We start from the raw sequence: 72089 nt of genomic DNA on the forward strand, positions 1-72089 counted from the left end.
ATGATCCTCGTCAAGTCCTTACTTATAGTTTTCGACACCAGTGTATCCAAACTCAGCATTCTTACATATTAAGGTCAGGTGTTCAGTCTCGGGTCATGCATACACTCCTAGGAGCATTCTCAACTCTTAAGGTGCTCAACCTTTCTTTAAAATGCACTATCTGGTACATTGCCAATAAAATTTGGAATCTGTGCAGTAGTGGATTTGAGTGATAACAAGTTATCTGGGGATTTGTCTATGATGCGGACATGGGGAAATTATATGGAAGTGCTTGATCTGAGCCAGAATTCATTTACAGGGTCCCTGCCAAATGATACTTCTCAGTTTTTAAGATTGACCTATCTAAATTTTTCCCACAATAACTTAGTGGGATCTCTCCCAACTGTATTGGGAATGTATCCCAAGATTAATGTTATTGACCTTAGCTTCAACAAGCTAAACAGGGCTCTTTTAACCAGCCTTTTTACATTGTCTACCTTGGAACATTTACACTTATCTAGCAATAATTTCACTGGGGGTATCCCCCTGCCGGACATTCTACCAGTAAACCCTGCTTCATCAGTAATCCCCATTCAAGCGACAAAATATTATTTCCTGGAATCATTGGACCTTTCAAACAACCATTTGAGTGGTACTATTCCTCCACAAGTTGGTGCAATTGACAGGCTCAAGACATTGAATCTTGGTGGAAATCAATTGTCAGGAAACATACCAAATGAAATCAATAAGCTTTTTGTCTTGGTCAACCTTGATCTTTCTCACAACCAATTATCTGGGAAAATACCCGGCAACCTTCCTGCCAGCTTAAAGGCATTTAAAGTATCTTACAACGACTTGTCAGGTTATGTCCCACAAAATTTGCGAAATTTCCCTCACTCTTCATTCTATCCAGGAAACTCTGGTTTGATTTTTCCTCGTGTTCAAATATCATCTAACAATGGGCCTGGCACCAGTGAGAGACATGGCAGGGGCCTTGCTAAAGCAGTTATAATTGGGATCTGCACTGCTGCAGCTGCTCTATTTGTTAGCCTTGCTCTGTTCTTATACTACCGAAGAATTTCAAACTTTGATGACAAAATTGTTTCAAGAGATATAGATAGGGGAAAAACTTCAAGTGCTGGTTACTTTGGATTTGGTAAAGATGTGGAACCTTCACGTCCCATGAGAGTTTCTGCAGAACATTTGCTAGTTTCTGGATGTTGGTTCTATGTTGATGTTATGCATGCGTCAAATAAATTTTACAAATAGAGCTAGAGTCTCCCTTTGAATAATAATAATAATAATAATAATAGGTCATGGCCAAGCCAGACACGAAATTGGTTTATGAGACCCCTTGTTTATGGGACAAGCGATCCACCTCCTTGCAGTGATTTGACCACTAAAATCTGTGGAGGTTTACCTTTTCTACTTCCCGCTAGATTTGAATCTATGACCTCTTACAAGGAAATACATGTTCTTAACCATTAAAGCCCACCAAGGCCATTATAAGCTTTATCTTTGTACAAATTTTAAACATTGCATGCTCTCTATAGATGAATGATTATAGAAATAAGCAGATGAGGTTGTTAAGCTTCTTGGAACCTATAAGTAGATGAGGTTGTTAAGCTTCTTGGAACCTATAAATGGAGACACCAGATCTGCAATATAGTGACGATGTCACAACGAAGACCTAATTATAGAAATTTAGTTTATGGTTGTAATGCTCATGACTTCTGTTGACTAGCATGTGTCATTTAAATACCCTCTACTTTAAACATGGGGATATAGTATAGAGTGGTTTGAGTTACTACGAAGCCCAAAACATGCCAAGAGTTTTCCCTAAGTGATCCAGTACTATCCTTACCATTTGATAGTTCTTTTAAGGCATGGTTAATTGGTTAAAGTGTTCTTAATTGAATTGAACTTCTCCAAAAAAAAAAAAAACGATTTTCACTAGGATGCATCAATCTAGCATGGTGAGATTCAATGTAATGGTTGCTTCTAATCCATACATATTAAGCATAGTCTTGTAACTAAGTATGCTTTGTCATGTTGTTTGTTTACTAAGACGAAGAAATCTAGAAAGTAATCAAGAAATTAGTTAATAATGAATAGGTACAGGTAACAGAGAAAAACAATAAAACCAGCAAGCAAACAATCCAAAGAAAAATGGCTGACATGATGTAACCTAAGGTTGAGGAAAAGAGGATGCCAACAATTATTGCATGGTGCATAACCGATGGAGGCCTGACAAAGATGGTCTAGTGGGGTAGAATTTTCTAGTGAAAATATAGATTGAATACCATGGGCTTGTGTAAGGCTTACTTTGACAGTTGTTTTTAATGATCTTAAATTAAATGAGAAGATCAATTCGTAGAGAATTTGGGATTTTAGAATGGAAGCTTATTTAGTCAATAAAAGACTAGTGAAAATATTAGGATACACTTTTACCCTTATTCTAACGTTGAATAAAAATGTCGTGAAAAATAATGTGTCTCTAGTTTTGGATAAAAGGACCCTCAACTTTCTTTGCAACTTTTGTGGTCACTGGCCACTTATGAAAGGAGTAGGCATCTTTAGAAATGCGATGCCATTTAGAGGGGAAATACTAATAGCAACAGGGCAAAGGCAATTATTCCGTTCATTTAATTATTTCTCATTTGTCTGATCCTATTGTGAGCTGCAATGAATATCATGAGATTGTTTTAGTACTAGTAAACAATGATTAAGTATATAATAAATATAAACCTTTTGACATTTAGAGGACATTCCTCTCAATTTACAAAAAGATAAAGTATGAAAATCATGTTGGGAACAGTTTCTGAAGTTTGGAATCTTTTATTTTTCAAGATTAACTAAATGGGTTGGAAGATGAAAAAAAAAAAAAAACCCATCAAATTGGAAGAGCAGGACTTTTATATTCACTAAGGTTTTAAAGGAATTATATGCATAAAACTTATACTAGCACCTCCTAGTGGAATTGATAGTGCACTAATCTGTTGCTTGCTATTATTTTGGTTTTGGTACCACCTTATAGCATATACGGGTCCAAATGCTATTTTCCATGATGGATAGTTGAATCTGTTCCAACTCTAATTGTTATTGAGGGGTTCCACAAGGATGTCACATGAGCGTTTATGATGCCCATTTTAACATAGATAGCCACCTATGTTAAGGTTCTCTTTTGCAGTTCCATGTTGTTATTTATGAACATTATATACATCTGGTTGGACACATGAAAATCAAGTGATGGATTTGGTATTGATGATGGAAATGTTGGATGTATGACCAAATGTATGACTTACTTGGTTACAATTTATTTAGTGCATGACTTGTCAGAGTTATTATTGCATCATATAGGCTTATATATATTTGATTTATCTAATCAATGACTTAGTGAAATTATGATTTATCTGATGTAAGATTTAATTCCAGTATGAACAACAAAAATTGACACGTGGACACTGGGTTTGATAAACATGGTGTTTAAGATCATGTATCTATATCTATTTTGTGGTTATATATATGCATGGATGAGAACTAAACTACAGATTGGAAAGAACCGTATGATAACCAAGATCTAACATTCCATTGGGGGAGGTCGAGATGACCAATGAGGAAAGGTACGATGTACATTGTTCTATTACATTTGGTATCTACTTGATATGCACTCTTATGACATGAGTAAAATGCAAATGACAGGTGGCAAGTTGACCTGACTGGATTATTCGATGACAAGTCCAACCAGCTCTGTAGTGTGGTCCGTGCTCTGAAGGAGGGGTGGAGGTGTTTCCCACCGTGTATCCTCCGAAACCTAGAATCGTGGGGAGGACAGCTGAACGCTCCCCCTAGACGTGTGATGATGATTGCCAGATGCCTGCTGGGGAAAGTTCGGTCGAGGTATTCGACGCTTCCACCATGTCGGTTTTATCAGTGGTTAGTATGGCCGTTGCCACTGATAGAGCAGCAGAGGATGGATAGGGTGGGAATGAAAGTAGGTCAAGATGGATAGGAGGAAATAGAACAGTTGGAGACTCTTGATGGGAAGTAATGTCATTGTCTGAATTATCAAATTTTAATGCTATAACTCTCTCTGGTTTGCTATGCTTTCAAACTCCTTGTATCTTTTCATTCTAACTTCGGGACGAAGTTTTTTGAAGGAGGGGTGTATGTAATGCCCCACTTAAATCTTATCCTACAAATTGTGTTAATATTTACATTATCTGAAAATATTGAGAAATATTGGACATAAAATAAATTTATGATTTCCATTATTCAAATTCCCCACTTACCTTCTCAATTTGAATATTATGTAGGATATGGTCTCCTTCCATTAATTCAAAATATATTTATTCATTTCACATACCCCAATGTACCCTCACATTTACTTGGGAGAAGACATAGTCCTCTCCATCTTATCATCAATATATATTTATTCATTTCACATTCCCCAATGTACCCTCACATTTACTAAGGAGAAGACATAGTCCTCTCCATCTTATCAACAATATATATTTATTCATTTCACATTCCCCAATGTACCCTCACATTTACTAAGGAGAAGACATGGTCCTCTCCATGTAATTACACTTCTCATTCCCAAATGTACTTTTCAGATTTACTTGGGAGAAGACATGATCCTTTCCCATTAAATTCTCAATTTTATATTCATGTCACAATTCCAAATGTACTCCTAGCTTAAAAGAGAAGTCAACCAAGGATGGGTGAGAGTTAATGACATTAATGAGAGGTGGTTGAAGAAAGAGGATATAAAAAGGGAAGGGGGAAGGAAGAAAGGGGGGGAGTTTTGCTTAGGATTGTGGGGGTTGGTTGTGATTGTTTGGCCTTGTTATGATTTTTGGGAGACCTTGGAAACCTGTGGAGGTTTCTTGGGTTTGAGAGGAGGAAAGTATCATTATCTAGTTTTGCACATTCTTCTTGAGGACACACTATATCTGGTTGGACTTGGGCACGGAGGGCTAGGGAACCTGTGGAGGTTTCCTGGGCTAGGAATTTATTTCCTAGTTGGCTGGGAGGTAAATCCGGTTGGGTCGGCCAGAAGGAGCGTTCAGCTGGAGCTATCAGACAAAGGTATCGTCATCAACCGCCGGAACAGGTATTTTTCCATGGACTACTCTTGTTAAGTTGATATCAATGGAATGCTCACCTTAATTTATGTTGCTTATGATAAAATGATTAGATGTTAAATGTTTAAAGCTATGTGAAAAGGTCAGCAAGCTCCTTTTATTATTTATAAATTAACAGGAAAATAGATATGTTAGTGTATAACGAAATAAAGGCTCTAATAATAGGATTCAGGTTCTTACATCATCAGCCCTAGCTGAGCATGCAGAGAAAACAAAACACCATGTATGCATTGAAGAATCCAAAGTCATTGCCAGGGTTGATCACTTCCACCATAGGAAGCTAAGGGAAGCAATTGAGATTGAAAGGCATGCCAAAAATCTTAATAGGGATGATGGTTGGAAATTAAGTAAGCGCTGGATTTCGGCTCTCACTTCTTGATTCTACCTCCCTTTCTTCTCCCTAGTTATTTCTAGCTTATTTTTAGGTTTTTATTTTATTTGTACTATTGTTTTCTTCGTTCGAATTCTTATGAATCACTTTTCTTGTTTCCTCCTTTATATTATACATTTTATTTGACCCTCTAGATATTAGTTACTATCTTGTTTCCCCTCTTGACCTTCATTTTTTTTAAATTTATAAATTCTCTAATTTTTATTTTTTGCAATATCATTACTAGGTCAGTTAACATATCTAATATATGTATATAACTTTTTATATTTAATAATAATAAGTAACCTCTTTTTCATTTTTATATTTTAATTTGTAGAACCATTTCTTAAACTATAACTTGAGTTCTATACCTTGATCTTAAGTATATTTTATTTATTTGAATTAAATTAGCCTCAAATAATATTTTATAAATTAATAATATTTAATCAATTATTAAAACATTAAAATAAAATATTTACTCCCAAACAAATCTAAAAATTTAAATATAACATTTCACTTACCTTATTTATTAATTATTAAAATCCTTTCGAGAACGTCCATTTTGAGTTGAAATATGGTGGAAACGATGGATTCGATATAACGTTCTATGGCCATCTATGCATGCAATCCACATGGAATGATTTACTGCATTGGAAGATATCAAAGAAGGAGATCATGTTTCTTTGGTAGATTCCAACACCGCAAAGTTATGATTGTACAACGTTTCGCACCTTACACACTTGGCGGTCAAATCTTCAAAATGGCACTCTCAAACTTCCACGTTGGTCAACGATTTTTACCGTAAAAGCCACATGGCCAAACAATCTGTCTTCCTAGACCTTGAGCGAAACCTTGGCCAAAATGGAATGAAATGACACATTAACCCAACTTCCAAAATCTCAAAGTGGAATTTTTACATATTGAGTGAAGATGAAAAGGAAGAAAATCACAAACATCTTCGCCACGATCCCGCCATGAAAAGTTATTGTCAGATCTTTCCAGCAAGGTTTCTTCATGAGATCGCTAAGAATCTTATGTGTACCATTATAATCGGGCTAGAACTCTACAAAGCATTTCAAACCAAAATGCACATCGAAAATTTTGATTACATGATTTATTTTGATGAATTGAATAGTAAAAGGTCAAGTTAATATGTGGGTAGTTTTGAAAATGCATGTAGGCCATGATGGCTATTAATAATTATTCAATGGTTATTACGGTGATAGGTGTCCCTCTTATTGGAGTTGGGCACTTTAATCATTTTCTTAATTAATCTTTTTGATCGAATGGCTTAAATTGAAAGATGCCAGTATATTCTAGTGGTTGCCACTATATCAATGGATAGAATTCACACCACTAACTTACTTGCATGTCTAAATCACATGTTTAAAGCATACTTAAATTAATTTTTTACAAAGAATGATTAAAAATTTACTGTACCTCTTGTTGATAACCATGTATGTTCATTAGCGAGAAATGTATTTAAAAAAATTATAAAAGATATATTCAAACCAGTGATGATTCTAAAATGTATGTCGGTTTACATTCTTAAACTTATGCCTCTTCAACCATTTGCCAAGTGTTTTTTCAGCACCGAGAAATATATTTAAAACATATATTCAAACCCGATTCTGAAACGTATGTCTATTCACATTCTTAAACTTATGCCTCTTCAACCATTTGCCAAGTGTTTTTTTCCAAAGAACAGGGGTCCATCAATTCCACCATTCCACCCATCGTTCCATTAATCTGCAATGGAAATAACTCTCCCACTCCATGCCCAATAGAATAACACCGCCACTCCATCTTGAGCGTTTCAAATTGTCATTAAATATTTATTGTGCTTATTATTCATTACCATCTCATATATTATAATCAAACGCTTCGTGGATGCATGCATTTCTTTGTTAGCACTTAGGGTTGTTGGAATTGTTGAAGGATTACTGGAATGTTGGAAGGATTACTTTAAATATTTGAAGGGCTTCTCTCGGCTTTTGTCTGCTAAAAAAGGTGACAAATCTTTCATAGCCTTCCTTTTCTCTACCTACTATTTTTTCACGTTTCAGCATTGGAAAAACTCTTTCTTAGTGATTGCATTTTTAATTGTTTCCATCCTCTCCCGGTTGTCTCTGATAATTTGGTGTAGTTAGTTTCTGATTGAATTATTTCCTAAATTCTAATGTTAAATTTCATTACATGAAAGAAAGAAGGAATGTAAGAGTTTGGGAAATGAAGTGGTTGTGGAGAAGGTGTAGAGAATCAAGTATGATCAAAGGATTCATAATGGATAGACAATATGAGCCACCATCTCATCTTACAGGTGTCTACACATTTTCCTTCCACGATATTTTTCCACTTTGATTCAAATGAAATGACTAGCCCATAGAAAAAAAGAAGGGAATCGATTGTGTATAAATTCTCCATGATATGACTAGCTCGTAGAAAAAAGAAGGTTCTGGTCTTTTTTTTAAATGCTCTCCCAAAAATTTTTATGGTTTAATAATTTTGTATTTAATTTTCATGGGTGTAGTTTATGCACGACAGATCTTAAAAGACACTATTTAGCTTGTGGTTTTTTTTAAACGCTATGGTCTAATAATTTTATATATACTCTGCCCTACGCCGCATTTACACTCTCAAAGTCTCAAAGTTTCTGTTGATGGCGGATGAAGAATCACTGCAAGAAGCCGGTGTTATTGAGACTCTAGCCAACCGTCAATTATTATAAGACTTTAATTACCCAGTTCCACAAGGCGCATATTTTAGGTTTAGGTTAAAGTAATAAAGGAACATTATAATAGAACTTGTGATTATACTATCAAACCACTTTCTGCATTTTGCATTTGGTTTCACTCATATGAAAGCATTGTCTTCTTTTTAACCCACGAAAATTTGGAATTTTCACGATGGAAAACTACACATTGGTTATTTGATATAGGGTTTACCATCAAACTTTCATGGTCTTTTGGTCTTTCATTGTTATTAAAATCCCTAAAGCTGCAAGCGTTTAAGTTTTGCTTAGTGGACCATAAGTCTAGCTGTAGTGTATCTCGACATTTATTTACGAGGTAGTTGTTGATCCATTCACTCTGTCATTAATGTCATTAATTGGGCAAATATGTTTCACGGATTATGAATCATATTTTGATATATGGTTTATCATCAAACTTTCACGGTATTTTCATCTTTTATTGTTATTAAAATCCCTAAAGTTACAAGCGTTTAAGTTTTGCTTAGTGGACCATAAGTCTAGTTGTAGTGTATCTCGGCATTTATTTACGAGGCATCTACTAATCCATTCACTCTGTCATTAATGTCATTAACGCAGGCCAAAACAGTGGCTTAAGAAATCTCAACAATCACCCTATTGTTCACCCTTTTTACACAATTCTGCCTTTTGCTTTTAGAACCGGAATGCCTTTGGAACAAGGCAAAAACAATGCATTTGTGCTTTATAAACAGAAATGTCCGCGATTCATCGGAGATCACGATCTAACTGAACCGATGGTCCATATTAAATCGCATCATCGCAAGTCGCAAGTCGCAAGTCACAAGGGTCTTGATCCGGAGCTTCCCTTTGTTAAAGTCCCGATGTGATTTATCGCATCGATCGCTTATCAGAAATCGCTGCTTCCCCTGGCTTAAGGCCTTATTCCCCCACTCAAATGTTCTGATGCGATATGTCGGCAGTCTCTTGATTTACTTTTAATATAATAATCATTTTCATATATTTATTAGATTAATAAATTCATTATATTCATAGTAATATTTGAGAAAGTTGTTTACATCATTTTTCATGTTGTTCATTTTACTTATTTATATCTTTAAGTGCCTATTGCTCTTTTCTTTACAATAGACCATTCAAACATAAACAATGAACCAATCATTCCAAATCATTTCTATAACTGGTTCGTATTGATATTAATATTCTGGATTCGTATTACATCATGAAATGAAAAAATGGAGGTTTTGAATATTGTCCATCACCATGGCCAATATTCATTTTTTGAATATTGGCCACGGTTTTATTCTATTTCTATAGTTTTTTCTATTGCATTTTGAAATGAGGCTTATATTTGTAGAAATTTTTATATCGTTTGGTTCATGTAACACTAGATTGTTTTTTTTCATGTAACACTATAACATTAATTTTTTTAACATAAATAAAAATGGGGTGTTAAGTTTTATGTATATATATATATATATATATATATATATATATATATATATATATATATATATATATATATATATATATATATATATATATATATATATGTCTATGCTTATTTATTTGTGCATGTCTTTATTGATTTTGCTTTTGTTTTTGTGTCTTTCAAATGCAGATATGGACAATAACGATGTCATATATTATTCCAAAACAATACGGGATATTGCTGGAGCTATAAGCTTTCTTTCCTATCTTCGTAACAAGTTTGATAGAAAACATGGGTTCCACCCTGCATTTCTTGATGATCATATTTGTGAGCTAGATCAAACAAAAACACACATAAAATACTTGAAACATGTGCACCAGAGGGAGTTTGGGAGGAGAACAAGAAGGAATTGGTTGGAAAGTGTTAAGTATCGTGATCATTATCCTGTTGATTTGAATTGGTGTTGCTTTTGTCATCGGTCTAGTTGTGTTTTGGAAGAGGCCGCTCCATAGATGACTTTTGAAACATTGTTTGAACTTCAATTTTGTAATGGAATTATTTGATGTAAAAAAAACAAAAAATATATGTTAAGACTCAATGTTCTTTCTGTGGTTGCAATGTTGGTTAAATTGATTATTTTAAACACTAATGTTGTTTTTATGTACAAAATTGTATATCTCTGGTCTTAAAACGTCCTATTATGCTGTTCTTCTTTAAATCCATTGTGTGCAATTTAGATGTGTTTTTTCATTTATGTTGGTTTGCTCCAATGGGAGTGTTACTATTTTATATCTTTCTCTTGCATTTTTGATTGTTGTGGCCTTTTGTGTAGATCCCTTCACTTTGTTCACGTCTTTCATAAATGAAAATATTGTTTACATTTATAATATTTTTGTTGAGATTTCATGTTCTAGGTGTTTATATCAATATTCTTGAGATTTATACTATTAATACATTCATGTATTGATATCAATGTATTTATGGCTTAAATTCTATTTATTTTTTATAATGTAGTGATATAAATGTGTTATTATTAATGTAATGATGATTTATCATGTTTTAGTGCTTTATGGTTTGCAATGTGGTTCTTATATTGGTTTTGGTTTATGTTTTTTATTATTTTTTTGTGTTATAGCATTATTTATGTTTATATATTGATGCCATGGATTTAGGGCTTAGGTTCGGTTTACTATTTCCTTGGGTTTATAATATTAAATGATTAGGTTTATTTGTTCTTTAAGTTTGTAATATTAATAATTCCTTCGGTTTATCATTTATTCCCTTTGTTTTATTAATCCCCAATATTAAGGTTTAAATAATAGTCCTAAGGTTTAATATTAATCCCTTACATTTACAATGTTTATTCCTTCAATTTATTGATGTGCTACTTTCATAATATTAACAATCCCTAGGGTTTATTGATCCATTAGGTTTATAATATTCATAGTCACGTGGGTTGATCAATCCGTTGGGTTTAAAAAATTAATTCCTATTAATCCCTTGCCATTTCTTATCCCTTTGGTTTCTAATATTTTTATGTTGGGTTTATTAATTCCCAATGGTTTATAATATCAAATATTGGTTTTCTTCGTTCTTCAACTTTTTAATATTAATAATTCCTTGGGTTCATAATCCCTTGAGGTTTTAGTGTTAATCCCTTGGGTTTATTATTCCTTTAGGTTTATTATATCAATCCCTTGGGTTCATTATTCCTTTGGGTTTATATTATTAGTCCCTTTTGTTTAATAATATTGCCTTAGGTTCATAATCCCTTGGGGTTTTAGTATTAATCCCTTGGGTTTATAATGTCAATCGCTTGGGTTTATTATTCCCGAGTCAAACATGGTTTATGATAATATCGACCATAGCCCAACATGGAACTGTGATAGGAATTGTCTCAATATGTAAATCAATGATGGTCAATCATGTTTATTTTAATGTTTATAATATTAGTCCCTTGGATTTAATATTATTCCCTTGGGTTCATAATCCCTTGGGGTCTTAGTATTAATCCCTTCGTTTTATTATTCCTTTGGGTTTCTCATATTAATCCCTTGGGTTTATTATTCCCTTAGGTTTATAATATCAATCATGGCAAACCATTGTCAATCATAGCCAACCATGCTTGAATGTCACATTGTGACAAGGATTGTCTCACCATGAAAATAAATAATAATCCCTTGGGTTTATTATTCCTTTGGGTTTATTATATCAATCCATTGGGTTTATTATTCCCTTGGGTTTATATTATTAGTCCCTTTTTTTTAATAGTATTCCCTTTGGTTCATAATCCCTTGGGGTTTTAGTATTAATCCCTTGGGTTTATAATATCAATCGCTTGGGTTTATTATTCATAAGTCAAACATGGTTTATTATGATGTCGACGATTGTACCTTAAGAAACCAATTTCCTGGCTGTAGAGAAATTGTGCTTAAGACATTAATAAATATTATTTATTGTCACTTATTTGTCACTTAGATATATGTTGTGTTCTCGAATGAAGGACTTGGAGACTTGGTTTTTAACCCTTAATACATGTATGACCAGAACATCTCAGAATGCCATTTGTTGCTAGATACAAATGATGAATGAAGAAAGCTTGAAGAGGAAGTTAAAGATAATATGTTGGTCTTTCACAGAAACTACTATCTGTAACTTAGAAGAATTATGAAAATGAGAACTGAATCATAGACAATATGCTGCTTAACACAGAAACTACTATCTGTGACTCTTGGAGAAGTTAAAGATAATATGTTGGTCTTTCACAGAAACTATTATCTATAACTTAGAAAGGAAGGTGAAAACTTCAAGTATAGGAGCGCTCTTTTAAGGAATTTTAACTTTATCTACATAAGGAAATAAAAACCCGCGACTTCATTACTATACTTGAAAGAAGAAAACATAAAATGACACATAATAGAGAAGGTTATAAAATTATACCCAACAATTCATGGAAACTCTTGATTCTTTCATTAATCAACAATTATACCAGGAATACGGTGGCCTAGTCTCTGGGTCCTCCAAGGTTCGAACCCCTTCTTTGTAAATATTCTTCCTTTTAAACTTTTGTGAAACAGTTACTGATCTCTGAAACTACTAAACTATTTCCCTAACTATCTGAATTAAAAACTATTACAAGATTTTACAGAGGGTAAAAGACACCTCAAAGAACATGAAATAACAGAAACATAACTGAATTTAGAAGAGGATGATAACTGCTGGCTTGCTCTGTTAATCCACTGTCGAGTTCCTCTGTATATGCCCTAATGATGTTTAATTCGCTTTAGCTATAATGAAATGTGTTGACTTGTGTAATCCTGGCTTACATATGTATCGGGCGTTTTGATTGGCCAAAATACAAAGAAAACATACCTAATCGCCTTCCTCTTCAGATTCGGCTCTAACCCTGATTTCCCTCTTTACACAGCGAAATTAACGCGAACCTTTGATTAATACAAAACTCAAAAGAGTTAATCTTGCTTTATAAATCTAAATCCGCCTGTTCAGCGCTCCGTTGACTTCCACCGCAAATCACAATCAGCCCTTTCAAATGATATATCACCACAAAACTTAACTTTACACACCCTTAAGCCTCATATGCATAAACCCTTCATATTTGCGCTTTTTCTATTATATACCTTTTAAAATAGAAATATGCCATAAAACATGTTTTTTCCGCTTTTAACACGGGCTCTACACAACTATCGAGGCATACATTTTCTGCCAATATAGAACTTGCCCGATAGATCCCCATCGTAGATCTGCGCTTAGTGGATCAGACGGTCTACAAAGATTTCAGGTGGGACATAAGCCTGGAGAATACCCGCCCGAAATGGGCAGTTTTCTCTCTCCACCCAGCTGCTACATGTCGAATGATAAGTGGGATCGGGTGAGCTCCACTAAAAACCACTTACCATTTTTGCTCCACTCGAAATCCCACTTGTAACTTTAAATCCGCCTTTTTGTACGCCTTGCAGACCCGCCGGAATTATAAAACACAATATATAGTTTTCGGGTCTGGATCGTCGTTGCAAATCGCAATCGACATACCATATACATATATATAAAGCGTTATGCGATGATCGTGGACCCGCTAGGACTTTACAACAACATATATATATATATTTCGGGTCCACCATCACAAGTCGCAATCGACAGAATCCAACATCCATAGCTCCGCGGTACATCAGACCCGACAAGACTTTAAACCATGATGTATATACCTTTCAGGTCTGGCCCTTTAACACTTTAACACTTGTTTCTTTTGCAATTCCGCTATGAAATAAATAAATACTTCATGTCTTTTAGACTTTGCGAGAGGTAAAGAATATAAAGAAGTTTCATTGAGGTGAACCCCCGATAGTGATATATCTAATAAATAAAGCTAAAAACACAACATAAGCTACAACATCGACCATGGTCCAACATGAAATTGTCATAAGGATTGTCTCAATATGAAAATCAATGATGGTCCATCATGTTTATTTCAATGTTTATAATATTTGTCTTAGGGTTTATAATATTAGTCCCTTGGGTTTAGTATTATTCCCTTCGGTTCATAACCCCTTGGGGTTTTAGTACTAATCCCTTGGTTTTATTATTCCTTTCAGTTTCTCATATTAATCCCTTGGGTTTATTATTCATTTGGGTTTATAATATCAATCCCTTAGGTTTATTATTACCTCATGTTTATAATATCAATCATGGTCAACCATGGTTGAATGTCACATTGTCACAAGGATTGTCTCACCATGAATAAATTATGTTTATTTTAGTCTTTGTAATATTTATATTTGGGTTTACAAGTGTTGGGTTTATAATATTAGTCCCTTGGGCTTAATATTATTCCTTGGGTTCATAATCCCTTGGGGTTTTAGTATTAATCCCTTGGGCTTAATATTATTCCCTTGGGTTCATAATCCCTTGGGGTTTTAGTATTAATCCCTTGGGTTTATTATTCTCTTGGGTTTATAATGTAAATAAGGGTTTGCTATTCCCTTAGGTTTATAATATCAATTATGGTCAATCATAGCCAACCATGGTCAACCATGTTTGAATGTTGCATTGTGACAAGGATTGTCTCACCATCAAAATAAACCATGTTTATTTTAGTGTTCGTAGTATTTATATTTAGTTTTATCAATATTGGGTTTATAATATTAGTCCCATGGGTTTAATATTATTCCCTTCGGTTCATAATCCCTTGGGGTTTTAGTATTAATCCCTTAGTTTTATTATTCCTTTGGGTTTATAATATCAATCCCTTGGGTTTATTATCTCCTTAAGTTTATAATATCAATCATGGTCAACCATGGTTGATTCTCGCATTGTGACAAGGTGTAGAAAATTTTGAATAATTTAACACATATTCAATGGAGATTATCCTGATCATGTACTAATGCGGAAAACATACACAATACATAAGCTCCTCTACGTTGATCAAGAATATAGCAGCATCAATAACAATAAAACATCAAGAGCATTCACACATTAACACAGTATGTATCACGGGGAAAGCATCTCGCTAAAAACCCCACACTATCTGTATATTAATGATTGAGTCATGTAACATTACACAGCATAATACTTCTCACAAGTATCTCCACCTCTGTTACACACAATACAGCTCAGATCTGATCTCCAAATCTCTTCCACTGCTTGCCTGCCTCCACTGCTCAATACCGGATCAAGAACTGATGAGAATTGCTTCCCAAACTCGATTTTCACCTGCAAAATAGTCACTCACTCTTTGTGGACGTGAGCAAAGGCTAAAATGCGGGCCAAATACGTGAGCAAACTCATTGGCATACTCAATCCTTTGATTGTGCAAGATCTGGTGCACAACTATAGTCACAACTGATAGCAATCTGATTCTCTACAACCTGTCCCTGTTGAACTGAACATGCACTGACATGCAACTGAGTTAACTGATGTATTCTTTAGTTGTATTATGAGTTAATAATTAGTTTAACAACTCATCATTAGTCTATCTGCAGTTAGACTAACTACAACCAGTTTAACTAAGTTAAACTGAACACAACTCCATCAACTGTACCTCCAGTCCACTAAACTCAACTCACTTGAGTTCTAACTGAAGTCATGCATGCAACAACTCAACTGACTCATAAGAAAAACGAATTTCCTTCTGACAGCTGCATGTGCCACTTCCGTAGCTCAAACTGAAGTGCTCCAAGAGAATAAGATTAAGTTTATAGTCCAAATATTATTGTGAGATAATAATATTTGACTTTTCTATTTTTGACAGCCAGTCTAAAAATAGACTTGATCACTCACACTGTGATCACTCACACTTTCATCAAAAATAGAAGTCCATCTATTTTCCCAACTTGATCAATCATCCATAAACATAGACATGATCCATATGTCTAAAAATAGACATAGTCTAAAAATAGACTTGCGCCAAAAATAGCCTGCGGGCCCACTTAGTGAAGGCGACTCTTTTCACTAAGCTCCATCATCTTGTTGCAATATCAACACTCCCTCTCGACAAGATATGGATTATCAGCAACCCCTATCCTGCCTCGGTGGTATTCGAATTTGCTCCTGGTGAGAGCCTTCGTCAGAATATCAGCATCCTGATCCTCCGTTGGAATGTACGAAAGTAACATGATCCTCCGCTGCACACAATCTCTGATATGATGGTACCTGATGTGCTTGGACCTGAAAAACCCGACCAAGATCATCCTCATCCACACAGATCTCTGCTTCCTGCTGTACCAAGAAACTACTGTCGATCTGATACTGAAGACCCCTCCTGATGTGCTCTTTCTATCCGTTGGGCTCCCTGCCCAATCTGCATCCGTGAAGCCACATAGCTTCACCTCATCCTCCTGTCTGTACCAAGATCCATATCCCGATGTGCCTCTCAAGTGGCTCAATACATGCTTGCCCGCCTTCCAGAAGAGCTTGGTAGGCTTAACCATAGCTTGTGAAAGCTGGTTAACTGCATAACATATATCAGGTCGTGTATTGACCAAATACATCAGCGACCCCACCAACTGTCGATAAACAGTGGCATCCATTTCTTCTCCCGAAGTGGCATCCTCCTTCCTCCAACCTCCAGGAAGAGGAGTATCAACAGGCTTGCAGCCATGCATGTTGAACTTCTCCAGTATCTCCCGAGCATACTTGCCCTGAGAAACAAACAGTCCACCACTGCGCTGCCATATTTCCAATCCTAGGAAATAGTGAAGGAGGCCCAAGTCCTTCATCTCAAACTCTGTAGCAAGATCCTTCTTGCATGACAGTATCAACAGCTCATCACCCGTTAGAATCAAATCATCAACATACAGTACAATGATAAGCAACTTACCCTCCACCACAATCTGGTATAGGTTCGGATCCGCCTCGCTCTTGGAGAATCCAAGTCCTGTGAAATAGCTGTCTATCCGTGTGTACCAAGCACGTGGTGCTTGCTTCAACCCATACAACGCTCTCTTGAGCCTGCACACATGCGACTCGCTGCTGAAGACTTCAAAGCCTTCGGGTTGCTCAATGTACACCTCCTCCTCAATGACTCCGTTGAGGAACGCAGTCTTCACATCCATCTGATGAATGTGCCATCCCATCTGCGCTGAGAGAGCAAGAATCGTCCGTATGGAAGAATACCTTGCGACAGGTGCAAAGGTCTCCTCATAATCGATCCCCTCAATCTGTGAAAAGCCTCGGGCAACAAATCTTGCCTTGTACTTCTCCACACTCCCGTCAGCTGCCTGCTTAACTTTGTAGATCCATCTCGAACCTACCACTGATTTCCCTTCCGGTCTAGGAACAATCTCCCATGCACTGTTTCTGACAATAGAATCATACTCTTCCACCATGGCGTCTACCCATGCGGGATCCTCCACAGCTTCCTCGAAAGAGGATGGCTCAGTCACAACACACTTGCTCATAAGAGCCATGTATCCAGTGTACCGATCAGGTGACTGTCTCTGCCTGCGTTGGGCTGTAGGTGGTCCTACAACTTTCTCTGCATCTTGAGCCAGTCGCTCAGCTTCTGTCAAGCGCTTTCGCCCTCTGATGGTTGGCGCTGCATGAGTGGTCTCTTCCACTCCATGAACCTCGTCCTGTGGCTGATCCACGTCCTGAAGCTCATCCTTAGGAACTAATAGCTCCTCATCTGCATGCAAGTGTATCTCCCTCTCAAGCGAACACTTCATGGCTTTCTCCTCCTGAAATTTTATATCCCGTCGCACAACAGTTTTACCACTATCTGGCAAATACACACGATAGTTGTGGGGCGTATCAGTGTACCCCACAAATATCCCAACCTCTGCAGTCGGTTCCAACTTCTTTCTGGCATCCTTCGTCACATGCATGTAAACGTTAGCACCAAAAATCCTCAAATGAGAAAGATCAGGCTTCTTACCAGAATAAGCCTCCTCGGGTGTACTCATGCCAAGTATCCTATGAGGACAACGGTTCTGCACATAAACTGCTGTATTGCATGCTTCCGCCCACAAGTGAAGGGGTAGGCCCTGATCATGCAACATTGCTCGTGCAGCACCCACAATCCTTCTGTTCTTCCGCTCAGCTACCCCGTTCTGCTGTGGGTTATGGGGAGCTATGAGCTCTCTATGAATCCCTTCTGCCTTGCAGAAATCCTTGAACTCGTCCGAGATGTATTCACCACCATTATCGCTCCTAAGAGCCTTCACCTTCTTCCCCGACTCCTTCTCGACCAGTGCTTTGAATTCACAGAACTTTGAATATGTCTCGCTCTTCTTCTGCATGAAGAAGATCCAGCACTTACGAGAGAAATCATCAACAAAAATCACATAATACCTGTGTTTTGCTGTCGAAACAACTGAGAAAGGTCCACACACGTCTGTGTGAATTCTCTCAAGGATCGTCGTGGCGCGACTATCCTTCTTGTGAAAGGTGGCTTTCACAAACTTCCCCAAAGTACACCCCTTGCATTGATCTGACTGCGCAAGTGTGCCTTTAGGAAGCCCTGTAGTGATCTGCTGCAGTATCTTCAAGGCTCCATGGTGAAGGTGACCCAATCTCCTGTGCCACAACTCGCCATCATCCCAGCTCACCAATCCTTCTGCCTTGCCTGCCATTGCTGCGCATCCATCTACATGCAACTGATAAAGGTTCCTCACTCGAACCCCTATCTTCCGGGTCTCACCAGTTGTCTTGCTGCGCAGGAAGGCCTTTCCCTCGCTGAAAACAACATCATACCCCTTGTCTTCTAACATCGCCACTGAGATGAGATTCTTCTTCAATCCTGGAACATGCATGACTTCCTTCAATACAAAGGGTCTACCAGACTCCCTCTCAAAGGAAATGGTACCGATACCGGTCGCACTGTATCTACCATCATCGCCCATCTCGATGTGCACTCCAAGATCTTTGTCCTCCAGATCAGAGAACAAATCTCTATCTCCCGTCATGTGAAAAGACGCACCACTGTCCAGAAACCACACTGATCCCATCACACTTGAAACCAAGCATGCGATCAATGAAAAATCAAGCTCAAACTGAGAAGCTAAAGCCTCTCCCCCTGCAGATCCAGCAGCTTGCTTGTTCTTCTTCTTCTGCGGACAATTTGTGGCATAGTGTCCATGCTGGTGACAGTGAAAACACTTCACTTTGGACATATCTTGCTTCTTGCCTTTCGCACCAGACTGAGAAGCTTTCTTGCTCTTCCCTTTCTTTGCTTTGGCAGCCAAAGCACAATTCTCTTCATCAGATACCTTTGATGAAGATCCATTCTCACCTTTATTGTTTCTGAGTTTATATTTGAGCGCCAGGTCGCTCTTGCTTTGGAATAACATTCGCAATCCGTTGAAAGACATTTCAACAACACTGTTGCAAAATTCGAATTCCACCAGCACCAACTCAACTGCTTCCGATCAACCCTCGCTTGATATCCTGTAAAAATCTCTTCTACAAATCAAGCTGCTCTGATACCATGTAGAAAATTTTGAATAATTTAACACATATTCAATGGAGATTATCCTGATCATGTACTAATGCGGAAAACATACACAATACATAAGCTCCTCTACGTTGATCAAGAATATAGCAGCATCAATAACAATAAAACATCAAGAGCATTCACACATTAACACAGTATGTATCACGGGGAAAGCATCTCGCTAAAAACCCCACACTATCTGTATATTAATGATTGAGTCATGTAACATTACACAGCATAATACTTCTCACAAGTATCTCCACCTCTGTTACACACAATACAGCTCAGATCTGATCTCCAAATCTCTTCCACTGCTTGCCTGCCTCCACTGCTCAATACCTGCTCAAGAACTAATGAGAATTGCTTCCCAAACTCGATTTTCACCTGCAAAATAGTCACTCACTCTTTGTGGACGTGAGCAAAGGCTAAAATGCGGGCCAAATACGTGAGCAAACTCATTGGCATACTCAATCCTTTGATTGTGCAAGATCTGGTGCACAACTATAGTCACAACTGATAGCAATCTGATTCTCTACCACCTGTCCCTGTTGAACTGAACATGCACTGACATGCAACTGAGTTAACTGATGTATTCTTTAGTTGTATTATGAGTTAATAATTAGTTTAACAACTCATCATTAGTCTATCTGCAGTTAGACTAACTACAACCAGTTTAACTAAGTTAAACTGAACACAACTCCATCAACTGTACCTCCAGTCCACTAAACTCAACTCACTTGAGTTCTAACTGAAGTCATGCATGCAACAACTCAACTGACTCATAAGAAAAACGAATTTCCTTCTGACAGCTGCATGTGCCACTTCCGTAGCTCAAACTGAAGTGCTCCAAGAGAATAAGATTAAGTTTATAGTCCAAATATTATTGTGAGATAATAATATTTGACTTTTCTATTTTTGACAGCCAGTCTAAAAATAGACTTGATCACTCACACTGTGATCACTCACACTTTCATCAAAAATAGAAGTCCATCTATTTTCCCAACTTGATCAATCATCCATAAACATAGACATGATCCATATGTCTAAAAATAGACATAGTCTAAAAATAGACTTGCGCCAAAAATAGCCTGCGGGCCCACTTAGTGAAGGCGACTCTTTTCACTAAGCTCCATCATCTTGTTGCAATATCAACACTCCCTCTCGACAAGATATGGATTATCAGCAACCCCTATCCTGCCTCGGTGGTACTCGAATTTGCTCCTGGTGAGAGCCTTCGTCAGAATATCAGCATCCTGATCCTCCGTTGGAATGTACGAAAGTAACATGATCCTCCGCTGCACACAATCTCTGATATGATGGTACCTGATGTGCTTGGACCTGAAAAACCCGACCAAGATCATCCTCATCCACACAGATCTCTGCTTCCTGCTGTACCAAGAAACTACTGTCGATCTGATACTGAAGACCCCTCCTGATGTGCTCTTTCTATCCGTTGGGCTCCCTCCCCAATCTGCATCCGTGAAGCCACATAGCTTCACCTCATCCTCCTGTCTGTACCAAGATCCATATCCCGATGTGCCTCTCAAGTGGCTCAATACATGCTTGCCCGCCTTCCAGAAGAGCTTGGTAGGCTTAACCATAGCTTGTGAAAGCTGGTTAACTGCATAGCATATATCAGGTCGTGTATTGACCAAATACATCAGCGACCCCACCAACTGTCGATAAACAGTGGCATCCATTTCTTCTCCCGAAGTGGCATCCTCCTTCCTCCAACCTCCAGGAAGAGGAGTATCAACAGGCTTGCAGCCATGCATGTTGAACTTCTCCAGTATCTCCCGAGCATACTTGCCCTGAGAAACAAACAGTCCACCACTGCGCTGCCATATTTCCAATCCTAGGAAATAGTGAAGGAGGCCCAAGTCCTTCATCTCAAACTCTGTAGCAAGATCCTTCTTGCATGACAGTATCAACAGCTCATCACCCGTTAGAATCAAATCATCAACATACAGTACAATGATAAGCAACTTACCCTCCACCACAATCTGGTATAGGTTCGGATCCGCCTCGCTCTTGGAGAATCCAAGTCCTGTGAAATAGTTGTCTATCCGTGTGTACCAAGCACGTGGTGCTTGCTTCAACCCATACAGCGCTCTCTTGAGCCTGCACACATGCGACTCGCTGCTGAAGACTTCAAAGCCTTCGGGTTGCTCAATGTACACCTCCTCCTCAATGACTCCGTTGAGGAACGCAGTCTTCACATCCATCTGATGAATGTGCCATCCCATCTGCGCTGAGAGAGCAAGAATCGTCCGTATGGAAGAATACCTTGCGACAGGTGCAAAGGTCTCCTCATAATCGATCCCCTCAATCTGTGAAAAGCCTCGGGCAACAAATCTTGCCTTGTACTTCTCCACACTCCCGTCAGCTGCCTGCTTAACTTTGTAGATCCATCTCGAACCTACCACTGATTTCCCTTCCGGTCTAGGAACAATCTCCCATGCACTGTTTCTGACAATAGAATCATACTCTTCCACCATGGCGTCTACCCATGCGGGATCCTCCACAGCTTCCTCGAAAGAGGATGGCTCAGTCACAACACACTTGCTCATAAGAGCCATGTATCCAGTGTACCGATCAGGTGACTGTCTCTGCCTGCGTTGGGCTGTAGGTGGTCCTACAACTTTCTCTGCATCTTGAGCCAGTCGCTCAGCTTCTGTCAAGCGCTTTCGCCCTCTGATGGTTGGCGCTGCATGAGTGGTCTCTTCCACTCCATGAACCTCGTCCTGTGGCTGATCCACGTCCTGAAGCTCATCCTTAGGAACTAATAGCTCCTCATCTGCATGCAAGTGTATCTCCCTCTCAAGCGAACACTTCATGGCTTTCTCCTCCTGAAATTTTATATCCCGTCGCACAACAGTTTTACCACTATCTGGCAAATACACACGATAGTTGTGGGGCGTATCAGTGTACCCCACAAATATCCCAACCTCTGCAGTCGGTTCCAACTTCTTTCTGGCATCCTTCGTCACATGCATGTAAACGTTAGCACCAAAAATCCTCAAATGAGAAAGATCAGGCTTCTTACCAGAATAAGCCTCCTCGGGTGTACTCATGCCAAGTATCCTATGAGGACAACGGTTCTGCACATAAACTGCTGTATTGCATGCTTCCGCCCACAAGTGAAGGGGTAGGCCCTGATCATGCAACATTGCCCGTGCAGCACCCACAATCCTTCTGTTCTTCCGCTCAGCTACCCGTTCTGCTGTGGGTTATGGGGAGCTATGAGCTCTCTACGAATCCCTTCTGCCTTGCAGAAATCCTTGAACTCGTCCGAGATGTATTCACCACCATTATCGCTCCTAAGAGCCTTCACCTTCTTCCCCGACTCCTTCTCGACCAGTGCTTTGAATTCACAGAACTTTGAATATGTCTCGCTCTTCTTCTGCATGAAGAAGATCCAGCACTTACGAGAGAAATCATCAACAAAAATCACATAATACCTGTGTTTTGCTGTCGAAGCAACTGAGAAAGGTCCACACATGTCTGTGTGAATTCTCTCAAGGATCGTCGTGGCGCGACTATCCTTCTCGTGAAAGGTGGCTTTCACAAACTTCCCCAAAGTACACCCCTTGCATTGATCTGACTGCGCAAGTGTGACTTTAGGAAGCCCTGTAGTGATCTGCTGCAGTATCTTCAAGGCTCCATGGTGAAGGTGACCCAATCTCCTGTGCCACAACTCGCCATCATCCCAGCTCACCAATCCTTCTGCCTTGCCTGCCATTGCTGCGCATCCATCTACATGCAACTGATAAAGGTTCCTCACTCGAACCCCTATCTTCCGGGTCTCACCAGTTGTCTTGCTGCGCAGGAAGGCCTTTCCCTCGCTGAAAACAACATCATACCCCTTGTCTTCTAACATCGCCACTGAGATGAGATTCTTCTTCAATCCTGGAACATGCATGACTTCCTTCAATACAAAGGGTCTACCAGACTCCCTCTCAAAGGAAATGTTACCGATACCGGTCGCACTGTATCTACCATCATCGCCCATCTCGATGTGCACTCCAAGATCTTTGTCCTCCAGATCAGAGAACAAATCTCTATCTCCCGTCATGTGAAAAGACGCACCACTGTCCAGAAACCACACTGATCCCATCACACTTGAAACCAAGCATGCGATCAATGAAAAATCAAGCTCAAACTGAGAAGCTAAAGCCTCTCCCCCTGCAGATCCAGCAGCTTGCTTGTTCTTCTTCTTCTGCGGACAATTTGTGGCATAGTGTCCATGCTGGTGACAGTGAAAACACTTCACTTTGGACATATCTTGCTTCTTGCCTTTCGCACCAGACTGAGAAGCTTTCTTGCTCTTCCCTTTCTTTGCTTTGGCAGCCAAAGCACAATTCTCTTCATCAGATACCTTTGATGAAGATCCATTCTCACCTTTATTGTTTCTGAGTTTATATTTGAGCGCCAGGTCGCTCTTGCTTTGGAATAACATTCGCAATCCGTTGAAAGACATTTCAACAACACTGTTGCAAAATTCGAATTCCACCAGCACCAACTCAACTGCTTCCGATCAACCCTCGCTTGATATCCTGTAAAAATCTCTTCTACAAATCAAGCTGCTCTGATACCATGTAGAAAATTTTGAATAATTTAACACATATTCAATGGAGATTATCCTGATCATGTACTAATGCGGAAAACATACACAATACATAAGCTCCTCTACGTTGATCAAGAATATAGCAGCATCAATAACAATAAAACATCAAGAGCATTCACACATTAACACAGTATGTATCACGGGGAAAGCATCTCGCTAAAAACCCCACACTATCTGTATATTAATGATTGAGTCATGTAACATTACACAGCATAATACTTCTCACAAGTATCTCCACCTCTGTTACACACAATACAGCTCAGATCTGATCTCCAAATCTCTTCCACTGCTTGCCTGCCTCCACTGCTCAATACCTGCTCAAGAACTGATGAGAATTGCTTCCCAAACTCGATTTTCACCTGCAAAATAGTCACTCACTCTTTGTGGACGTGAGCAAAGGCTAAAATGCGGGCCAAATACGTGAGCAAACTCATTGGCATACTCAATCCTTTGATTGTGCAAGATCTGGTGCACAACTATAGTCACAACTGATAGCAATCTGATTCTCTACCACCTGTCCCTGTTGAACTGAACATGCACTGACATGCAACTGAGTTAACTGATGTATTCTTTAGTTGTATTATGAGTTAATAATTAGTTTAACAACTCATCATTAGTCTATCTGCAGTTAGACTAACTACAACCAGTTTAACTAAGTTAAACTGAACACAACTCCATCAACTGTACCTCCAGTCCACTAAACTCAACTCACTTGAGTTCTAACTGAAGTCATGCATGCAACAACTCAACTGACTCATAAGAAAAACGAATTTCCTTCTGACAGCTACATGTGCCACTTCCGTAGCTCAAACTGAAGTGCTCCAAGAGAATAAGATTAAGTTTATAGTCCAAATATTATTGTGAGATAATAATATTTGACTTTTCTATTTTTGACAGCCAGTCTAAAAATAGACTTGATCACTCACACTGTGATCACTCACACTTTCATCAAAAATAGAAGTCCATCTATTTTCCCAACTTGATCAATCATCCATAAACATAGACATGATCCATATGTCTAAAAATAGACATAGTCTAAAAATAGACTTGCGCCAAAAATAGCCTGCGGGCCCACTTAGTGAAGGCGACTCTTTTCACTAAGCTCCATCATCTTGTTGCAATATCAACACAAGGATTGTCTCATCGTCAAAATAAATCATGTTAATTTTAGTGTTTGTAGTATTTATATTTGGGTTTACCAAATTTGGGTTTATAATATTAGTCCCACGGTTGAATGTCACATTTTGACAAAGATTGTCTGACCATGAAAATAAACCATGTTTATTTTAGTGTTTGTAATATTTATATTTGGGTTTACCGTATTAGTCTCGTGGTTGAATGTCCCATTTTGACAAATATTCTCTCACCATGAAAATAAATCATGTTTATTTTGGTCTTTGTAATATTTACGTTTGGGTTTAAGATTGTTGGTTCTATACTATTAGGCCCTTGGGTTTAATATTATTCCATTGGGTTCATAATCCCTTGGGTTTATTGTTCATTTGGGTTTATAATATCAATCCCTTGGGTTTATTATTCCCTTTGGTTTATAATATCAATCATTATAAACTATTGTCAATCATAGCTAGACATGGTCAATCATGGTTGAATGTCGCATTGTGACAAGAATTGTCTCACCATCAAAATAAACCATGTTTATTTTAGTTTTTGTAGTATTTATATTTGGGTTTACCAGTGTGGGGTTTATAATATTAGTCCCATGCTTGAATGTCGCATTTTGACAAAGATTGTCTCACCATGAAAATAAAACATGTTTGTTTTGGTGTTTGTAATATTTATATTTGGGTTTACGAATATTGGGTTTATAATATTAGTCCCTTGGGCTTAATATTGTTCCCTTGGGTTTTAGTATTACTCCTTTCGGTTTATTATTCATTTGGGTTTATAATATCAAAATTTGGGTTTTTTTATTCCCTTAGGTTTATAATATAAATCGTAGCCAAACATGGTGAACCATGTTTGAATGTCGCATTGTGACAAGGATTGTCTCACCATCAAAATAAACTATGTTTATTTTAGTGTTTGTAGTATTGATATTTGCCTTTACTCGATGTGAAGTTTATAATATTAGTCCCATGGTTTAATATTATTCCCTTGGCTTCATAATCCCTTGGGTTTTAATATTTATCCCTTGGGTTTATTATTCATTTGGGTTTATAATATCAATCCCTTGGGTTTATTATTCCCTTTGGTTGATAATATAAATCATGGTAAACCATTGTCAATCATAGCCAAACATTGTCAACCATGGTTGAATGTCGCATTGTGACAAGAACTGTCTCACCATCAAAATAAACCATGTTTATTTTAGTATTTGTAGTATTTATATTCGGGTTTACCAATGTTGGTTTTATAATATTAGTCCCTTGGTTGAATGTCGCATTTTGACAAATATTGACTCACCATGAAAATAAACCATGTTTATTTTAGTGTTTATATTTGGGTTTAACAATGTTGGGTTTATAATATTAGTCCCATGGGTTTAATATTATTCCCTTGGGTTCATAATCCCTTGGGGTTTTCATATTAATACCTTAGTTTTATTATTCCTTGGGGTTTATAATATCAATGCCTTGGGTTTATTATTCCCTTAGGTTTATAATATCGATCATGGTCAACCATTGTCAATCATAGGCAACCATGGCTAACCATGGTTGAATGTCACATTGTGACAAGGATTCTCTCATCGTGAAAATAAACTATGTTTATTTTTGTCTTTCTAATATTTATATTAGGGTTTACCAATGTTGGGTTTATAATATTAGTCCCTTGGTTTTAACATTATTTTCTGTAGTTCATAATCCCTTGGGGTTTTAGTATTAATCCATAGGGTTTATTATTAACTTGGGTTTATAATATCAATCATGGTCATATTTATGTTTCTCTTGTGTATTCTTATTATATTAATTATATATATATTATATATTATATATATATATATATATATATGATAGTGTGATTCACGAACACCCTGGTCAATGAGTAGTCGCTACGTCCACGGAAAAATCTAGGCTAATCGCCCCTCAGCCTACTGGCAAGACCTAACCCCAAGGGCTTCGAGCAGAATCGACCCTGTGACCTCCCGATGGCAAGGCACGGTTTTTGACCAATTGAGCTAACCCTTGGGGCTTTAGGATTTTATATTATTAATATAATATTTATGTAATAATATATATAAATAATCTGGTTGTTAATATTTACATAGTTATTAATAATCCTATATAATTATTAATAATCTTAAATGTGTTTGATAATATTTATATAGTTATTTGACGTAGGAAATGGGCGAATACACACAGTGTACATAGATCGTGCACAAATTCTACTATCCCCAGGAATTTTTTAACTCTCTAAGGAGTTAAATCTTCAATACTTAATGGTTTAAGGCCCATTTCATAAATCCCTATGTGGAATGATTTATTAAGCCCCAATTATAATCTAACCCTTCATTCCCTTTATATCGGGACTTATAACTCAACATAACCTTCTTTAACTTTGATATCGGGACTCATTCACCCTTATAAACCTTTGTTAATCCTTATGCCACACATATAACCAATTCCCACACTATAGCTTTGATTATCCTGGACTTAACCACAAAAGCCTCTATCGCGCTTTAATCCATTTATAAAAGAATACACATAAACATATGTGAACTCACCTTTTCCACCTTTTCCAAAGCCTTTGCACAGTTTCTGAGGCTTAGCTTTATTGCTAATCGCAATCGCTCCTTCACGGTCATACTACTAATGAACCCTTCCACTTCCGATTTGCGATAACTTCGGGTTTGTAAACTCAAATATTATAAACCCACATCTATAACTTTGTCAGGTCCGCTCCCTGAAGCCTTTCCGCGCACTACTCCTTTACATCCAGATCTTCGATCGCTCCGATCTCTGATCTATCGCTTAATCGGCCCATCACAACTTCGCATGTCGACATTCCATTACCGTTGTCACTTAACTTACTTGATGTGCGATCGGCGATTAGATCTCCATCGTTGATCAACTATGTCATTCAACGGTCCATGCTTCATCGCATTATCACAATCGCTCAGGCTGGTTCTTTATTCCCACTGCTTTCCTCCGATGCTATATTAAACTCCGCTCCGCTATTGCGATCTCATCCTGACCATTGATCGTAAAGATCCAGCGTTGTTGAGCATTAGCACTTCACTTCTCTTCACTTAGTTTTTACACCACTCTTCAACGATTTCTCTGTGGTTTGGTTTATTTTGGGTTTCCTCGTCCTTTTGCCATTATGCAATGCGACTCCCTCCTGAGCTTAACTCTGCAGGTTCTTTAATTAATGTCCCTCCAAAACATTACTTGGTTCTTCAAATGGATTCAATGATCCATCTAATTCCTCTCTATTCTTCTCCTCTATAAGTCAACATAACCTTCTTTAACTTTGATATCGAGACTCATTCACCCTTATAAACCTTTGTTAATCCTTATGTCACACATATAACCAATTCCCACACTATAGCTTTTATTATCCTGGACTTAACCACAAAACCCTCTATTGCGCTTTAATCCATTTATAAAAGAACACACATAAACATATGTGAACTCACCTTTTTCGCCTTTTCCAAAGCCTTTGCACAGTTTCTGAGGCTTAGCTTTATCGCTCCTTCTCGATCATACTACTCATGAACCCTTCCACTTCCGATTTGCGATAATGTCAGGTTTGTAAACTCAAATATTACAAACCCGCATCTATAACTTTGTCGGGTCCGCTCCCTGAAGCCTTTCCGCACGCTGCTCCTTTACATCCCGATCTCCGATCTATCGTTATCGACTATCGCTTAATCGGCCCATCGCAACTTCGCATGTCGGCATTCCATTACCGGTGTCACTTAACTTACCCAATATGCGATCGGCGATTATATCTTCATCATTGATCAACTATGTGATCCAACGGTCCACGCTTCATCGCATTATTGCAATCGCTCAGGCTTGGGGCCGGGGTTCTTTGTTCCCACTACTTTCCTCCGATGCGATATTAAACTCCGCTCCGCTCTTGCGATCTCATCCTGACTGTTCATTGTAAAGATCCAACGGTTGATGAGCATTAGCGCTTCACTTCTCTTCGCTTGGTTTTTTCACTGTGGTTTGGTTTATTTTGGGTTTCCTCGTCCTTCCGCCATTATGTGTTGCGACTCCCTCCTGAGCTTAACTTTGCAGGTTCTTTAACTAATGTCCCTCCAAAACATTACTTGGTTCTTCAAATAGATTCAATGATCCATCTCATTCCTCTCTATTCTTCTATTCCTCTCTAATATTATTATAAGCTGTTCTTATTATTAATTAATATATATTAGGAGTTTATATAATTATTATAATATTAATATAATATTTATGTAATAATATATATAAATAATTTGGTTGTTAATGTTTATATAGTTATTAATAATCCTAAATACTCATTATAATTAACCCTATGTATTCAAACCCTAAGATAAATATTAAATATACTAAAGCCTAATAATAATAATAATAATAATTGTTGTTTATATTATTATAATAATATTAATATTATAATCATAAATATATAATTATATAAGAATATAGTTGCTATTATTTGTATAGTTATTAATTATCATAAATAATAAATAATTGGTCTTTATTGTTCTTATTATAATAATATTGATTATATTATTATTATAATAATAATTATATTTGTATATTATTATAATAATATAATATTATTCAAAGAAAAAATGTGGTGTGAGAAAGATTTAGCGGCTAAAAGAAAATTAAGTTATTATAAGAAGGTCATCAACCCCACCTTAGAAGATCAAAAGTATCTCTCTGTTTTAGCTAGCTCAAAGAAGAAAATTAATATAGCGAAGATTAGAACGAACTCTCATGAGCTCCATAGTGAAACAGGTCATTGGGCAGTTCCTAAAACACCATGGATGGAAAGAATCTGTCATCTCTGTGATAATAGGAACATTGAAGATGAAAACCACTTCCTCTTAGAGTGCCACGAGTACAACCACATTAGATCTCAGTTCCATAATCTTTGTCGCCCTAGCCTTTTATGATGTCAAAATTATAGTAATCTTGCGAGGCTTCTCTCCAAGCTTTTTGAGCATAGAAATAAAATCTTAAATCAAACTAAATAATTTGTTTCTTTAGGTCCGATAGACCAAAGTTTGGTCTCAGTGGACGTTAACCACCACCATCATCATCATCATTATAATATTATAATCAATTATTATTATTATTATTATTATTATTGTTATTGTTATTATTTTTTTATAATTTTATATTATTATATTATTTAAATAATATAATGATAATCTAATATTATTATGAGCTATTCTTATTATTAATTAATATATATTAGGATTTTATATTATTATTATAATATTTATATAATAATATATAGAAATAATCTAGTTGCTAACATTTATATAGTTATTAATAATCCTAAATACCCATAATAATTATTAATGTGGTTGATATAAGTCTATCGGCGTATATCAACCACATTGGAAAATGTGGTTGTATATATGTATTATATAGGCCTATCGTGTTTATCAATCACATTGGTAAATATGGTTGTGCTAGTTAATAATTAGTTGATGTTGGTTTTGCAGAAACTTTTGGCATTACATGAGATTGACAGATTACTTCATAGCGAATAGAATGAAGCTCACCTTCAAAGCATTATCCCAACTTGGCCCATCGAATAAAGAAAAAATATGATTCTATTTTTAAAGATTAACCTATTGTGCAGGTGGAATGAAGCCACATTCCTAGGTTGGAGAACTCTGATTTATCTGACAGAAATATTTGAAACTATGGCTATGAAAATTCAATCTTTACCAATATATTTGCAAACTATGGCTATGAGAATTCAATTTCTACCAATATATTTGCTTTTGAGTAATATTGTAGTCACTCTTTTATATGAGTAATCTTATTTATTTTGCAAATATGATTGTTTAGGTTTTGTGATAAATTTTGGATTGTTTTCTTGACAGGGTTAGAGTCCGCTTTTAAAGATCGTAAGCCTATTGGATTAGATCGATCCAAATATTTGGAGCACTGTTTTGATCTCCAGAAATTGGAAAGGGATCAATCTGGGTTTAAAGGGAGGACGAAACAAGGCTCAATGCAGGATTATAATAGAAAATTTGTTGAAGGGATCCCCATAGGTCAAACTTATTGGCGCAACAACGAGATATTTATTAAACATAATTCATTTGTGGAGGCTCAAAATAGTTCAACGAATAATAAATAAAAAGAGAAAATTAAAATGCTATGTTAATATGAGGATTGTTCATAGAGCATAAGACACATGGTAACTCCAGTTAAAAGAGAAGCAAGGAGAAGCCTATTAGAAAGAAATAACAACACCAAAAACTGCTGCATACCTCTAGCATCCATTTCAGATTCTTATAATAACCAGGATCAATAGCCTCAATGTCATGATATGTAACTTTCACACCAAGTATGTGCTTGTAAAATGATCGGGTAAAATAGACATCTAGGAGTTGGCCATCTAATAATGCTTTTGCAACCTGTAAAGAACATAATCAACAAAAGATCAGAGAGCAACATATGCATGTTCCCTCTGCACCACTATGTATTTTTGTTCGTCGAGCTTATTTGCTGGAAGATTCATATAATCAATTACGGATGCGTTCAAATCAAGATCTTAATGGGCACCTATCAGTGCATTTTCAAGGAGAAGAGGGCATTGATGCTGGTGGGTTAACAAGAGAATGGTACCAATTACTCTCTAGGGTGATTTTTGACAAAGGTGCTCTATTGTTCACCATTGTTGGGAATGAATCTACATTTCAGCCCAATCCAAATTCGGTTATTCAAACAGAACATCTATCCTACTTCAAATTTGTAGGATGTGTGGTAATGCTTCTCTTAATCCAAATTCGGTTATTCAAACATAACATCTATGCTACTTCAAATTTGTAGGACGTGTGGTAATGCTTCTCTTAAACTTTAGTGCATCATTAATCTTAAAGGGGAGGGGTTTTTAAGTTTCATCTTTCCCTTAAAATATGCAAATATATGTTATCCTCGTTGAATTTTGCAAACGCTGCATTCGGGCGAGTCGGCGCCTGAAAGTTTGACTGGGCCTACCAATTGAAATATCAAGAAGCCTCACGATCTAGACGATTAGAAGTACCATAAACGAGATATCATTTCAACAATATTATCATTTTATATTATTTAATGTGAAAGATATAAATTATAACGAAATATGAAGAGGATTTGTCCGACTAGATTGTTAGATTTAAACTAACAATCCAAATGAATTAAAAGGTAAACTTTTGTTTTGTTAATAGCTATTAAATTCTTAACTGCTGCCATAAGAGTTCAATGCTTTGAGTAATTTTATTGCATCCATTAGCCTATGTATCAACCAAAATTTTGTTTCCAAAAAAATTATCACTTTCATGCATCATCTTCTATTTCGCATCAATTTGTTTCCAAACAAATTATCACTTTCATGCATCATCTTCTATTTCGCATCAATTTGTGATAATAAATGAACACTGCCATCCTTGATACATTCTATACTTTTAGTATTTGAAATGATGACACTTGTTGTTGAAGAAGGTAACGATTTGGATGATGTGTTCAAGGAATTAGCAATAATAGCAACACCAGCGGTTGAGGAATCACAACCTACATATTCAAAAGATGGATAGGTATTTCTAGACCTTAATTGTCTCTGAGGCACATTCAAGTTCACTTGCCTTTAACATTTCTCTAGTCTTGGAAAATGGTGTTGTACATGTAAAACCAGACATAGATAGCATACTATGACTGGAATAGTCTTCCTCTAAACTTGTTTATGCTTCGGAAGCATATGTGCCATTACCATTATGTGTTTGAACATTTATTTTCTGCTTAAAGGCATCCTCATTTTCACCCAGTTTAACTAACTCTTTGCATTGCACTGAAAAAGATGACTTTTCCAATTCTTCTTGTAAAGATCTGTTATGTTCACTAGTCACAATTACACCTTCATGAGAAACATCCTTGGATAATGTAACAATGTTGTGATTCAGTGATCATGTCTCTAGAGTCTAAAGAGGTTGTCAATTCCCCAGTTCCAAAGAATAATTTCTTACCAGATGATTGAATAACAAAGACTTCAGAATCATTAGAATTATCTCTACTAACTTCACTAGCAGACTTGTAAGAAACCATGGATCGCTCTTCAGAATTCTTAGGTGCGTATTCTCTACTTCTCCACATTAATATATGATCTTTATCAAACGAAAACAACACACAAGGAACCAGTTCCTTAAGTTTGGCACTTATCCTTTTGTGATCGCTAGGTTTCATTCCTCGGCAAATTATCCGCACCAGATCACATTCTTCAAAAGCCTCTGACATTTTTGACAAGATTAAAGTAGACACCAATTTTTTCCTAATTTACAAATGGGTGGTAGAGGACGTCCTTTTCTTCGTAATGCATTTTCTTCTTTTATTGTCATCCCAGCAGGAGCTCGCTCAATCAGCTTCACATAGGGAGGTGTTGCAGGCTTCCAATGCATCAAGGGAAAAGCTGGATGGTTTTTGAAATTATAGTTCCGGCCCCGAAAAAGGTATACTACTCCACCAACACGACGAATGATATTTCCACCGGTTTTCTCCTCCAGATGATAGCAAACATTACCCATATATATTGTTGGAACACCTTTGCATTTTATCTTACAAATTCGTCGACGTCTCCAATGAGTATGGATCAATTCTAACATATTGTGTCAATCCATCCCTTCCAAGATTAACTTGACGATTCCCTGAATGCATTTCTCGACGAGCTCGTTAATCTCGTTCCTCGACAAAGGCTCTCCCAGTATCTCATCTCGGGTCCTGGCATCATATTTGGGGCCGTTATCCATGAGAAAAGGGTCGGGCGCCTCGACGTACTTCACGCCCTTCTTGCCAGGCAGAGGAGGGTTGAAGGAATCCAACTCAGGAGGCATTTTCTTGCTCTTCAGAAGAGGTGCTTGTCCAGTCCATGGCCTGTTTACTGTGGGTGGCCCAAAAGGAACGAAGGGTGGCTATGTGAGGGCCAGAGGCTTCACCTTAAGGGTCTCAGTATAGCTGAATTTGAACTCGAATGGCGCCCCTTCTACTCTGTATGATGTTCCGTCGCTGCCAACTGTGACTCCTTGGTCGTCCCCTAGCTTGGTTGTATAGTGGCCCATATATCCATACACTTTCTTGTTCTTTCCCTGACGCTTTGCCTTTTTTTCTTAAGGATTATCAAATAGATTGGGTGCCTGAATTTCCATTCTCCTGTTGCTCTTAGTTGTGTTGTCACTGCTTCTTCTTATGGAGGGGAGGAAGAGTGGGTAGAGTGGGAGTCAAAAAACAATAATTATTGTTGGTTTTAGTGTTGGAAGGAGGAAGAATTGCAGAAGGTGAGGAGAAAAGATTGAAGGAGACAACGTTGTGAATTGATGTCAGCACCTGTTAATTATTAACTACGCAACCTGTTAATGCGGATAGTTAACATTTTTTTGTTGCATGGTTAAGACTGAGGCATCTTAGCGCGACAATTTAGGAGGAACATTTTTCTGTTGCATGGTTAAGACGGAGGCATCTTAGCGCAACAGTTTAGGAGGGTGATGCATTTTAGAGTTGGTGCCTGGAGGATGCGCACAAATGTCAAGGGGAGAGCATAAAGGTGAGTAAAAATCTGTGTACATATGTCAAGAGGAGAGCAGAAGGGTGAGTAAAAATCTGTGTACATATGTGAGTAAAAATTTGTGTACAGATAGATGTCAGTCAGATACATATGATAAGGAAAAATATGTGTACAGATGTCAGATGCATATGAGAAGTGTAGACGAAAACGAGAGGTTCACTGATTCAAAAAAAAGGCCTTCGGCCTAAATATTTAACACTTTAATTAATTATTAAAATTAATATAATATTTATTTATTTCTAACCGCTAGTTTTTAAATAAATATATAATATTTTTCTTATTTTTTATTTATTTTTAATATATTTTATTTATTTTTATTTTTAACAATTAATTTTTAACCAAATATATACTATTATTTTAATAAATAACTCTCCACCTCTAATAATTAATAATATTTTACTTATTTTATTAACTAATTTATCAATGGCTAATTTTTAACTGCTAATTCTCGCCAATGATGCATCCATGCTATTTATTCCTTAAGATTGATTGATTTTTCACCTTGTTCTGAGGATGCACCACATTAGTTGGTCCGTCCACCAAATCCTCATAATGTGATTAATCAGAAAGACATCTATCTACATTATGGATCACAAAAGTTTTAGATCTAACATTAACTAATTAATTAAATTATATTGTTATTTTATATTATTATTATTAATTATAAAAAGAATATATAGATAGTTAGATTTTTTAATTATGACGTTTTATGGAAATTCTTAATCTATATCAATATAATGATTTATCAATATTATAAGTTCGAAAAATCATAACTCACTTTATATGAATTTTTGTTTTATTAATTAATTTAATTAAAAAATACAGAGAGGACACAATTATTTTTGCGATAAATTTCAATCTACAATTTCTAATTACTATTAAGACCCTAAGGGTGATTTCTTCAATTGGGAAAAAAAAGAAGAATATTCTAAAATATTTTATGGGGGTTAAATCCCTACCATCCATTTGATAATTGTTAATAATTCAATTAAAATTTTGGAATCTCTATTTCAAACTAAATACATTTATCAATATAAAAATATAAAATATAAATTGATTAATATGTATCAAATTTAAATTTCATAAAAAAAACTATGAAAACACATGTTAACCCATGAGAGAGTTATGATTCCTTTCTAATGAATTAAACTGAATTTTTATATATATATATATATATATATATATATATATATATATATATAATTTTAATTCATAATAATGTTATTATTATTATTATTATTATTATTAATTATTTGAAAATAATAATAATAATAAAAGAATTATGATGAATTAAAATTAATATATATATATATATATATATATATATATATATATATATATATATATATATATATAACTTTTTTGTTAATTCTTTGAAATAATAAAAAATAAAAATAAAACCTCAGCTTTGTCAATACATATTTTCTGATTTTTTACTGAAATTATTATCATTGACTATGCTCAAGGTTGAACTTTTAGCTCTCTAGAAAAAATAACAAATTTCATCTATAGTATTAAAGTGAAATTAGAGATTTTTGAACCTGTGAGGACTAGAACAAACACAAATTGTAAGTCTAGGTAAAAACAATGAGACTCTTGTTATAAAAAAACTTAGATTCTTCTAGTTCAAGTTGTTCCATGCTGGGCCTAAAGGCTTTACTTTTGAATTGATGTTGTTACCATTCACTTCTGAATTGATGTTGTTACCATCTTTGACTCCAAAGCAGGGCACTAAGAGTTAATTTATAAGTGCAATAGGAATAGAGTGAGAGCCTTGAACCTCGTTACCAATCAATTCTTCAAATATGATTGTGTCCAAGTCCAACTCTAGAGCGCTTTTTGAGAGACTGTCTATTGTACTATTTAATTCTCTATAAATGTGATGAAATCTAATATCTTGGAAATGAGTTTTTAGATCCTCAATTATGTGTTTCCACACTGCTATATTTAGAACCTCAAGGTGAGCCTCTCTTAGCAGCCAATCAATAACACATTTTGAATTACCAAGAATGAGGATATTTTTTATGTTTTTTAATTTGGCTAGCGTCATGGGCACCTGAACCGTAATCAATCCTGCTTTGGTATTTGTTCCAGGACCAAGACCAATTCTGAAATGGATTAATCTATTATCTGTCATCCTTATTAGGCCCCCTCCTCCACAAACCTTCTCTCGAGCTACTCCATCAAAGAAACCCAATGGAAATATGTACTCTTCTCTGTAATTTTGTTTTCCGGAGAGGAAAATATTCGCTGAAATGGGAGATGATCTTTGAAACATGGAGCAAAATACATAACCGATCATCTCTAAAGATAGCCTTGTTTCTTAGAAACCATATTCCCCAAGTGAAAAATATAGGCAGAGTACAAAGTTGATTAAGTTTCTTCGCCCATATGTATAGCGTTTCTACAAAGGTGGCCTGCTTCAAATATTTTTTGATGCCAAATATTTGGAGAACAAAAGACCAGATTTTTTGGGAAACTATACAATTTATCAGAAGATGGTTAAAAGTCATTTCTTGTTGTTTTCAAAGGCCATAACTGCTAGGGCCCTAAAAACCTCTTTTTTGGAGGTCTTCCTAGGTCAATATTTTGTTGTGAACGATTAGTCACATGAAACATCTTAACTTGTTTGGGATATGCGATTTCCAGATGAATCAACACCACCATCTATCAACTGATATCATTTTTGAATGAGATGTCACTTCATAGGTCGATTTGGCTATAATCGTTCCAACTGAGAAATCCCAGCTCCAAACTAGAGAGTCCCTATAATTGGTTAATCTCACTCCATTGAGGTTGATCTCTTTAATGAAAAGGTTCCATTCTTCCGCTAATGAGCAAACCAGTTCTAAGTCTGTTGAGGACAACCAATACTTTTGTGGGGACTGTGAGGAGATCTCTTTTTTTTATGTTATGCAGATAAAGGATTCATTTTGTTGCTAAGGACTATCTTAATTCTGTGGATAACTTGTAAACTTTGGCACCACCAATAAAGGGGTCCTTGCCAAGGATGACTTGCTTTCCATCTCCAACTTTCCAAGCTAGCTAGTTGAAGAGATGGGGAAAAGAGGACATGGGAGATTTCCAGACCATAGAGCCTCTTTTGGGAGGATAAAGATCTTTTCTTCTGATCCAATCCACCACATTTTGTTTTCTTAAATATTTCTCCTTAATAACCAGGCTCTAAAGACCCTCCCTGAACAACCATCTCCATAGGTTTTTCATTTCCAATGCTTTTGCAAACTAGGATAGGTATTTAAAACCCCACCCCCCTAGACTTTTGGGAGTAGAAAGGATGGAACAATTAGCAAGATGGAAACATCCATTATTTCTTTTACCATCCCACATGAAATTGAAAATCATTTTTCTGATCGTGACTAAAATAACAATCATAATTTTTTCCAAGGACAACCAGTAAACATGAATGTTTTCTGAGACAAATTTTTCTAGGATCATTCTGCCTCCTAATGACAACCAGTTGTAGATCCAGAGATTTATTTTTTGCTCCACCCTTTTGATCATCCATATCCAGTCTTCTTTATCATATTCATTAGGATCTGGAAACAAACCTAGATACTTCATCCTAGTCACCAATTCTGAGATCTGCAAGGGTAGGAAAGACTGGATGTCAAAGAGGAAGTCTGGCCTGATTGCATTTTGATGAAAGGTGGGTTTTTTAGGTTGATATCCATTCATGTAGCATTGCTAAAGAGAGATATGCATATGTGGAAAGCTTGCCATTCTACTACGATACCTAGACCCAGTAGAAAAACATCATCCACAAATAGAAGGTCGTTGATGTACTAATTTTTGATAATTTCTATTCCTCTTATGTTACCCTCTTGTTTCTCTTACAGCAACATGTGACTCAGACCTTCCATCACAAGTAGAAACAAAAGAGGTGATAGTAGGTATCCCTGCCTTAAACCCCTGTGAGCTGATGAATTTTCTAAAGGGAGAACCATTTATTAAGACTAAATAATTTGCTAAGGTAACATTACCCATGATCCGATTTGTCACTTTCAGGGCTAAACCTATTTGAAGGAGACAAGTCTTAGGTAGGTCCAATTAAATTTATCGAATTCTTTGTTTAGATCCATTTTGAGCACCAAAGCTCTCTGGTTTTTTGTTTTAATATAGTGTAAGGATTATTGTGCAATGCCTATAGCATAATGAATTTGTCTGTCAGCAAGAAAGCCAAATTGATTAGGGGTCATCTTCCTAGCAAAATATCGTTTGATCTTGTTTGCGATAATCTTAGGGATGAGTTTGTACACCAAATTTCACAAAGAAATGGGCATGAAGTCCAATAATGACGTTGGCTTTGAACATTTTGTAATCAAAATTATATAGGTAGCGTTAATAGTTGTATATACTTTCCTGGATTTTCTAGATTCCTCCACCATATTACAGAGATCTAGTCCCATAAGATCAAACAAAGAAAGAAAAAGTTCCACATCCAACCATTGGGCCCCGAACTTTTGTCCTTTGAGAATTTTTTTAAAACTCCTTTAATTTCTTCAGGGGTGACAGGGCTGCTAGTTTGGGTCACTCCCTCCTAGCTGAAAAATCTCAGGTAATGTTTAATAAGTTGTATCTGAATGCTAATATTGGAAAAACTAGGATCTGTGAAGAGGGAATAGAAGAAAGAAGAAGCAACAACTTTTAACTCATTGGAGGAAGAGGCCGATTTTCCCTCTTCTATCTCAAGCTCCCAAATAGAGTTGATATTCTTTCTATGGTTTGTGTAGCTGTGCAAAAATTTAGTGTAACCATCCCCCTTTTTATCAGTTGGCCTTGCTTTTTAATCTCTAGGCTTCGTCCTCCCTGTTTAGAATCAAGCTTTTCCTATCTTCCAGTAAGCTCATTTTCGAGTTTATATCAACCGATAAGGATGAGGAGAATGTTTTGGAGATAAGATCGTATTCAGATTCAATTTCAAAGAGTTCTTCTTCTTTTCTATCTTTTTTATTCCTCTCCCAAACCATAGTTTCCTTCTTTAGTTCCATGAGTTTACTAACCAAGGCTGACATAGCAGAAGAGGAGTTATTGCTCAGGTATTTTTTCCATTTATCCATAGCCAATGTTGTGAAAGACTCATCTTCCAACCATGAATTGTTGAATTTGAGGGGATAATTATGATGATGTAGATCAAAAAGAATTTCCAGAAAATGGCCATATGATCATAAATCTTGTCTTGAGAAATCCAAGAACGAATCCTCCCCACCTTTTTGACTAATTGCTATGACATCAGGAATTTTTCCATACGTTGTGTTATACCATCTAAACCAGATCTACCATTTCTCTAGGTTAGGGCAAGAGGGAAAGGGGTTATATCCTGAAGGTTATGGATTTGGAGCATAAACAAGAAGTAGGAACACAAAGGATTGGGACGAGCTTGTTGGCCCTAGGCCTCTCCTGTAGATGTAGTAAAATTTAATTCTCCTGCGAGGATGGGAGCTTTGTTTGAGAGAATTCTTCTAGCTTGGACCACATCCCAGAAAGCTTGTTTGTCGTTATAAGGCCCATTAAAAATTACCAGTTTTATGGGGATGGTATATTCTCTAAGAGAGTCTTCTAAGATAACACCAATGGAAGAAGAGTATGCATGTAAGTATGTAGAGTTAGGGTCCCATAGAGTGAGCAGACTGCTCGACAAACCATTTGAGTCCATTGCACAAGGAATCCAACCTGGACACAACCTTCGCAAACTCTCCCTGGATTTATCTCCTGATACCATTGTTTCTTAAAGACATATAACTGATGGACGATGTATATTGACCAATCTCTTAAGGAATGCAAATTTTGAGGGTCCACTCACCCCTCTAATATTGAGGGTTAAAATAATCATTAGTTGGGTGAGAGAGTGCTTCTGAGCTCTAAGTGCCCTTGTACCAACATCCAGATCTATGGGTGGCGAGAGACTAAGACCTCCCTTGATAGACTCATAGATATTTCCTTCTCTTGCATACGCTTTTTTGTTATTATATCTCTTTCTAACGGTAACATTTTGGAAGGAGAAACTAGGCCCATCCCAAGGTTTGCTCACAGGAGTAACCCCTATGAAGGAAGGGATGTGAGAGAATTTCAGTGCCTCTTTGTAAGAAAGTAATAGAGCATAGGAAACTAGAGTAGAGGTATTCAAAGAGGAAGGGGTATGGGGGACCACTGGGCATGGCTGGAAATCAAAGGTGAGAAGGCCCGATAGGAATAGAGGGTTACTTCAAGAGCTTATTAAAATGATGAAAACATGTTACCCATGAGAGGGTTATAATTCTTTCTATATAATTCTCATGAATTTAAACTAAAAATCAAACTAAATTACATATTTATATATATTCAATTAAATTGATTAAACTAAAGTTTTAAAAAATGATAGATATATATAATACGTTTAGGTATTATTCAATTAATATCAATTAAACTAGTGTAACTATATATTAAATGGTTGGTAGATGTTTATAGACATCAATTCATGAAAATAATTAAAACACTTACTTTATCATACATTTCGTATTGTTCATATTTAAAAAAATCATAAAAACATATAACAAGATTCTTAATCATGGAGATTCAACCCCTCTTTATTATGGAAATTCTTAACTTGTTAATAGATCTTGTTACAATATCATGAACTAACACCATATTCAAACAATATACAAACTATACGATTGGTCACATGTAATTGTGTGAATTTCAAAATTTCACAATAAACCAGGGTAGATCCATTTTAAATACGGATTTCACGTGAGCGAGAGAGATCCAATTTCTTCACGTGCAAGTTCTTTTATGAGTCCACATTATTTAAACGTTTTGTATAATTTTTTTTTCAAAATTTTTATGTTAACCAACGTAACAAAATTTCAACTTTAATGACAAATAAACATAATTATACATCATATTAAATTATAAAACAAACTATCTCAATAATATACACCACATGTATACACCACTTATACATAAACTGGTATTTAACCAATGCATTCCTCCTCACTATCTCTCATCATCATCGCTATTTTGCGATTCATCATCATTACTTCTGCGGAAGTGAACCTATAGTTGTGGTTGATGTCACCATTACTATGTCCTCAATATTCTAGTGTTTTTGCTCCCTTCAAACCTATATTGGTAGTGAACGAAAATCAAAGGTTTAAATGGTATATGCAAATTAAAATTCGAGAGGGGTATTGTTAATTAAAAAAAAATGTTATATAGTGTTATATGTAATTATGGTTTTTTTTGGATATTAATAAACTATAATATTCTAATAAAATTTATTTACAAATTAATAATTTATAGTATAATAAAATCTCAATAAATAAAAATCTTTTTCCATATTTCAAATATATATTTTTAATTTATATATTAATTGTTTTTATAATTAAATAATAACAATAATTTAAATTAAAGTTATAATTTAGTTAATTTTATGGTTTTTTTTCTTTGTTTAACCCATGAAGTTTTGGATTGATTTGTATTGTTAAGGCACTTCTTGTGATAGGTCACTATTTCAAGTCCCTCGCAAGTCTAACCTACAAAAAGCAAAAAAGATATGTTTTTTAACTTTAACAATTTAAAATGCATTATAAAATGAATACTTTGATATTTATTATGGATTAATGCCTATAAAAATTTTCCAACCATTTATTTTATATGGTTTCACTAATCCTAACTCTTTTAACTTTTTATTTTTATTTTTTTCAATTAATTTTAATAATTTAATAAATAATAAATTATATATTCAAAAATATATTTTAAATAATAAAAATAACAATTTTATTAAAAATATATATTATCAAATTTATAAAAATAAAACTAAATTTAAATAATTTAATTGTATTAAAATATATATTAATATGTTTATGAAAAAAACTAACTTAAACTACATTAAAAATAGTTGTTATCTTAATCTAATATATGATTGATTTTATTACCATTCATAACACAAATAAACAATTTTATTTATTTAATTAATTTTCAATCCATAATATGAATAAGATTTAACATGTAAACGGAATTTCATAACTTAAACTACATTAAAAATAGTTGTTATCCTAATCTAATATATGATTGATTTTATTACCATTCATAATACAAATTAGCAATTTTTATTTATTTAATTAATTTTCAATTCATAATATTAATAAAATTTAGCATTTGAACGGAATTTCATAACTTAAACTACATTAAAAATAATTGTTATCCTAATCTAATATATGATTGATTTAATTACCATTCATAATACAAATAAACAATTTTTATTTATTTAAATAATTTTCAATCCATAATATTAATAAAATTTAGTCTTTGAGCGAAATTAAAGTGTTTCGAAATAGATGCCAAATAGTGTTACTGAACTCGTCTGGGTGTCTCTCATAATGGACAAGTACTTAATCTTGGTGTTTAGTGCTAACAACGCCCCGGGGGATCCGAATGGTCCCTCTCTTCTCTCTGCTATCACTCTCGTTACTTCTTCACACAGATTTTTTATTTTTATTTTTCACAAGCAAAATAGTTTTAACAGATTCAATTTGTTTTTTAATTATGATTGTTAATTTTATTTTTACATAACTAACTAATGACACTTTAGTCTAATTATGTAACAATACAAATCTTTTTAGATACACCTAAAAAATATTAGCAAATCAAATAAATTAGAGAACCAAAATCGGATAAATTAGGAAACCGACTTCTTTACTAAAGAGAATTTTGACTCCCCCGGATGCGGGTGGCAGCTTGATATTCAACGGGGAGCCACATGACAGCCAGGGGCTGCCACGTGATGGAGCTCCTCCCTTAAATGTTATCCGCCGCTAGTACCTTCCGTCTTACGCGGCCTCTGAGCTATCTTAATGGCGATGGGGGAGAGTATGGTTAGCCTGCGGGAGGCATTAACTGCTGGTCTTTTCATTGGTAATGAAGGGCGGTTTAAGAATGAGGAATGCCTGGAGACGGGAGCTCATAATGGGAAAAGGAATTTGCAGAGTGGTAAGAGTCTATGCGGAGGGCAGGAGGTGGAGTGTTGGGCCGCGAACCAGAATTCGCCTGCGCTCCTCGGACTGGTCTTTAGCCTATTTAAGCATTGCCCTTTCCCAAATTGGGGCGCGTCTGTTGTGGGGAAGGAGCAGCTCCATTGCTGGACCTCGTCTGTTGGGGAAAAGCACAAAAGCTTGGGGGCTGCCATGGTGCGAGAGAGATTGCCTTGTCGCAGAGGAACCTGGCGTGGAGAATCCTCTTGCCCTCCAGCTGCTGATATTCATCATCACTGTTGTTGTTGTTACTGCCACCGGAGGATGGGAGCCAACCCTATCCAGCCCTGCCAAGTCATGGAAGTGGGCAGCTCAAGCGGTGGGAAGAACAAGTTACCTGCTTTTGGTTCGGTTGTATTTACTCTGGGTAGTTCTGGGGAAAATCCAGGCATTAACGCCCATATTTCTGTGCTGTTCACCCAAATTGAGGAAGAGAACGCAGAAGACTCTTCTCTGGTTCTGGCAGAGGACAATGCCATGCATGGCAAAGGCAAACTCCCAATGGGGGAGCCGTCAACTGATGAGGAAGGGTCAGCAATTGGTCGAGGTAAGCTCCCAGTGGGGGAGTCGGCGAGTGAGGAGGGTAATTCAACGTCGGGCCGCTCTCAACCCTCAACCCAGCCTCGAGCTTCTGAGCAGTCGGAACCTGTGCACAACCCGTCAGCAATGGAAGAAGAGCCAGAGGATTAGTTCTGGCGGGTGGTTCTGGGTTTTTGCTTTTTGCACTCATGTCGGGCTTCAGGGTAAGAATACTCGCAATTTCCTGTGTCACACGGTTGTCTGTGTTTTTGTTCTGTCTGGTAACGCTTGCGGTTTCCACCATGGCAGTGGGGACTTAATCTCTGGTTGGGTGCAAATCCTTGGTGATTGCCTGGTTTTGTCTATATGTTCAAGTTTATGTCTTTAAGTACCATAGTTAGTCTGAATGGTAAGTCAGTTGGGAATCGCCCCTGCGTGGGTCTTTTTGAAAACTCTCAGTATTTTGATGTTGGATCTTAAGGCCCAGCGTGGCTTTTGTACTCGTTTGAATATGCATCCCATGAGCCGCAGCAGGCCTTGGGTCGCCAGACTCTCTGTTTGTAAAGTTATCTGTAAATATTAATATACTAGTAGTTAATTTTGCCGAGAAAAAAAAAGAAGAGAATTTTGACTCTAAAAAATTAAAAATAAATTTGACTTATAAATGCTCCTCATTTATGTTTATATAAATTAACTAATACATAAGAGGTTTAAAAATATAGATGGTGCACATGAAGAGGCTAACTCACTATATTCCCCAACACTAATAAATCTAGGAAAATATATATTTGAAAGTTACACGTTTTAACTACAATACCTTAATTATTATTATTTGTTTGGGTCTCATATTTAAGTGAAATTAAAAAATATTAATTGTTAATTGAGTATTTTTTCTAACCAGATAAGAACAGTGAGTTACAAATAAGGTTAATCTTAAGTTGGATTCATAAGCGGGATGTTCCCCTTTGAGAAAGACAACTCTAACCAATTCACTGATCTTTTTTAGAGAATCTTCCCCCAATAGGATCAAATACCTCATGTGTGCTAAGGGTAATTAGTTACAAAACAACTCATGCCAAGCACACTTCTCCAAGTAATTATCTAAAGTAGTGTGTCACGCATGTGCCAAGGTTGGTATATGCTCACATGTGCCACGCACCCATTCCACATATTTTTACCTAGAAACTTAGGTAGTGCACCATCGTAATTCAAGTAATTTTAAGTATTAAAAATGTAGATGAAAAGGGGTTATGAGACAATTTGTTACCTTTGGACACTCTCTCATTAATACTTCCTTCTTGCAATCAAAGAAACGATTTTTGAGCAACAAGTAAGGAAACACTCTGGTTTGGGAGGAAAATATTTTTCATCACACCAAGCTTCTTCTCCCATAACATCTCAAACTTCCCATTTGCTAAGGGATTTATTAAGATATCAACAATCTACAATACCTAGGTATATTGCCCTTAGTTCTCAAAACCTCTTTCAACTAGAGAAAAAACTCATAAAGGTCAACTCCTTATTTCCAAGATAATCCTTTGTCAACAAATATGGCCTTGGACTTTTAAATTCTCCCATTCCACCATGAAATTATTAATTCTCCAAAAGATTTTGAAATTATCTCCCATAGATTGGAGATATACTCCTTTGTCATGGCATGTACTAAGGCTTTGAACTCTTTAAACTTAAAGAACACTTCATCTAAGGCTTTGAACTCTTTCAACTTGAAGAACACTTCGTCACTAGTATTCATTAATAAATCCAAGTTTTGTGAGAGGAATATCACTTATGTATCAATGTTAAAGAAGACAAAGACCCACACATAACTAAATGGATGAAATCAAGAGTCTCTCTTTATCTCCTCTCATTGGATGGAAAAAAACCCTTTCAATGTTTGTAGAGTGCACATTCCTTCCACTCAAATCTTCTAAACCATGAATTCTACCAATCCCTACACTATACCTTTTAATTGTAAGTGACCAAAGTGCTTGTACCATAACTTACCATTGTCATGCACTAGAACATCATGCTTCGAATTATTAGCTAGTTGCTTGTAAAGGCCTCCTTCTCACCCTCCTATTGTTAGAGATCGACCATTGGGTAACTGTTGGGCGTGGGATCCCCCCAAGGCAAGTTTTGGGGCTTAAAGCCCAAGTTTTGACTAAGTCCATTGTAAAGACTCCGCGATTTGAGGGCGCGGAGCGCGAAGCTGTAATAGAGTCATAGGGTTGTCCGCCCTCATTTTCGTAATGTAATGTCGGTTTGAGAGATCTACCCATGGTCTTCGGACCATGGGATTGTATAAATAGAGCGAGGCTCTAAGTGTAAGGAGACATCATCTAAGTATAGAAAGAAATCAATGAAGCATTAAGTCGAAGTGTAGAGTTGTGTCTTTGGGTCATAGAATAGGAGAAGGCTCTACAACTGAGTGCGCAAAGGCCTAGCAGTCCACAGCTGAGTGAGTGAACCCCTGCAACTAAGTGCGCAGGGCAGGCCGAGTCTGTAACCGTTGAAAGCATTAATAAAGAGAAGTTTAACCATATTTTTGTGTATCTTTTCCTGACTTATGCATTATTGGGTATAAATTGCAAGTTTATTGTTTATTTACTGCATGAACTTTTATAAATGTGATGAGTAAGTAAATATAATACAAGGTATCTATTTACGCGAAGATAACTAACTATTATAAGAAGATAAGTAAGATCTACAGTGTGACTTGGGGAAATAGTGCAAATTGCTGCTCCAGCAGTGCAAAATCCCACAGCTACTGGTTAGGGTTGTGCGAAGGCAAATATATCAAGGCGTGAAGGCCTCACAAGCCAGGGAAGTGCGCAAAGTAACCTACGCGAAGGTATCCATAGTTGGACCAAATCAACCCCTCAGACATCTCAAGGGTGCGGAAACCTGGTTCCAACATCCCCCCATACTACTTCAAGTGAGACCTCAGTCCGCACTCCGCGGAATATTACTGAAGGAGCCAGTAGTACAAGGATTTGTTTGGCTAATTAACTCCGAACCTGGGTCAGGCCCCAACAAGCCAACAAATGGTTTCATTGCCGGGACTGGAATCTACATAGAGATGTCTGATGTCGTATCATTGGAATCCAACTAAGAAAGAAATTGAAGGTTGGTTGGACAGGAGAATTCACGAGTTCGTAGCGCAGGAGAACAAGAATCCATGACTATCAAAAGAAGAGTGGTTAGACTGCCACATGTACACAAAAATCCACGAAATTTTATTAGCATCTTTCCCTACTGAGTTGTACGAGTGGATCGTGAAGTTAGCAAATAGCCAAGGAAGGTGCCAGCTCGACAATCCTATTATGTGGACCCCAAAGTTGGTGCGCATATTGGAAGCATCAGAGGATAAGATCACGCGCGTTGTTGATCACTGGCTCGATCGAATTATAGGAGGATTCATTACTGAGTTCATGGTAGATACTTCAGTCAGCTATAGTGAGGTAGAATGACGCTTCCTCAAAGGACCGCGAGGTAAGTACGTTAAGTCTCTAAACACTTGGATTAAAATGCTACTATGTGAAAAACGGATTATACAAGTACATTGATGTTCGGTGTTACGCGAAGTGGGAGAACTTACAAAAATGAAGGTAGTGCAGAACTAGAAACTAGCCCCTTGATTTCACCTCCGCGAGGGGACGAGGAAGAGCTTGTGAAGGTCTCGCCAAGAAGTGCGATCAATTTGATAAGGCATAGGATTCCGTGCTTACCACCCCCACCCACACCACAGCCAGTTTCACCGCCTGCACCCCCATCTTCGCCCGTACCACCTCCACTACCACCGCGAGTCAATATGGAAAGCGCGATAAATTTGTCAGTGTTCAAGGGAGTAGGAAATGAAGATCCGAACCAATTTTGGTTCGTGATAAGAGTTGTGTGGGAAGTGTAGGGAGTTACAAACGATAATATAAAGAAGGCAATGTTGGTCAGCGCTCTGCAGGATCGTGCGCTGACCTGGTATATTAAGCATTCTAATGACAATCCGAATTCAGGGATCGCGGATATCCAAATTACGCTAAACAGAGAATTTAGCAAACCGAAGTCAGAGGCGCAATCGATCATTGGGTTCAAGGAGATCACGATGCTACTAGGCGAGACTCCTTAGGAGTTGGATCAGAGACTGAAGTGCACAATTCGCGAAGCTAATATGACTTTGACGGATGGACAACACCGCAAATGGTTTGTAGCATCGCTAACGCCGCATTTAAGGAACACATTGTCACAACAGAGGCTAACAACTCAGGCAGAGGCCTTGGAGATCGCAATGAGGCTGCATGAAACCCTGATACAGGATCCTAACCTAGGAGTTCAGCAGATCCACGCGCAGTTGAAAAACTTGTGCCTTGAGATGTAGAGTCTGAAACAAGACAGGACAACTCGCCCAAAAGTGCGCAACAAGGTATGGTGTGTTAAATGTAAGGGTCAGGGTCATGACAAGGACCACTGCCCAGTGTTCGCGAATTACCTTGTGGGAGGAGGACCGATTCCGTTAAGAATGAAGGCCCAAGCAGGACCTAGCGCGGCACCTGCGTTGTGGTGCGCAATTTCTCAAATAGGAGGAAAGCATGCTACGGGCAGCTGCCATTATTGGAAAAGTACACGCAAAATTCACAATAGTTGTTTTGTAATTTCTGTAGATCAATGGGACATGATGAGCATGCCTGTAGAAGCTATGCACTAATGACGGATAGGACTCCCACCTACAGAGTTCAGGCCGAAACGCGGCCCCTTGACCAGAACGTAGGAGTGGCGCGAACCGGATTTCAGGGGCGCGGACGAGGCTGAGGTGGAAGAGGACCTGGAAGAGGTCACGGACAGCTGATATGTTACAATTGTGGGGGGCCAGGACATTATGCCCATGATTGTACGAATCCGATGCATCCATCATGCTTGTATTGTACATTGTTTGATCATGAGACGGAGGATTGTCCCACACTGATAGCGAGGCTACGCAACAAGGGAGCGCTCCAACCTCCCCTAACTCAAAACCTGCAAATGATGAGGTCTGAGCCACGTGAGGAAGACCCTAACATAAATATTGTGCTTCAAAGTGGGATAACGACAAGGGATGATAAAGGCAAGCAACCTAAAGATAGTACTTGGGTTCGCAAGGCTCCGACGAAAGAACCAGAGTTTGATTTGGAGCGCGCTAAGGAAACCTTCATGGAAGCTAGGAAGAGCTTAGTTGATGCCTCCACTTCAGGAAGCAAAGATAGACCAGAGCTAGAAATGGACCAATCAATGCTCACGACGTTCCTGGAAACATGCATGAAGCTATTGCGTGACAGTAAGGCTGTAAAGGGATTGCAGGAACTCATTAATAGTTGCGCTGGGACAGCGCCAGGAGAATCATGGGTAGTCCAGAAGATTGGAAAGCATGCGACAAGGATAGGAAGAGAAATGAGATTGACCGCGCAAATTGGAGAATATGATATGGACCAAGTGATTCTGGATTTAGGATCGGACGTGAACGTTCTACTGAAGCAAGCATGGGAGCGCATGGGAAGGCCTATGCTGCAATGGTATCCTATCCAACTGTGAATGTGTTGAAGCCCCGAAAATCGGGTCGACAACAATGGGGATACCCGCCCGGTCCGAACCTTGGTTGGCAGCTCCTTATCCATTTGGTATAGCGGGTCTGACTGGGGATAATGGGACCAGTTTCCCAATCTATGGGTGCGTGTGTGTAGAATTGGATGTTGCTGATCTAACAGTAACTATCTAATTTATTCTAATTCAAACTTTAATCTAATTCTATGCTATGGTAATCTAATAAAAACAACACATCTAATCTATGCTAACCCGGGATGTAACTCTTCTATTATGCGATCTAAAGAGATTTCATATAACAACTGGTAATAAAGATCATTCAACGATTATAAGAAAGGAAATCAATTAAGATGAACTATTTCGCATAAGAAGTTAGGCAAAACAGTTGTGAACAGCATATCGCATAATAAGCTATTCATACATTAAACATAAATAAATAGCTCCACCATACAAAAGTGCCAAATGGTAACTCAAGCATTCATGCAATAACATATAAACAACTAAAATCTGTATATCACTTTAACATATAAGCAAAAATTGTCAAGAGATAAAAGTACCATTTATGACTGGTCCTACTCACAAGCTTCAAGCAGTAATGATTTATTTCTCCTTGCTCTAACATCTACTAAGAGTACAGAAGTGCAACATCAGTAGTAGATATCAAATTCAAACATCAACAAATCTTGATCCATTCATTCACCAAAACCTCCTCGGAGGGTGCAAAAGTGCATGTTCTGAGGACAAGTTTTTGGTAAATTTCTGGACCCCTCTCTAAATGCATGAGAAGGGTTTAAATACTACTACCTAAATAACTTAATTACACATATTCAGGATACGGTTTAAATGACCGCCCTTTTTCTAAGCAAAATTATTTCTAAAAATTAAATCTAATATCTAACTATTTCTGCATTTGCTCCTTAATGTTGCGAGCATTCAATATTTTCCTGGGTAGAGTCGGCTGACTGTCTTCCGCTTTTGGTTGAGCTAAACAAACAGAAATGGCAAGTGTTGGCACCATTTTTTCTAGCAAAATAGCAGATATGCTTTAGAATCATCTCTGGCTATGTGGATTTACTGTGTATGCTCAGTAATAACCCAAATTCCACTTGGTTAACCCTTAAATTGCCTTTGCCTTTGCTTTCTTGCGTTTCCAGGCTTACGAGTGACTAAGCAGTTAAGGACTTTGCTTTTTGAGCAATTTTCTCAGCGATGCGCGATTAGCGCTAGGCGCTAATCGCGCATCGAAAACTGCCTCCATTCTTTGATCCGGGCCTTTTTGGTGCGTTTTTCGCCTTTAGCGCCTTTCCTTTACCGGTATAAGCTTTAAAATTTTGCAAACATACTGCTTTTGTGAACTTCTACCCTTGAGCGTTAAATCACCTATTGATATCAGCATTGTTCAACCATTCATTGAACCATGGCTCTCACTGATAGATCCGTAATGAATAGCTCAGTAGTGCTCTGAAATTTATGGCTTTGTTGCATGTGGCATCCGTTCATGAGGGCATTTCTTCTCTGCTTCTAAGCATTGGAGCTTTACCTTTTTCCTTAATTGCTCCCTGCACATTGCTTCATATTGTTTCTGTCTTTCCTTCCTGTAGTTCACACATAAGGAGAGCGTAATGATAATAAAAATTGACAAGAAAGCTTTGAGCTCTATGGATGTACAAAAACATGCCACCTGACGTGAACTAACTCTTCGAAAAACACAAAGTCGTCTTTCATTAACACTTGGCGTACATTCATTTATTTTCATTAACACGCGTATTCGATTTTTTTTTAATGTTGAGCCGGGGAAAATCTGCGATGGACGATCTCTGCGATTCGCATCACAGCATCGCATCATCGCGTTATCGCATTTTATCAAGATGTATTATCGCAGGGTTATCCGATCATGTTTATCGCAGAATCGCAGATCGATGTTTCGTGCGATCGCAAGATCGCCGATCGCAGCATCACGTTATCGCAAGATCACAGATTGTTACAATTTGTTAAATAGTTATGTGTTGTTTTTGCGATGTTGCGATATGCGATGTCGCATATCGGCCATCGGCGATTTCTTAAAGTTTTCGTTTATGAGCGTTTCTTAATGCATGCGATGCGATGGATTTCGCGTCGCATTCTCGCAATTTATCATTCTACTCACAAGGAAATGTCTTATCTTCTTCGCGCGATGCGATATTTTCTTAAGGAGTATAATACATGAGTTTTAATTGAATTTTTTGAATTTTTACTAAGGGTCCCCACTTACCTAGTGTTATTTCTAATACTAAATAAGGAGGGGGGTTGTTGGTGGCCACAACAATTGGCGATTCACTTGGAAGAACCAGTTATCTCTGTTTTCCTATTGAATTTTTCAAACTTCCAAAACAGAAAATTTTTCAGAAAATTAAACTTTGTTATGGATAGATAGAGTACATTATGCTTTAAACTGTCAATGATATTTTGTTTCAACCTCTTTTCATTCTAATTATTCATTTCCTTAGGCTAGTCCTTGTATTTACATTAGTCATTAGTTGGTCTTGTAAAGATAAAATAAAGTCTCCTCTATAAACTAGTTTTAAATATGCTCATTTGTCGTAGGTAGAGCCTCTGCTGCCAGTAGGCGTTTATAGCCTCGACAGGGTTACCTGTTACCCAGCAATGATCCTGTATCCTACTTAAGGTGACCTACAACTTTCAAAGAAAAATCCATATTTACACTTATTGCTTTGATTTTCTTTTTATTCTTAAAGAACAATGTCTTGGTTTGGTAGCCAAATTATGAAACAGTCACTCACTTGATTCATAACTTTGTTGAACAAGCTGGCTCGTGATGAGACCCCTTGTGTTTTGATTGCAACAATCTTGAGTCATTGCCCTGTTGTGGTAGACAGTATTGGCAAAGTCAGCAAGTTATGATATCTGTGATCATGATAAGCCGGCTCGTGATGAGACCTCTTATTCTTCAAGATATAGTGTATCCTTGGATTATCCCTTTGAAAGCTGCGATTTTCCTTTAGCAGGGAGGAAGTCATTGTTTCCTTAAGATGGCTCTGGACGACAATAATAGAGTTTTTTGGAAACAACTGTTCTACAGAGAATCTTCATTTTGTTATTGATACCTTTCATTATGCTGATATAAAACAATTTCTTCACTAAAGGTTGCTTTCATCAAATTCCTTGAAGTTGAAACTCGTATCATATCTAGGCTAAAGTTTTTAACTGTATCTATCAATAATAAATATCAATTTTCCAAAAGATTTGCTATTTATACAAGCGAAAAGCTCAAAATCTGAAAGAGAATAGGTGTCTTTTTTGTAAATTCCTGATGTAACCACTTACAACTGGTTTTATTATGAAAAGAAAAACTATTCTACAAAAAAAAATAGAAGAATAATCTTCTACGGAAAATATTTCTTGAGGATTTGTCCATTAACAGGCAAAGGATCCCTCCTACCTGCTAATTCGTGTAACACAAATGTTGATGGACCTATGACTTCAACAATCTGAAAAGGACCAAGCCACATCCTTTGAAATTTTGTGTGTTTGCCCTTTTCTTCATGAGCCTTATCCCACTTTAAAAGTAAATCTCCCATCTGAAAATCTTTTCTGGTCATTATGTTTGAATCAAAAGAGGATTTTACAAGCGCTTGATGATGAGCATGCGTTTTCTTATCTTGTTCTCGTTGTTCTTATAATTTAATTATTTCCATTTGTCTCAGCTGTAAGGAGGAAGTTGGTACTTCATCAATGTATTGTACTAAAGACAAAGAGGGAATGGCTAAGTGAGTTGGAAGAACCACTTCTTTCCCATAAACTAAATTAAAGGGAGAAGTGCCGATTGAAGCTTTTTGCGCTATCCTATCTTCCCATAAAGCATATACCAAAGCTTTGTGCCAATTCTTTTGATTCTGGTCAACTGTTCTTTTAATAATCCTAATTAGGTTTTCATTTGTTGACTCAACTAACCCATTACCTTGCGGATAGTAATTGGCCAAATATTTAAGTTTGAATCCTCTTTTAAGTGCAAAATCAGTCATTGCATTTCCAGAAAAGTATGATGCATTGTCAAACATTAAAGCAGATGGCAATCCAAACCTAGTGATTATAAATTGATCTATGAATTCAATAATATTTTCAGAATTAGCTGTCTTGAGCGGAACTGCTTCTACCCATTTTGTGAAATAATCTATTGCCGTGAGGATGTATCTATGCTGCTTAGAAGAGTGAGGAACGATCTCACCTATTATGTCCAAGCCCCACTGACTGAAAGGTTGGTCGATGTTTACCGGCTGTAGTGGTAGGGACGACTTCTTTTGTCTCCCAGCAGTAGTTTGGCAGACTTGACATCTTCTCACGTAACTGTGTGAGTCTTTGAACAGCGTGGGCCAGTAATATCCTGCGCGTAAGATTTTATGTGCAGTAGCATCTCCAGCATAGTGTCCGCCTGCTGGCCCATCATGGAGTTCCTGCAAAATTTTTTCAGCTTCAGTTTTTTCAAGACACCTAAGAAGAACAGAATCATAATTTTTTCTGAAAAGAATATCATTTATGAGTTGATATTGTTTAGCTTTCAATCTTAGAGCTCTTTTCTTAGTATGATCAAGGTGTGAAGGAGCATACCCGTTCCTAAGATAATAAATGATATCAGCATATAATGATTCTGCTTCGTTTAGGCTTACCTCACCCATTTGTACCTCTTCAGATGGAGTTTCAGAAATTTGCGATGCTCCGGCCAGCATTTTGCAGAAGCCTTGACCTCTTACAATGTTTGTTGGTTTTATCTCAAGGTCGTATTCCTGTAAGGCAGTAACCCAATTGGCCCTTTTCTCACCCACATCCTTCTGCACTAGAAGATTCCTTACCGCTGGAAATGGTACTATGATCTTAGTATGGGTTTTAAGTAAGAAAGTTCTGAAGTATTTGACCGCTTTGAAAACAGAATAAGCCTGTTTCTCCACGTTAGAATAATTGAGTTCAGCACCTTGTAAATTTGACTAAAAAACGCAATTGGAGCTTCCGCTTTTTCTTGATTCGCTTGAGTTAGTATCGTGGCATATGACTTATCTGAGGCAAACGTGTATAAAATAAAAGATTCTGAAAAATTCGGGGTTGCTAAAGATGGAGCATTAATAATAGCTTGCTTAATCAGGTTAAATGCTTCATGTTCATCTTGACCCCATTTAAAATTTGAATTCTTTTTAATCATGATCTGCAAAGGAGATACGATTCGCGAAAAATCTGGAGCGAATCTCTTTACAAAATTGATTTGACCAAGGAAAGATTGCATGGCTTTTTTGTTATGAGGTAGGGATATTTCAGAAATTTCTTTGATTTTGTTGGGATCAATGTGAATACTGGAATTTGACATTATGAATCCTAGAATTTTCCCTTCACTTAATGCGAAAAAAGATTCATTTGGGTTAAGTGAAATTCCATACCTTAAACACCGTTGAAAGATTTGTTTCAGGTCTTTGAGATGACCGCTTTGCTTCTTGGAGTACACTGTTATATCATCCGAATAAATTACTACGGATTTATTGACTAAACCTTTGAATGCGATGTCCATGGCTCTCTGAAATGTAGCACTAGCATTAATCAAACCAAATGGCATCTTCCGATATGCATATGTGCCCCATTTAGTTCTGAATGTGGTTTTCAACTGATCATCAGGATGTACCAACACTTGATTGTACCCTGAAAATCCATCCAAGAAAGACATTAGTTCTAAACCTGCCACCGCCTGCAGTATTTGCTCCATAGGTGGAAGAGGAAAATTGTCTTTTTGACAGGCTTTGTTAAGATTCCGAAAGTCAATGCAAATCCTAATGTCTTCGTTTTTCTTTCTAACGGGTACCATATTGGAGACCCATTTGGAATGTCTGACGGGGAAGATTATCCTGGCTTTCAGTAACTTGTTGAGCTCGGTTTTTATCTGATTTTCTAAATTGGGGTGGATCTTTCTCAGTTTTTGTTGGACAGGTTTTTCGTTATCAATCATAGGAATAGTATGCTGGATGATAGAAGTGTCGTATGTTTTCAGCTCATCATAATTCCAGGCAAAAACATTTTTATATTGTCTCAAAAGACGAATATACGCTAGTTTCTCTTCAGGGGCTAGGCCGAGGCCTAGATTAATGTTTTGTGGTTTAGCATCGGTCCCTAGGTTTACTAATTCGTAGTTCAAAGTTGAACTATAGAGTTTTGAATTGGTAGACCTCTTAAACCAATCTTTCAAATCGTATAAGTCTTCTAACTTAACCACCGACTTTGGTATAGCATTATTAGTGCTATTTTGTTGCAATTGTCGTTCGTGCTGGTCTTCGTTGATTATTTGATTGGAGTAGGATCCTTCAGATGTGAGGAAATTTACGATATCTGGATCATCATTGAATACTCTCCAATTTGTGATGTTGTCAGGAATGGACAGTCTAAAGATTAATTCTATTGAGAATCTATCTGGACTAAAATATTCGGAGGGAATAAGCTTAGACGCTACGTTAGCCAAAAGGTCTGCACTTGCGTTTTGGAGTCTGGGGATTGAAGAAATATTAAACGCTATGAAATGCTCAGTCAAATCTTGTACTAAAGATTGATAGTGTTTTAAGTGACCTGATAAGCAATGTATAGTGTTACGTACCTGCTTAACCACAATCTCAGAGTCTCCAAAGACTTGAAGATACTTGACATCTAACTCGATTGCCTTGTACAGGCCTTGAACCAAAGCCTCGTATTCTGTTGTATTGTTTGTGAAATCAAATTCGAGTCTGCATGTGAGCATGATCTTTTCTCCTTCTGGACTAATCAGAATGCATCCTGCTCCTGCTCCTTCATTAGATCTAGAGCCATCAAAAAATAATTTCCAAAACAAAGATGTATTTACAGGTTTATCTAAAAAAATAATACATTTCGAACTATCAGTTCGAGAAAAATTCTCAACTTGGGACAAAACAAAATTTTGTAAATAAGGTGACGCATGAGCATTGAAATTGCCGAGGAAGGAATCTACCAAGTAATTGCCAATGATACTGCTGTTATACGCTACCGGTTCATTTTCTCCCTCTAACTCCGTTACTATGTACTTCTGGTGTAGCTCTCGTTCAACTTTTATTTGATTCGGTTTACCGTTGTAGGGCAGCCACATGTGCGACCAATCAGTTGCGAAGTATCCATGGAGTTTCTCTGACCAATCCCTGCTAAGGATTAAGCCATAGAATTATGGGATGTCAGCAATTAGAATGTCAATAACCTGACATACCTTCGGGTTGGATGACAATCTTATGGTTACTTGATTTAGTTCGCCGATCACTTCGACTTGAGATCGATCGAGCTGAACTATGCGCACTGCGGATTTCTGTGGTTGAACATTTAATTTGGCACATATAGATTTGGGTAAAATATTCGATGAAGCACCGGAATCTACTAAACAATTGTGCACATTTTTATTAAAGATTTCATAAGTAAGGAGAAACGGGGGAGTGTGAGATCTTGATCTTCCTCCAATCAAGGCGATGTCATTTGGATCAATCTTACTGATCGCGTTCGTTGGAGGTCTTCCCATGTTGTGGGAAGCTTGAGAAAGTATAGCGGCAGGCAAAGGTGCAACTGGAACGACATTTAATTCTTTCATCATTATCTTTTGTTGATGTTTCAATTTGCTCAGTTCATAAAGTGTGATATTAGCCCTAGTATTTTTCATGTCATCAATAATATTGTACTCCATTTCATCCGACACTATCAGTGTTTTTGGTGGAGTCGTTTCATCTGCTTGGACTGGGCTAGTTTGAGTCGCTTTGGATGTCGTTTTCTTTGTTGCGACTTTATCTTTTGTTGCAGAGCTTGCGCTCTTTTGTTTAGGGGCAGTTTGGGGAGGATCAAGCTGATTTTTACTTTGTGTGCTAACTGGAAATACTTCTTGATCTTCCTCTTGTGGGAGGATGAAGTTCCACATTCCTTGTAATTCCACAACTTCTTCATCATCGGTCTGTCCTTCAGTGGCAATTTCCTCTTCCTCTTCCTCGAATTCATCATTTGAAATGGCATTGGGTGGCTTTGCATCCGTTGAAGGACCTCTTTTAAAAGCTCTGTAGGGCTTTTTCAAAGAAGTTTCCGCTACTTGTTTTTTTATGTCGACCATCTCATTGGACATGGTCTTTAGAACTTTATGCAATCCTTCTAAATCAAAAGGATCTTTTGGCTGTTTCTTCTTGGAGTCTTCCTTGAAGGTGACTTTTTTGGACTTACGTTCCTCTATCGCAGATCTCTTTTCCATGGCTATTATTCATTTTTCTACTGCTATCGCCTCTTTCATGTTTTCAGCTAAGGTTGTTTTATTTGCCCTGTCCACGAAGATAGCTATGTTCAATGCAGAGCGGTAATATACCATTCACATCGTACTTCTTCATTGGGCTGAGAAGCAGTAGGAATTTTGTTGAACCGTAAATTGAAATCCTTAATAGGCTCTCTAGCTTCGACTTTAAGATTGGATAGGTCATTGATTAACGTTGTCGTTGATCTATCATCACCAAACTTGGTTAAGAATTGATCCTGGAAGATATCCCAACTTGTAATGGATCCGGAGGGTAATGAAAAGTACCATGACTCGGCTGTCCCTTGCAGTGTATAGGGAAAAAGTCGAACAACAACATCTTCATTAGTAACCCCATTGAGATTAATGGAAAGCATGAAGTTATTTATGTGCTCTTCTGCTAGCATACCTGCCTCGGGATTGAATTGGGCAGCCATTTCTCAGGATGGGCCGGTATTTGACTCAAGGGTGCAGGCATTAAGACTGCCCCAGGGTTGTTCCATGGAGACTGTGCCATTGTTGAACTGCTAACAGAGGAAAATGCAGAAGATGATGCCTGTGGCTGGGAGGATGAGGATACTATGATCATAGATGATTGAAGAGGGGTTGTGGGAGTTTCAGTGAACGGATGAACGATGATCTGGAGTGGAGGTGTGGATGGTTGACTTCGCGGTGAAGTAGTTGAGATGGATGATGCAGACGAAAGAGTCTCACTGTCAGACTCTTGCGGTGATTTCCTTGCTCTTTTCCTAGTGGGAAGAGGTAATTCGGTTGGCTGAATGCCAAACTTTTCACTCTTTAGCCTGGTCAGGGGATGAGCAGGGTTGTACTGCGAAGTCACGTTGCCTTGAGATTTATCAGACCTCTGAGGGGACATGGAAAATCGTTGAAGTTTGTGAATCAGGGATTCGACTTCAGGAGGTTCAATGGTAGATTGGTATGAAATGTCAGGGTGTGTAGCAGCGGTTGATACTCGAGCGACTTCTGACTATGGATTTAAATGTAATGGGGGAGTCGGGGGAGATGATGAGGGCGATTTACTCTCAGAATGGTATTCAGATTTGGATTTACTTGCCATTCATAGTTCAGGCCCTCCTTCTAGTGCCAAATATGTTGAAGCCCCGAAAATCGGGTCGACAACAAGGGGGATACCCGCTCGGTCTGGACCTTGGTTGGCAGCTCCTTATCCGTTTGGTATAGCGGGTCCGACTGGGGATAATGGGACCAGTTTCCTAATCTATGGGTGCGTGTGTGTAGAATTGGATGTTGTTGATCTAACAGTAACTATCTAATTTATTCTAATTCAAACTTTAATCTAATTCTATGCTATGGTAATCTAATAAAAATAGCACATCTAATCTATGCTAACCCGGGATGTAACTCTTCTATTATGCGATCTAAAGAGATTTCACATAACAACTGGTAATAAAGATCATTCAGCGATTATAAGAAAGGAAATCAATTAAGATGAACTATTTCGCATAAGAAGTTAGGCAAAACAGTTGTGAACAACATATCGCATAATAAGCTATTCATATATTAAACATAAACAAATAGCTCCATCGTACAAAAGTGCCAAATGGTAACTCAAGCATTCATGCAATAATATATAAACAACTAAAATCTGTATATCACTTTAACATATAAGCAGAAATTGTCAAGAGATAAAAGTACCATTTATGACTGGTCCTACTCATAAGCTTCAAGCAATAATGATTTATTTCTCCTTGCTCTAACATCTACTAAGAGTACAGAAGTGCAACATCAGTAGCAGATATCAAATGCAAACATCAACAAATCTTGATCCATTCATTCCCCAAAACCTCCTCGGAGGGTGCAAAAGTGCATGTTCTGAGGACAAGTTTTTGGTAAATTTCTGGACCCCTCTCTAAATGCATGAGAAGGGTTTAAATACTACTAACTAAATAACTTAATTACACACATTCAGGATACGGTTTAAATGACCGCCCTTTTTCTAAGAAAAAACATTTCTAAAAATTAAATCTAATATCTAACTATTTCTGCATTTGCTCCTTAATGTTGCGAGCATTCAATATTTTCCTGGGTAGAGTCGGATGACTGTCTTCCGCTTTTGGTTGAGCTAAACAAACAGAAATGGTAAGTGCTGGCACCATTTTTTCCAGCAAAATAGCAGGTATGCTTTAGAATCATCTCTGGCTAGGTGGATTTACTGTGTATGCTCAGTAATAACCCAAATTCCACTTGGTTAACCCTTAAATTGCCTCTGCCTTTGCTTTCTTGCGTTTCTGGGCTTACGAGTGACTAAGCAGTTAAGGACTTTGATTTTTGAGCAATTTTCTCAGCGCCTAGCGCTTATCGCGCATCGAAAACTGCCTCCGTTCTTTGATCCGGGCCTTTTTGGTGCGTTTTTCGCCTTTAGCGCCTTTCCTTTACCGGGTATAAGCTTTAAAATTTTGCAAACATACTGCTTTTGTGAACTTCTACCCTTGAGCGTTAAATCGCCTGTTGATATCAACATTGTTCAACCATTCATTGAACCATGGCTCTGACTGATAGATCTGTAATGAATAGCTCAGTAGTGCTCTGAAATTTGCGGCTCTGTTGCATGCGGCATCCGTTCATGAGGGCATTTCTTCTCTGCTTCCGAGCATTGGAGCTTTACCTTTTTCCTTAATCGCTCCCTGCAAATTGCTTCATATTGTTTCTGTCTTTCCTTCCTGTAGTTCACACATAAGGAGAGTGTAATGATAATAAAAATTGACAAGAAATATCTGAGCTCTACGGATGTACAAAAACATGCCACCTGACGTGAACTAACTCTTCGAAAAACACAAAACTGTCTTTCATTAACACTTGGCGTACATTCATTTATTTTCATTAACACGCGTATTCGATTTTTTTTGAATGTTGAGCCGGGGAAAATCTGCGATGGACGATCTCTGCGATTCGCATCGCAGCATCGCATCATCGCGTTATCGCATTTTATCAAGATGTGTTATCGCAGGGTTAGCCGATCACGTTTATCGCAGAATCGCAGATTATTGTTTCGTGCGATCGCAAGATCGCCGATCGCAGTATCGCATTATCGCAAGATCGCAGATTGTTACAATTCGTTAAATAGTTATGTGTTGTTTTTGCGATGTTGCGATATGCGATGTCGCATATCGGCCATCGACGATTTCTTAAAGTTTTCGTTTATGAGCGTTTCTTAATGCATGCGATGCGATGGATTTCGCGTCGCATTCTCGCAATTTATCATTCTACGCACAAGGAAATGTCTTATCTTCTTCGCGCGACGTGATATTTTCTTAAGGAGTATAATACATGAGTTTTAATTGAATTTTTTGAATTTTTACTAAGGGTCCCCACTTACCTAGTGTTATTGCTAATACTAAATAAGGAGGGGGGTTGTTGGTGGCCACAACAGAATGGTGAACCAACAAAAGATCCTACCTATGGGAATATTGCAGGGAATCACCGTGGATATTGAAGGAGCAAGCGCGCTGACAGATTTTGAAGTGATAGAGATTGTTGATGACAACAATCCCTACCCTGCGCTATTAGGAATAGATTGGGCCACTGACATGAACGGGGTGATAAATCTGAAGAAGCGCAAGATGATTTTTGAGAAAAAGTCTTTGCGCGTAGTTGTACCTTTGGACCCTGCAGAAGGATCGCGCTACATGAAGCCAGTGTGCGACTATGAAAGCGACGACGACTTAGATTGCATCTACAAGATAACTGCGCGAGAGCAAGACTGGGTAAATCCTACCGTGGATGGATGAATCTCATGGGAGCGCGAAAGCTCCTATACGTCAGATTCGGATGAAGAGATAGAGCAATGGTAGAACCAGTTACACGAGGTGACCACGTTGAACTGAAACATGATGAAAAGATCGTTGTGCTGCGTGTCAATGAAAGTAAGGGATCTTCCTACGTATGATGGGTTAAGCGAGGTAAATGACTTCCTGAACATATTTGAAAGAGAAGTGCTAGAACAACAATGTTTCAAGGCTTTGAAATGGGTACTACGCACTACGCCTGCGAGGTGGCAGGGTATGCACCAAGGAAGCTTTGAGGACTGGCGCGAATTCAGGAGAATGATGCACATGCGTTTTGGGAAGCCTCATATGCGTCTAAAAGACAAGTATGACAGACCCGATGATCCACGCACGCATCTGTCCAGGTGGGTATAGGCATATGGTAAACAACCTGCGTGGATGCACATGGACTTCGCGTTCGGAAACACGGTCAATAAGCAAGTGTTGGCAAGGAAATTGCGCGAACAGTCCCTCTAGTTGGGACAACGAAGTTTGGAAAGAATGTGTGTGTAGAAGGTTACCCACGCAGAAGCCTTTAATGGAGTGTGCGAAGCACTAAACAGGGTATATAATGCACAACAGATTGATTGGGACCTACGCGTCCCAGCAGTTCTATGGGCTTATAGGACAATGTGCAAGAAACTGACGGAGCAAATGCCTTCTACATTGGCCTATGGAGAAAACACTATAGCTCTGATAGCGCGCTATAAGTCTAGTCCACGCATAGCAGCACCTGTAGATATGACGGTTCGCGAAGCCTTGGAAGAAGGGATCGCGCAGCTGAACGAAGCAGAATGCTTGGGACCTGAGGAAGAAATCCGACAGGGTGATCTTAGGCTCCAAGAACTTATGAAAGAAAGGGTGCGATTAAGGGAGAAAAGCGCTCTAGTGGAAGCGGAAGTCAAGAAGCTTCAGGAAGAAATAACAAAGGATTTTCTCGATAAGAAAATCTGGATGATAAAACACGGTGCACACGATTACAGTGACGAATTTGGGAACTACCGCCGAGAGTTGATCAGCCTGATGCCTTGGATTAGACCGCATATTACTAAAGGGATCACCCATGGTGGCATGCTACAGATGGTACAGTGCGTGACGCAACCAATAACAATAAAAGGTGGATGTTTTCCAGGAAAGGTTATGTATGACCGGTTGAAACCCTATACAGGTGGCGCAGCCACCTGACTAGCCATGGGAAGTACAGTCTTAGTGCTCCCGACAGTTGAAAGGAGGTGCAGGACTATAAAATACTTTGCTCAAAAGCTGCGCGATGTCGAGGGTGCGCGCAGAAGCAAAGTGTCACAAGGTCCGCGACCGCGCAAGGGGGGTTGCACTTCCGCGTGGGATGGCTGGAAAGTGACCATTGTAGTCACTATTCACGATGTGATGCTTGAATTGAAACCAAAAGGAGTGGGGGTAGGCATTTAAGACGAGATTTATGGGCAAGATTTGGTAAAATCTGCTGCCAAGGGAGCAATAATGGACCGGATTTGGGGAGAGCGGTCAAATTTAATTCAAAAGGTGATATTAAATACAAAGGGTTGCCCAGCAAACAACACTTGGTCATTTGCGAATTGAGCTGTCGAATGCCCCGAGTATTCCAAACCGAGATCTGTTTTTCCTATGCAGAGCATTATCTGAGCCCCTGAGTGAGCAGTTGAGATATTTCGGGATGAACAAGATGGCAACGTCTGAGGAAGCCAGGGAAATCACAAAGATGACCGCCGAAGAAGCCGCACAGGCCATGACTATAGAAGATGCCCCTGAGAGCGTCGGGATTGTGGCGGAAATCCCTAAATCACCGTGCACACCGAGACCAAAGAAAGATAAACAACCAATGATTCTAGTGCGTGTGTCCCCCCGAAACCCGCTGCGAACCAGATTAACTATGGAGGAAAAAGGGAAAGTAGTTAACTTGGAAACTGATGAAGAGGAAAAAGACCTTGAGGACCTCATAATTGAAGAAGGTGAGGACGAGGGCATGGAGGAAGAAACCGATGTTGCACACCTTCCAACAAAGTTGCCCGCGTATGTCCCTCCACGGAAGGGGAAGGTGAAGGTGCCCAAGGACATCGATGAGAGTAAGAGCTCTCTGCAGACTCCACTCCTCCCAGACAATATCATCTTTGAAGGAACGCACTTGGGAAGGGTGCCAAACTTAAAATTCGAAGACTGGGATCTCGCTGACCACAAGAAATTCCCTCACCTAGCGATCGTGAACCTCATGAAGCCAAAGAAACACACTGCGGCGGGAGTCATAGAGCTGGAGTAGAAAAATTGGTTACCGGAATCGAAAAGGTAGGGTTGTTGAACCTGCTCTAGGTGTCGCATTACCATCACGCCCTAATGACTATCTTCATCATCAGGCAGCTGCTTTTCCTGGTGCATGGTGGGTGCTTGTGGCTGGAGGAGCCCATCCCCATCACGGACCACCTAATCCACCGAATTACCCAACTCCCGTGTAAAGGAGAAGACCCCGCAGACATTTCGGAGGGTAAGAGTAGTGATTTGGCCATCGCGGAGGCCATGAAATAGAAATATAAGCTGGAGAAGGAGAAAAGGGGCTACGCCATATCCAACATCAACAACAAAGCAGTTAAAGTTGCAACCTAGATACCGACAGGTAAGCTTATGTGGAAGTGTTGCGCGGACGAGGTGCCCGCGCCGGTGGTTGCACCTGCTGAGCAGTGTGCAGAGGGGGTTCAGTTTAACTGGTCCGAATTCTTGTGTAAGGAGTTCCTGGAAAATTTTCACGAGGCACAGGAACAAGGAAAAACTTTCCACTATGCATGGCTTCTGCTATCCATAGTGCTGGTGGCTGGGGAATTGCCAGAGGACAGCGAGTTCCCCACAATTGCAAGGGATCTCCCAGAGGTCGCGAAGTACGCTTCGTTGTGGGCCACTAAGGACACGAACAGGATCCGCGACAGCAAAATATTGTGGGTGTTCATGGAGATGAACATCAGAATGGGGATTAACCACAAGCCATGGTTATCACCCACTGTCTACAACAACTTGCAAAGTTCTACAGAATTTAAAGCAGACTTTCATCACATCTACCTCAAGGTGCGCAAGGACCCTGCCAAGAAGTGGAACGAACTGCCTTATATAGCAACAGATGATGTGATCTTCGATGTGCTTGAGACGTGGCCGCCAAAATGGCACACTCCGGACATCTCTGCACTAGAAAACTCTGTTACGTAGAAGAAGAAAGAGGAGGCAAAACTACGTGTGGCACAGTTGGCAGAAAAAAGAAGGAAAGAATAAGCAGCAGCCAAATCGCAGGAGCAGGAGCACAGAAGGCAACAGAGAAGGCGTGTGAGGGCCAGATGTCACCTTTGCCTGAGCAGGAAAAAGAGATAGAAACATAGGAAGAGGAGGGCGGCGCGGACCCACAAACAACGTCAACACAATTGAAGCACCAGCGCCCGAGCGAGCGGATGGGGCCGTGCAAGAAGGTAAAAGCGTCCAAGCTGTCTATCGACGTGATCACCCTTACTGAGGGGGGTCTGCATGATATAGGAAAAACGGTGTGCGACGTCACCACATAGGCCCTCCAGAACTTCGCAAAGGAGAATAAGATTGTGTTGGGGGCCCTTCAAGCACAGATTCAAAAGTTGTAGGTGTACGCTCCTCAGGCTGGTACCCTCTCGACCAACCTCGCAGTTGGGACAACCATAGTTGAGGAAATGTTGCACGCTCGTACAACCAACACAATAGTGCTGCCAAAAGGGGCACTAGTTATAGAAAATGAGGTCGATCGGCCTATGGTTAGTACACTAAAGGGGTTAGGGATCAACATGGCTGTGCTCCATACTGCAGAACTACGGGCTAGGGAGAGTAGCACGTTGTAGGTGTTGAGTGAGCAAAAGATCAACATGGTGCAGTTGAGCTTGCAGCGCGACGAGGTCGTGTCTCAGAATAGGCAGATGGTGTAGATACTTGAAGAAGCCTGCCAGATGGTCCCTAAGCTGGCCATCCCAACAGAAGCACTAGCAAAGGCACGCATCCAAAGATTAACAGCAGGGGTGCACGAGGCGCGAGAGGAAATGGCTAAGGTTCAGCTAGAGTTGAACCTTTAGATCGCATAGTTACGATTGAAGGTGCAGCCTTCAACTCCTCCAGAGGTAAGGGAACAGTGCGCCAGTGCCATTACATCATGGCTGGAGGAGATCAGTAGTGCAGTAAGAGACTGCACCAGAATGTTAGAAGAATCATTCTAGGTCCTCACAAATCTGCAGGAGGACCCAAACATACAATGCTTAGAAACAGAGGCGCGTGTGCTACAGCAACAGTACGAAAACATCAAAGGGGCCGCACAGATGATGGCCCTCACTTAGAGGCTCGCGCGAATGCAACAGGCCAAAGCGCTTAAAGAGGCAGTGGACGCAACGCGACATAAAGAAGCAGTTTTGAAGGTGTGTGTTCAGCCATGGATCAATGAGGCCTCCGTAACCACAACAACAATAGAAGGCAATATCGCACAGATGCAGGGGATGCAAGAGTAGATTCAGGGGAGCAGTTTCGACACTGCGGTTTCAGAACAACATGTATAGGAGATTCAATAGGCAGTCGCTCAGTGCGCTGTCAACCTTGCAGCCGTCCAAGCAGAGTTGGGAGGTCTCCACACGAAGATCTCCGCACCGACAGAGTGACTCGAGGGTGAGTCACGATGTTTGTGTTGGGGTCCATTTGGGTGTGAGATCTCCCCAAGGCAAGTTTTGGGGCTTAAAGCCCAAGTTTGACTAAGTCCATTGTAAAGACTCCGCGATTTGAGGGCGCGAAGCACGAAGCTATAATAGAGTCATAGGGTTGTCTGCCCTCATTTTCGTAATGTAATGTCAGTTTGAGAGATCTACCCATGCTTCATGGAACATGGGATTGTATAAATAGAGCGAGGCTCTAAGTGTAAGGAGACATCATCTAAGTATAGAAAGAAATCAATGAAGCATTAAGTCGAAGTCTAGAGTTGTGTCTTTGGGTCGTAGAATAGGAGAAAGCTCTGTAGCTGAGTGTGCAGAGGCCTAATAGTCCGCAGCTAAGTGTGCGGACCCCTACAACTAAGTGTGTAGGGAAGGTCGAGTCTGTAACCATTGAAAGCATTAATAAAGAGAAGTTTAACCACATTTCTGTGTATATTTTCCTGACTTATGCATTATTGGGTATAAATTGCAAGTTTACTGTTTATTTACTGCGCGAACTTATATAAATGTGTTGAGTAAGTAAATATAATATAAGGTATCTATTTATGAAAAGATAACTAACTGTTATAAGAAGATAAGTAAGATCTATGGTGTGAATTGGGGAAATAGTGTAGATTGTTGCTCTAGCAGCGTGAAAGCCCACAGCTACTGGTTAGGGCTGCGCGAAGGCAAATATATCAGGGCTCAAAGGCCTCGCAGGCCAGGGAAGTGCGCGAAGTAACCTACGCGAAGGTATTCACAGTTGGACCAAATCAACCCCTCAGACATCTCAAGGGTGCGGAAACCTGGTTCCAGCATCCCCCCATCCTACTTCGGGTGGGACATCAGTCCACGCTCCCTGGACTGTTGCCGAAAGGGCAAGTAGTACAAGGATTGGTTTGGCTAATTAACTCTGAACCTGGGTTAGGCCCCATCAAACCAATAATAACTTAATTGTTGGTTAAATTACTTGACATTAAATTATCAATCTAAGTTTGTACACTTGTGAAGTACACTTGCACAATATATGCAAGGAAATTGACTTTCAATTTAAAAGGAAATCTAACCTATTGAAAGGAATTGCAAGACTAAAATAAAATCTTATCCATTAAGATATATAAAATGATCATACACACTTTTTAAGAAATCAAGATAAAACTTCTCAAAAGTAAATATATAGGAAAAACAGTAAATTCTAAACTAGAAAACAATGGAATTTTTAATCTATTAAATTGAAATGACAGTTCTATTAGAATAGATGCAATTTTATGAAACTAGTTCTATGATATGAAATTTTTTTTAAGTTCTATTTTCTTATTCTAAATTTTAGTCTAATGAACCATCAAAATAAATCTATTCTATGAAAACTAGAAAGATTATTCTATGAAAATTCAATTGACAATCCTATTCTAGAACACGATAAAACTTTATTTCTAAGAAAGCAATAAAACTCTATTTCTAGGAAAGCAAATGAACTTTGTGCTATGGAAAGTAAAGGCAGTCTTTTTATGACAATAAGAAAAGGTTTAAATTTAAATTGCAGGTATCAAGGCAAATTTAGATTACTAATGTGCATGTTCAGAATTTAGAACCATTAATGTATGTTTATTATCTATAAGCTTCAGATCATTTAAATCAAAATACAAGTAAATAAATATTTTGGTTGTTTTAAGTTTTTATTCAATCGCTTGATTTGTGAAAGAACAATAATGAAATGAGAATAGAAAGAGTATGAAAACAATGCATTTAAATATAAAGCTTTAAATAAAACAAAGAATTAGAAATCAAGTGAATTTTGTATGAAAACTATTAGGGTCCTATGATTCATAGGGTCAAATGATGATTGGCGCAGAGGTGAAATCAAAGGGCTATTCGCTGGTCCCTTACTTCCTTTGTTTCTGTAGGTTTTTCCGCTTCACGTAGCTCCGAACATCAAGGTAATTGCATAACCCTATTTTCACATAATATCATTTTAATCCAAGTATTCAGAGACTTTACGTACTTACCTCGCGGTCCTTTGAGAAAGCGACGCTTTGCCTCACTATAGCTGACTGAAGTATCTACCGTGAATTCAGTGATGAATCCTCCTATAATCTGATTGAGCCAATGATCAACAGCGCGCGCAATCTTATCCTCTTATGCTTCCAATATGCACACCAACTCTGGGGTCCACACAATATGATTGTCGAGTTTCCACCTTCCTTGGCTATCTGCTAACTTCATGATCCACTCGTGCAGCTCAGTAGGGAAAGATGCGAAGAAGATTTCATGGATCTCTATGCATAGGTAGCAGTCTAACCACTCTTCTTTTGTCAGTCGTGGATTCCTGTTCTCCTGCGCCGCGAACTCGTGAATTCTCCTATCCAACCAACCTTCAATTCCTTCTTAGCTGGATTCCAATGATATGACATCAGACATCTCTATGTATATTCTAGTCTCAGCAATGGAACCATTTTTTGGCTTGAGGGGGCCTCACCTAGGTTTGGAGATAATTAGCCAAACAAATTCATACACTACTGGCCCTTTCGGAATCATCCCGCGGAGCTCAAACTGAAGTCTCACCTGAAGAAGCAGTATGGGGGGATGCTAGAACCAGGTTTCCGCACCCTTGAGATGTTTGAGGGGTCGACTTAGTCCACTTGTGAATACCTTCACACAGGTCACTTCACGCAATGTCCTGACCTGTGAGGCCTTCGCGATCTATTATAGTTGCCTTCACGCAGCCATCCCCAGGGGCTGAAGTGCTTTTGCGATGCTATGGCAACGATCTGCGCTATTTCCATAAATTACATCGTGGATCTTACTTATCTTCTTATAACTGTTAGTTAACTTCGCATAAACAAATACTTTATCTTATATTCACTTAATCAACCCAATCATATAAGTTCACACACCATATAAACAGTGAAATTGCAATTTATACCCAATACATTCAATGCACAAAACAGGAAAAAGATACACAGAAATGATATGAAACTTCTCTTTATTAATTCTCCAATGATTACAGACTCGACTCGTCCTGCACACTCAGCTGCAAGGGTCCGCGCACTCAGCTGTGGACTACTAGGCCTATGCACACTCAACTACAGAGCCCTCTCCTACTTTATGACCTAAGACTCGACTCTACACTTAGATAAGACTCAATTCTCCATCTATTACTTTTTTCTTTTTCTCTTCCTTTACAACTTAGAGCCTCACTCTATTTATACAATCACATGGTCCATGGGGTAGATCTCTAAAGCCAACATTACATTTACAAAAATGAGGGTAGACAACCCTATGACTCATTTACAAGTTCGCGCTCTGCGCCCACAAAATGCGGAGTCTTTACATCGGATTTAGTCAAAATCTAGGCTTTAAGCCCCAAAACTTCCCTTGGGGATCCCGTGCCCAACAGGCCCCCAACATAAACATCGTGACTCGCCCTCAAGTCACTCTGTTGGTGCAGAGATCTTCGCGCGAAGACCTCCCAACTCTGCCTGGACCGTTGCAAGGTCAGCAGCGCACTGAACGGTTGCCTGTTCTACCTCTTGGACGTGTTGTTCTATAGCTGAATGGCTACCCTGCACCTGTTTATAGTCTTGTACCTCCTTTCATCTGCCTGGAGTGCTAAGACTATTCTTCGGTCGGCTAGTTAGATAGTCGGGCCACCTATGTATGGCTTCAATCAACTGCCATTTAACTTTACCAACTGCACTGCGCCTCCGTCGGTGACCTCCTTAATAACATATGGTCCCAGCCAATGCATTCCGAGTTTTCTCAAAAATTTATCAAAATTAGTATCATACAGTAACACCAAATTATTCACCTTGAAGGTGCGCAACTTAATATGTCGATTGTGTCAGGCCGTTTCGCGGTGCTTTTGTACCTGTTGGTGAAAGTCAGCCAAAAATCATTCTTCCTCGAGTTCCTCCAACTACACGAGCCTCTCCTCCAGGGCTCCATGGTCCATCATACCTGTGAGCATTGCTATATGCAAACTAGGCACGATGTATTCCATCGGCATTACGACTTCCACTCCATAGACCAGCCGAAAAGGTGTTTGTCCCGTCAGTTTCTTGCATGTCATCTGATAAGCCCATAATACTGCAGGTACACGCTGGTCCTAATCACTTCGTTGTGCGTTGCATACTTTGGTCAGCGTAGTCTCCAGTACTTTGTTAAATGCTTCTACTGTCATGTTAGCTTGTGGGTGATATGGTGTGCTTTTCTGATGATACACCTGAAACTCTTTTGTCAGCGCGTTGATCGTCTCATTCAGGAAATGTGTACCGTGGTCACTCATCAAGATCTTCGGACATCCAAATCGTGTCAATACGTGTTCAAACAGAAACTTCGCGGCCGTCGCAGCCGTGCAATCTTTTACCGGCTGCACTTCTGCCCAACGAGTTAGGTACTCTGTCGCAGTGATAATATATCTCGCGCCCGTTTTTCCTTGAGGTTTGATAGGTCCTACAAAGTCAATCACCCACTTTTCAAAGGGCTACAGCATCATTTGTAGATTCAAAGGCATCTCATCCCTCCGCGATGGTTTACCTGTTCTTTGACATACATCACAAGCCTTGCAGTGTGCTTTTGAATCCTGATGAAGGGTCGGCCACCACAACCCTGCGCAGAGAATCTTCTGCACGGTCACTCTTCCTACATAATTCCCTCCCGCAGTGCCCCCATGAGCATCCGCGAGGATATTGCTTCATTCAAATTCAAGTACATACCTTCGCAGTATCTCATCATTGCCCATCTTATATAGGTGCCTCGCAATGATAGAGAAATCTGTCGCGCGCACCACTAGTTCCTTCTTCTGCTGGACATTGTACTCTTCCGGTGCAGTTCCAGTCATAAGAAATTGGATTATATCTTCAAAATGTCCATCCACTATGTGCACAACAAAGAGTTGTGCGTCAGGTAATCCTTCCTCCAGACTAGTAGGTTCCTCTCCTATCTCAATGTGCGACAGGTGATCTGGTCCTGCGTTCAATCGTCCAGGTTTCACAACAACTTCAAAATCATATTCTTGGAACAATAAAATCCATATTCATATGTGCCCCCCCAACACAGGCTTATTGACCAAGTATTTCAACGTGGAATGATCTGTATACATTTTGAAGTGTCCCCCTAGCAAGTAGTGTCGATATTTCCCGAGCGCATACACCATAGCCAGTCCCTTGTGTTCAGTGGTGGAATAGTTCTTTTCTGCTTTAGACAATCTACGACTCGCGAACGTGATAGGGTGGTCCAAGCCCTCTC

At 38.4% G+C, this 72089-nt stretch overlaps 1 pseudogene; it reads right to left on the bottom strand.

The window, feature by feature from the left end:
* Positions 1-33080: 33080 nt before the first annotated feature.
* Positions 33081-37088, bottom strand: LOC149228528 (CRS2-associated factor 2, chloroplastic pseudogene; annotated as a pseudogene).
* Positions 37089-72089: the final 35001 nt, after the last annotated feature.

Source organism: Pinus tabuliformis, chromosome J, assembly GCF_031772625.1.
Source record: "Pinus tabuliformis cultivar Carrire ecotype Pingquan chromosome J, CPIR1, whole genome shotgun sequence".
NCBI classification, from domain to species: Eukaryota; Viridiplantae; Streptophyta; class Pinopsida; order Pinales; family Pinaceae; genus Pinus; species Pinus tabuliformis.